Raw genomic sequence first — 72,089 nt, forward strand, 5'->3', positions numbered from 1 at the left:
ATTGACAAAACCGAAATTGCAGTTATCCTAAAAGTACTATCGGGTCTAAAATGGATCCCAAAATAGCCTCAGATGGATAAAGTACCATTAGGATCTAAAGTGTTGGTGTGTAGAATATACAATGCTCTGCTCATAGACCAGATCTCATAGCAAAATGAGATTTTCACCCTATCTTGCTTCTAGTGTCTCCATAGGCACTATCCAAGAGAAAGAGTGGGAGGATGGGAGAGCTTCTTACCCGTTGCTTGCTTGCTTGAATAATTTCTTATTCTCTTTCACTTGACTTCCAAAACTGGCCTTTATCAATGATGCAGCTTTGATACCATGTCACAAATTGTGTGGTGGAGGGACTTGCTTGAGCTACTATGCTAAATACATACCATTATACACAAGAGGAAGCTCACTTAAGAACACAAGAAGAGAGATGGAGGCCAAAAGGTTTTCTTGCTTGCTTTTTCTTCTTCTTTCACAAAGTTTTCAAATATACACAAAGTATAGATAAGGTACAACATACAAGAAAGTGGCCTACTAAGTCAAACAATGCATAATGGACTATACTAATTGACTAGCACTATAATTGTGCTAGCTATAGATAGATGAAAAAGTCAAATATAATGAGTGATAAGTGAAGGGCTATATAAGAGTCATAATGACCACTAACATGCTAAATGTAGTCATGTGGACCCATCTAACTAGGCGGTCCATCATCAATTTTTGCATGTATTGAGCTTGTTGTCTTAACATGGCTACCGCTATTACAGACTGGCACAGGATGTTTGGTGTCGTGCTATGCAAGAGAAGTTGTATAAGCAAAATTAGACTTGGGAGTTGGTTTTGCATCCATAAAGCAGAAGGTGATAGGTGTGAAGTGGGTCTATAAGACCAAATATATGGTTGATGGCATCTTTGACAAGCACAAAGCCATGCTTCTTGCCAAGAATTTTGCACAAAGGGTAGGCTTGGATTACTTGAGACTTTTGCATTGATGACTTGCATCTCTAGTATTTAGACTACCTTGGCTCTTGTAGCTCATCATCATTGGCCTATCTTTCAAATGGATGTGAAGCCTTCCTTCTTGAATGACATACTTAGAGTAGGAGAGATATATTGATTAGCCTCCTAATTTCCATGTGTAGGGTAAGGAGGATCATGTCTACATGTTGTGGAAGGATGTTGGTGCTCTTGTGAGTATACCACCAAGACCCACAAATTGCTTATTGCTTCAAGCATTTCAACTCGAGAGCTATAGCTACCTCTCACATAGCCATGTACACCCTCTCACACACATGTAGTGAACTTACCTTTGAATCTGATTGAGTTGCCTCCTCCCACAAACTCGTAAGTAGCTCCACGATCCAAGATGCACTTTCAAGCAAGCTCCATCTCCAAGCTCCAAGCTTCAAGCTCCATAGCCACATGCACAAGAAAAGAGAAGAGAAGAAGGAGAAGATAAAGAGAGGAGAATAAGAGTTTCTCCATGGTCCCTTACACACACACACACACACACACACACACTCTCTCTCTCTCTCTCTCTCTCTCTCTCATATAGAAGAATGAAGCAAGAAGTAAGAAACAAGAAGAGAGCAAGTTTGGCCACACACCAAGAATGAGCTTCATCATTCACTTTTTGACTTTCATGCAAGCCCAATCTCCCCCTTGGGCGACTATCCCCTTTTTGGTCCGCCTTTGTCTATTCCTCCACTCTTTTTTCTCCTCCTTTCCTATTATCATGGCCTTAACCCCTGTCTCTTATTCTTTATAACTTGCATGGGAGAGAGCCTGGTGCTCTTTTACAAAATAAATTACAATGCGCCTGGTGCTCTTTTTGGAAAAATATTAGGGTGCACTTATTCTTATGTGTCTCCCTCTTACATTTAGAATTGTTTCCTGTGCTTTGTGTCTTCAAATTTTCCTTAGTGCACCTTTGTCCTTTGTCTTCCTCTTGCCTTGGGACTGTCTTTTGCTTTCGATTTTCTAGATTTTTCATCTTGGTCTTTCGAGGGTTAACATTACCTCCCTCCTAGCCGAGTGCTAGTTCCATGACACTTGATGGTATGGGCTGAAGATGTTGAGGGTTGGTGTGGAATGGTTCTTGGGGCCTTTAGGGAGGTTGGTCATGTTGGAGATGCTCTATGATACAAGTTTTAAGGTTGTTGATGTCAAAGATAGATTGGTGGTTGAAGAAGGCCTCTGCACTTTGGCTTGTCGCACCACTATACAATGTACTTGAATAGAAAAACTAGTGCACTTCCTAGGGGGTGTGTCTACCTTACTGTATAGTGCATTGTGCAAGTGATGGTGACAAGAGGGCGGCTCTCATCATGAGTTGAGTCATTGCATAGCTATCTATCCCTGCATTAATGTCAAAGAAGAGGGGCGATAACCGCTCTTCCTCTGCAATATGCTTTTGTTTTAGTAAGATCCTCAAGTGGTGATGAATTATATGACTGGATGGGCTAAGGCCAGGGAAACCCATGAGAATGATGCACAAACCACTACAAGGTTTCTCTGGAAACAAGTCATCTAATATCTTGATTGATCCATTAAAATCATTAGTGACCAAGGGAGACACTTCCTTAATGAAGTGATCGAGCACTTGCTATCTATGTCTCTAGTCAACCATAGGAATTGTGGTCTTTACTATCCTCAAGTGAGTGGCCCCAAAAAAAGCTACAAGCAAAGTTCTCATCAGCATATTGACCAAAATTGTCTCAACATTACATTTAGATTGGGATCATATGCTCATGTTAGCATTATGGGACTATCAAATGGCTTACAAGACTTATGTACGTCATAGATGCCATTATGCTCCATAAGTTCTTAGTCCCTGCCTTGTGCATTGCTATGACCAAGAGTGGTGGGAATGCACTAACGCATGGCAAAATATCCTAGAAGAGATCGACCACTTGATTGAAACATGCCTATTAGGCACTCATGTCATGCTTGTTGAAAAAGCTTGGTGAAAGACTTGGTTTGATAAGCATGTTAAATAACAATCCTTTGACAAGGGGGATCTTGTGTTGCTCTATTGGATTAAATGACATAAACAAAAGTCAAAACTCTTGAGTTTTGCATTTGTATAATCAACAAGATAGAGAATTTTGACCTAGAAATACTAGATGGCCATCCCATTAACCATTTTAATGGTAGCAAAATAAAGAACTAGTATTTACTTGGATTCCCTTCCCATGATCCATCCATGGCAAATGATGACAATATCTTCCTATGAATAGAGCATACCTTTTATGGACAATTTAAGTAGCAATAGCAATACATTATTGCACCATAGTTGTGATCAAATCCAACTAACCACGTCATACATGTTTGCATAATCACCATTAACAATTTGGAAATGAAAGATGAGCCGCTTATTTTGGTAGCTTACCTTTTTATCCATCTTATAGCAACTACCTTAGTTTTGGTTGATGCACTTATTGATGGGGGGTCAGACTATAACATACTTCCTTATTGTTGAAATATTAGAGTGAGAGCAAGAGAGTGTGCACAAGAGGGAGAGAGAGAGCTTAAGTACAAGAAGAAGATCTTGCTTGATGAGTTGTTCACAAGTACAACTGCTACACTCTCCTCTACATTGAGAGTGACCTCTAGGCTATTTAAATAGCCTCTGAATGGCTAGATTTAGGGTTTTCCCTACCCTACAATTCATTCACACCCAACTACCCTTATCCACTCTTGCATACATGGGGTTCATACGCCTATCTCTCAACACCCCCCTCAATGCCAAAGTGGCATTGGACTACAAGACATGTTAATGCCCCCCCAAACAAAATGGGATGCCTCTATAAATCAAGTTACAAGAGTGCTTATAAGTAGAGGATTTGTAGTTTTAGAAAAGTCAATCATCAAATGTTTTGGAGACAAAATTGGCCTTTAATTCTTTTGGTACTTTAGGGATGGTAGGATATTTACTAGTAATATGCCCTATCTTTTTACATTTGTTGCACTTCATTTGGTTAGGATATTTTTTCCAATAGTTACTGACAAGATGCCCCTTATTATTGCAAAAGGAGCATTTGGTGGAGGTAGTATGAACCAAGAGTTTCTCACGGGCTATTGAAGTAGATCCCAGACTTCTTTTCTCCTCATCTAAACAAGATTGGATGGTGCTTTCCAAGGTTGGATTAGGGATATTGGTAAGAGTCATTACAAGGGTTGAAAATACCTTCTTTACAGCTTTCAAGAGAATTGCAAAGGCATCTTGATCATCAATTGGAGCTTGAATTGAGGATAGTTGTGCCGTGAGCCCCTTCATGTGAGAAATGAACTTACCCAGATCTTCTCCTTGTTTATACTCCAAACTAAAAAATTCAATCTTAAGGAAAATTTTAGAGTTCTTTCCTTTAGTATCATAAAGCTTTTCAAGCTCATCCCATTTCTCCTTGGTAGTGGAGAGTTTGTCAATGTGATGGATTAAGGATTCACCTAGATGAAACATGATTATGTCTTGGGCTCTTTCATCATCTTCTACATCAAGCGGGTTTGATGGATCAATAACCTTGGTCCCTTTGATGAAGGGCCCCAGTAGCCCCGTTCCATCATTTTATACTTCACTAGTACTTGCCATGGATGAAAGTCTTTTCCATCAAACTTACAAATTTGAGGTCTAACATTGGCATAAGCCATGCCATGATAGGAAGGTCTTACCAATTGCCCTAGGCAATGGTAGTGTCTAGTCCTTTACATAATGGCCAATAAGTGCGGAAGCAAAAAGAGACGATTAATACATAATAGGCTCAATTGTGATGTGTTACAAGATGAGATGGGGGATGAGGACAATGGTCTATGTGTTTATAACCTACACATAGCCTCATCATGATAGTGAAGCACTTAATACATATGCTTAAAATAGAAACTAATGTTCTCAAGATTGAGGTTTAGTGTAAAACATCTTCCACATGCTGATTAGAAAAAGGATCATGACTATGAGATGTAACATTAGTGCTTATAAGCACTTATCTCATAGTATATGTCTACTAATTAGCTTTCTCATGAGCTTAATGATGTTCACCAAGTGTCTTTGAACCTGAGGTGGAGCTTCTAGATCTGCAAGAGACTCCATAAGACTTAAATAAACCACTTATGAGCTCTATCACTTAGTGAAGGTGGAAGCCCAAAACCTCCTCATGCATGTCTTTGCATCGGATGCTAGGAAAACACAAGCAAAAACATACAACTTGATTGATTTTAAAGGCCCTTCTTGATGCACAAGGGTATTATGAAGGCTATTGTAAACTCTAGCTACCAAAATTACCAACCTCTATAGGCATGGTCACTACCCAAGTTGCCACAACAACTCCAATGACATTCCATAAACTAAATAAACCTGCCACTTTAGTGTGCGTACTAAGCATGCTCCCATTGAGCTTTTATATAGCACTTCTACTTAAAAAAAGGGTTCATCTATGCCTTTTATTGCATTGACCACTTCTTTTCCACATGCAGTTTATCTAGTCACAAGATGATGTCTCAATTCTCTAAATTGGATACCACTATTGTTGGCACAAACTCATCCATCGCCAACTTGCCCCTATAAGAGGATATCCTTTTTGACTTGTACCAACTTCTCCTATATAGAGTGAGAAAATACTAGTGCTCTCCATCAGCCAAATTGAAGAAACCCCCTCAATGTTGATCAATCTATAGAGAATGGCCAAAGACTTATCCATCCAAGTAGGAAAGTCATCATCAGAATGCTTTTTGCAACTTGATTCCATGTTTGACACCTTTGCCATACTATTTGCTATGATAGACTTGATTCCATGTTTGACACCTTTGCCATACTATTTGCTATGATAGACTTAACACCAATACGATTATGCATGCTTTCTAGTGGCACTCCAGTTAGGAGGAGCAAGAACATATATTTTGCAAAAGCATCCCAATATAAGATTAGGTGCCTTAAGAGATTTGTAATATTCCGTCCCACCCCGCATGGGAATCCCCCCCTCCCCCCCCTAATTTTCAATTAAAGAAAAATGAGTTTTTTTTCACATCTTCCCCCCCGTCGTCATCGACAAGAGGTGGGGGGAAAGAGGATGCTAACGAGGAAGGGAGTGATGGTGATGATGACAAGGAAGGAGTGGAGAAGCAAGGCGATGATGATAGAGACGAAGCAGGAGATAACGTCGACGAAGAGGGAGATAGTGATGCTGATGCTGATCAAGGGAGGTCACATGGCCTAGTATCTCTAGCTCCCTCGGCCAGTCCACAAGAGCTCCTTCACCACCATGCAATACCACCCCAACCCCTATAAATCCCCCCCCGCTAAGCTAAAGGGATGGTGACTTATTCTCCCCCCTTGATGTCATAGAGAGAGAGAGAGAGAGAGAGAGAGAGAGAGAGAGAGAGAGAGAGGAGAGGAGGAGGAGGAGGAGGAGGAGGAGAGAATAGGGAGAAGAAGAAGAAGAGACAACGATAGAGAGAGGAAAGGAAGAATTTGAGGGAGAGAAGAAGATAGAAGAGAGAAATAATAATAATAATTAATAGAAGAGGAGGGTATCATCTCGAAGGCCTACTCTATCACCTCTTGCGGAGTCAAAGTCTCTCTCATCTCTTGTGAAGGCTCTACTATCTCTGTCATAGCTATTCAAAACTAGATGATGCAACCCTCAAGTTCATTGAAGTTCTACTCAAAGAAACATGCATCCATCATGGCCCCTAAAAGGAGAAGTTTGGGAGCTATGAATGCAGAAGTTGTGAAAGCTGCACTTGGAAATGCCAGCGGAGATAACATTGCAACCCCCATTATGCAAACCCAAGTTCATCTATTGCATGAAAGAGGGCGTCCACATGCATCCTTTCTTCCCTCGTTGGCTGCGAACCTATGCGAGATTATTCCCCACTCACAAACTCAATTCTCTCCCCAATTGGCCCCACTAATCAAGCACAAGGTGCAGAAGTCTTGTGCGACTCACGTCTAAGGGAGATGAAGATCGAGGATGGGTCCCAAGGGAAAAATGACGCACGTGGATGGAAACCCCACAACGAGCGACGGAGCCTCGGGCAAGGGCACCACTGCCAACTTAACTGCAGTGCTGGTTGTAAGCAATGTATTTCCAAATTAATGGATGCTTGCTTTGATCCATGCATGAGATACATTAGACTCGTACTAGGCTGCATGGGAAGGGATTATTGAAAATGATAAATTCATCGTAAACATTCGAAAGATGGATTTTGAGACAAGTCCATACATAGCATAAGCAACATATAAGATCCTAAAGTACTAAGCATCGATAAGTCTTTGATTAATGTTTATCTAGGACGATATTGTTAGGGCTCGCAGATGCACGTAGATAATACATGCATGGGGAAGATGATATGAAACATACATTGATGGTACACAAATTGATCTTGCATTAAAGTCTTGCTAATATCACGAGCTATTAGCTCATTGGGATCTTGAAGTTATGCATAGCTAGTGCAAACAACAATAATTAGGATTGTAACTATGATGCCTTGAGATCTGTCCGATAGCGACTATGTTTATCAATCCTATTAGAGGTTGGGCTAGATGCAACAATAACCATTGGGCAAGCGAAGAGCTCAAGGATTAGGAAACCCTAAGTCGAAGGAAGGATCGATGTTTTTGTACTTGTTGGGAAGAGGGTAGGGTTGTCGATCAATGCAAGTGACCTATAGAACTTACGTTGCGTACAATGTTTAAATACCTAACATATGCCTTAGCCAAAAGAAGGGTGTGTTAGGTAAATTTTATATAGAACCGCTCTTGATCCCAAAGGGGGAGAGCAGAAACGCGATGGAAAGGTTATCGTGACTATTCCTGCAATGTTTGGAAAAGGATACCATTGTTTTGTTGATTGATCAAGTAATGTCTTAAATGCTTTTGCATTAAACCGATTGTTGGATGTGATTTGGATGATTATTCCAAGTGGTTGTGCTTAATGGTAAATGCATGGCAGGGGTCTGTGATGACAAGTTGCCATGGGAAATAAAGGAATGTTTTCTTGGATGATGATACCTAGTTGATTGCCTTGATTGTGCTTGATTCTTAATTGGATTAATTAAGGAAGAATATTTTTCATGGGTGGATCATCTCCAAGGTCACGCCGTGTTTCAACCCAAGAGGGCACTGTTCGATTCACGGGCTGAAGGTCGAGTGGTGAAAAGGACAACCACGGAAGTTGTGTCTCCTAGGTTGCTTGGGGTCAGTGGAGCTCTAGACACCCCTTGCCTAGTTCGAAACAAAGTTGTAGACTATCGTGAGCTCAACGTCTGAGGCGTTGGAAGATCCTATTCTAGATAATGGATGGAATTTGTGGTGCCATGTGATTTGGACCAATTACTTCTGCATGGCAAAAGGGGTACTTCTGTTGGATAGAAGGGATACATAATATCTCCTGTATGGGCAGGAGACAAAGATTAACTTGAAGATAAGTTAAGCAACTTGTTTGTCCAAAGGATTGCTTGCTCTATTTTTGTGTTTGTTGTGGGAGCTCTCGCTCAACCGCCAAGACCCATGGACCGCTTATTGCTTCAAGCGTTCCAAGTGAGCTCTCATGGCTCTCTCTCACCTAGTCGACATGCCATTGATTCTCTCGGGGTGTAGTGAGCTTACCTTGATGCCAAAATGAGTTGCCTCCTCCTTCACACAAGCCGGTAGCTCCATGATCCTAGATGCTAGCTCAAGCATGTCAAGCCTCCTCCATCTCCAAGCTCCATCTACCATAGCCGGGTGCGAGAAAAGAGAAGAGAAGAGAAGAGAGAAGAAGAGAGAGGAGGAGATAGTGAAGAGCTTCACCCTCTTGATCCCTCACTCCCACACACTCACTCACTCCCTCAAGAGCACATACAAGCAAGATGAAGAGAAGAAGAGAGGACTCTTGTTAGCCACACACCAAAGAATGATCTTTCATTCACTTTTTGAACTATATATATACATAGAATGAGCTTCCATTCACTTTTTGAACTATATATATACAAACCCTAAAACCCTATGGGTGCCCATCCCTTTTTACATGACCGGCCATTGTGACAAGGTCCCTTTTTCTAATTCCTTCTTTTTGCTTCATGCCCTAAGCCTATACCTGTCTATTCTTTTACAAGTGGCACAAGAGGGAGCTTGGCGCTCTTTTACAAGAGTTTTTTAGAGTTTTTGAGGCGCATTTCCTTTAAATTTTCTCTTTTTGCCTCAGTTTAGCTTTAGAGGCTGCCTCTACGCCTTTGCTCTTTTTCCATTCTTTTTTTACCTATTCCTTCATTTTTTCGCCATTTCGATTTGAGGTTAACATTAACCCCCCTCCGAGGTGGGTGCCAGTCCCATGGCACGTCGAGCTGTTTGTTGGGGAAGGGTAGGTAGTTGGCAAGTTGTTGGTCAGGCAATGGTAGGGCCATATGTGGGCTGGCCTGCTTTGGAAGCGTGGGCAATGATGGTTGACGGAGAGCCAATGAGATGTCAAGTGGATGATGGGGCCTCCGAAGTTGATGGTTTGTCACATCTTGCAGTATCTGAAAGGAGAAAGTGCGGTGCTCTACCTAAGGGGAGTGTCTACCTTAGTGTGTGGTGCATTGTGCTCATGTTGGTGGAATGAGGAGCTGGGTCTAATCACAGGTAGGCCTGGGTGATGTCCCACACTTGAGGACCCCGTTCGTGTGGTAGGGAGGTGGGGTGAGTGTAGCGTAGGGTGACAAGTCTAACCATAGGCGAGTGTTACCTCCCTAGGTGTGTCTTGCCCTTGGGGTGCCCTAAGCGTGAAGCGGGGGAAAAAAAGGGGCTAAGGGGTTAGGAATGGGACCGAGCCAACCAAGGTCACTGGATGCGCCTAACTTAAGGACCCCTAGGTGTAGGGATTGTGAGCCATGTGTCGCGACTTGCGTGCAGATATGTTTTTCTTTCTTTTTTTGTTCTTTTGTCTTCTTTTTCTTCTTCTTCTTCTTCTTCTTCTTCTTTTTGGTTGGGTTTAGTAGTAGGGAATTGTTAGTCCTCGTTCTCAGGAGGGGTGGTGAAAGAGATTTAATGGAATGGCTCAAAAATCTCCAGCTCTTCACGAAATTCTTAAGGTTCAAGTGAACCTGGAGGGGAGTGGTGGAGAGGAATGGATGGCTGCAGTGAGTGAACCGTCTGTTGCTCATGTATTCAAGAATAGCAAGGCAGAAAAAGAAGGGAGGAGGCTAGCTTGCATCATCAGGCGGGTCATCGCATAGCTATCGATTGCGTTAGGATAAAAAAAGAGTGGGGGAAGGCCGCGTTCGGCCAGGGTGGGGTCTTACCTAAGTGGGATTTTTAGGAGTCTAAGATAGTTGCAAGTGGTGATGAAGGCGGGATTCAAGCAGGAGGAGAAATCAGCAATAAAGCGTGTCATGGTGGCATCTAAGCTATCGGAGGTGAAGGTGAGGGCTTGGGCTAAAGTGGTGGTACAGAGGTTATATATGACAGGGAAGTTGTAACAGCCATGGGCGTTTACATCAAAGTCTACTCCTATTCGTCGAGGGTACACCATGTAGGTAGGGTGGTCGTTCCTCTCCAAAGGGAGAGTGTTACAGAAGGCCATTCATGCGAATACGTTGTTGTCGTAGATGCGCCTTCGCCACAGTGGTTGGCACTTGTATCCGTGCATGGACCGAGGCACTTCAAAAACTTTATTTTGCCAATATTCTGCATTCTTGGTGCCCCAGAGGGTGGGATTCTTTGCTCTTTTCTTCAGCCACTATTGGCTTAGTCGACTTCTGATGTTGATCACCTCGTCCACTATTTTAGTGGAAAGGACTCTGCACAAGGCATTGGGGATGAGGAAGCTGAAGGTGAAGGGTTGCTTCTTTTGTTCTTGTCTCTCCTAGAGTATGAGCTCTGCATGAAAACTGGGAGGCATGTCATTTGGACATGGCGGGAGGGGTATAGACGGTTGGGTCATAGGGTTAGCCCTTAATCTTTGTCTGGTTTCTTCCACCAGTTTTCTCCTCTTCTCCCTCAGGGTGGTTTTCCTCTCTGCAGATGCGTCTGTTGGCTACCCTTTCCCTTCAAGATGTGGTGAAGGGGGTTGTGGAACCACTTCTTCTTTGAATCCACCTAGGTCAATGTGCACTTCTGTCTCACTCCCTGGGTGCTCTCATTGTTGTACCCCTTCTATGAACCCTAGAGCATCAACCTCTTGGGGGTTTAGGCCGGCCGATAGCAGATACCTACGTTGTTCCTTTGGGCTTAGCCCCACTGTAATGGGTTGGGAGGGCATGTGTAGCCCTACTTGCAGGGCTCTACGCGTGATGCTCAATTTTATTTTTACTGCCTCCAAGGACTCCCCTTCCTCCTCATGAGTGGCATCCATCAAGGTATTCAGGAAGATTCATTGTTGAGTACGGAAGGCCACTTGGGCTGCCTCTGCTCTGCCCTTTGTTAGGATTTTCTCTTTCTCCACAAGAAACTGGCAATGCGCCAAGGTCTTCACTCTTTGCTCATTCTGGCCTGCCCACTCTTCAGCCCTCTTTTTCATTTCTTCCATGCCTTCTCCTTGTCTTTGCACCAAGGCCGTGAGCCTCTGCTCTGCTGATCTTCCAATTCTCTACTCATTCGCTCCTGCTCTTCTCTTTCGAGGCTCAGCCTTTCGGTCATTGTTTCCATTTCTTGGTGGTGTTGCTCCTCTTCTTGTTTCCTCCCTTCCTCCCCTGCGGTAAACTCCTTCATTCCCTATTCGATCCGCCCTATTTTTGCTACTAGATCCTCGTGTTGCATGATCAGAAGTTTATATTCTTTTTGCATCTTCTCCAGCTCTTGATTTTCATCTATGAGTTGTCGCCGCCAGCTTTGCTCCTTTTCTTCTTTGGCCCTTAGTTTCCTTTTCAAGTCAAGAATTTCCTTTTGTTGCGTAGCCATTTGCTTTGTCTTTTTGAGCTGGAAGGCTGATACCGCTTCCCTTTTTGCCTCCAACTCGGCCAGCATGATCCTTCTTTCCTCCCTTGCCCTCTCTAACTGCGAGAGCAATTCATCAACGTATTCATCATGATTTGCGAGTGGCGTCATAGTGGTGGGGATTGGGGTGGTTGAGACTTCCATTTTTTGGTGTTTTGGCTCTTGCCTAGACTCGGCATCTGCAGTTGGCCTTTTATGCCCGGTGGCTGTGGCCTCCCTGCTCCTTCCTTGTGCTAGTTCCTTATTGATAAAGTATTGCATCCACGCCACAAAATTATTCACATCGGTGCTGGCCATGATGCTTGGGGTGACAGTGGTGGCTTCGCTGGCGGGTACCAAGGGGGTTGGAATGGGATGGATGGGGGCCTTACCCTTTCCTTTGATGACCATGGACGACATGCCTTCAGGTACTTGTACACTTGAGCCGAGTCTATCTTCCCTAGGTGGAATTAAAGTCCCTAGGCCATCAAGTTGGCTCTTTTGTTCTATGGACTGGCGAATTACTTCGGCCATGTCTTTCTCCTCCTGTCTTCTCAACTCTGCCTCCTCTTCCATAACTCTTCTTTCTCTCTCTTCTTCTATTTTCCTTACTTCCTTGGTCAAACCTTTCAGCTTCTTCCTTCTCCTTCTTTTTCCAATTTGTCACCTCTCTCAAGGATTCCTTTTTTGCTCTTTATAGATCTTCTTCTTCCTTTTTCCTACCCACCTTCTGTTTCTTCTTCTGAGTTGCCTTTCCAGTGAACTCCTTTGTTTTTCTTCGTTCGGATTGAGCCTCCCGCTCCTCCTTCTCTATCTTGGTTTCTGTCCAGTCGCTCGATTGCTCATCCTTTTGATGGTTCAATGACTTGTTTGGGTCTCATCTGCTCCTTTGTTTCCTTGTTGGGCCTCTTTCATAGCTTCCTGGATGATGGCGGTTCAGTATGCTTCCATACCCGATGAAGGAGGCTTTCGAGGAAGGTTTCTTCCTCTCTGTATTCTTAGATGCGAGGGATTCTCTGCCTCCCTATTTGTTGCCCAGGGCTAGTGCTTTGGCCGCTTGGTCTATTGTTTTGCGCATGTAGCCATTCCAATCCACCTCATCCAAGGTGCGGGCTAGCACATTCTCCAGTATAGGTACATTGATCCGATGCATGAGAATTGTAGCGTTGGCTAGAGAAAAGGGCATGCACCAACTTTGCCTGCATGCGAATCTCAGCATCGGGGATGTCTTGTATGCTGATGTTGTCATTTGTCAAAACTTCTTCCCTCTTGATCTTTAGCAGAGCATACACATCCCTCTTACGTTTTTTCTCCACCTTAGGTTCCAGCCCCAATGCTTTCTCCACCAAGGGCTTGGTTTAGCGGTACTTGCACTTGTCGGGCATTGTCCCCCCTTCCCACCGTCACCATTCCACATTCTCGATCGGGGTTGTACATTCTCAAGAACTCTACACACTTTGTGTGGTCAGGTTCCTGTGTAAACTTCTCTAGGTACTTGTGGGAGGTTGCACTGTTCCACTATTCTCCTTGCGGCCTGCTCCTTGGCCACCATCTTCTTAAGGTTGTGAATGCTGTGGAATTTTAGTTGACTATAAGCCCGATTTTCCAAGCTGATGTCGTACTGCGCTCTCTCTTCCTCCATGAAGGGGAGCTGGTGGGCATGGTCTTGTTGCAACATCTCTCATTCCTGTCATGAACCATACTTTCCATTAGTGCTATAATTAATATATATACAATAATTTGCTAAAATGAAAGATTTTATGTTTGTTGAATGAAAGCATTAAGATCCAATACAGATTCTTCCCTTCAGACTTTCTGTTTTTTTATTTCAAAATTTTGTGACATTCCTCCTACATTACTAGTTTCTTATGTGTTTATTGCATTTACTTGATCTTGATTGGTTTTAATTTGATTCACCTTCACCCTACCCTCTTACCCTCTCCCCTTCCAGATTGAGAAGAATCCTTCCTAGGATCAAAGGTTAGGAGATCAAGGGCATTCAACATTCAGATACGAGGGTTACTTGCGCATGAGCCAAGTATAGAATTCTAGGTTATATTCCAACTAAGCCTTGGGGTCCAAAGCGAAGGGTCGGGTACTTACATGTGTGAAGTAAGTTAGGACATCCGTTAGGAAATCGGCGGAATCGACGCGGCTAGCGATGTGGAGCTCTTCTTTGGTTAGGAGACGATTAAGATATGGGTGTCCTTTGACGTGCTCTTCCATGGGTTGGCCAAAAAGAGTGGTTAACACTCTATATGAGGTGGGTGCGACATGGGTTGGGTCGTATTCTGATGTCTTGATTGCACAGCGCTGCTCAGCGTTGGTCATGATTTGACATCCTTTGAGTTTCCATTGCAATCGCAGAGTGTACCAGTTTCATAAAAATGGGGAGTCAGTGTCAACTAACGCTTTCAACTTCTCGACTTCTTTGTCAGTGATGGAAGAAGTCACACACTTATCGTAAGATGTAATGAGGCATTGTTGGATGGCTTGTTCTCTTGATATCTCAGTGCATAGCAACTTGACAGTTGAGTGGAGTGTTTTGACAAATGTGAATTCGAATGTTTCCCAGGAACAAGGCATCGTGTGAACTTCTGTCGCTAAAGGCTCTTGCAACAGGCCTAAGTCCAACCGGTCATAACTTAGAGCTAATGACATGAACATGGCATCTAAGCATAAGACAAGCAATAACGTCATCCCCTGTGTCTTCGGCTAGGTCTACGACTAGAGTTAAGAATGATTTCCGCTCGTAAGATGGTTTAAGGCCTGCAGGTGGCTGGGGTTTGATGGGGCTAGAAAGATCGACCCGGCAGATGGTGGCGGTTGCCCATGAAGCGATGGTTGAGCCTCATGGATAAGCGTCAGAGTAGTAGTTCCTACAGATGGGCTGCTACACTCAGATTGGGTTTGGCAAGTCTTATTGGCATTAGCAGGGTTTGAAGGGGGTAACGTTGTTTGGGGTTTGGGCCGATAGGCTTGCTCAACTCTTCTGAGCTTATGCGTGGGTGAGCTGGTAGGAGGCGGGTTCGAGAAGCGTTGTGGCTTCTGGTTCCAAGGTTCTATGGGGCTCAGGGTGATCAAGCTTGAGGGTGGCATGTGAATGATGCCGTGGGCTGTTCGGGCCTTAGGGATCCATAGCTAGGCATTTCCCTCATAGTAGCCTTGCACGTACAAGAGGGCTTTAGTAACCCATCTTGGCTTGATCATGCTTTGATTTCTGTACCTGCATCTTGGCCTCCTGGGTTTAGAGCTTCTTGTGTTATGAGGACGTGGGCGTCTACTCCTAGGTGGCGGTTGCGGTTGTTTAGGCCTCCATTGAAACTGAGGTTGTTGGGCCTTAGCTTTTACTGCTGTGAGTGGTGGCTCGTGAGACTCGGTGGATGGTGGTTGAGCACTACCCCCTCCGTAGACTTGGCTGTGAGTATTTCTACCGGTGGCCTTGCAGACTTTAATGAGGTCATGTAGCCCTTGCTAAAGGCTATAACAATACAGATGGTGCCTATGGAGAGGTGGATACGCTATGACTCATAATTGACATTGCAGTGAGTTTGTTTATTGAAGGTTCGCCCTAGCAGCGACTCCGTGACTACATCTTTAGTATTTGGCAACACGTAAAAGATCATTGGTATAGTCTTAGACTCGATAGCAACAATGGCCCTGCACTTGTCGAGAAGTGTGTATGAGTAGCCCCCATATGGGTTTAATTGGGCATTAGTGGGCTGTAGTGGTAGTTTACCAAGTTGGGTCCAATGATCGTGAGTTAAGATATTGAAGTCTGCTCCCTCGTCAATCAAGGCATTGAAAGCGCATGGTTTCTTGGCAGTGACCATGATGTGGATGTATGCGGATTCTATGGATTCCTCATCCTCATCATCAATTTTCGTGATTGTGGTGACTCGTATTCTGATAGGGGGTTCTAACATTGGTGGCTCATGTAGCAGGATGCGTGGGAGGGTAGTACTTTTTAATGCAACTGACATTGAAGAAGCTTATGCCCTCTCCATCTAGAGTCTCAAGCTCAACATTGCCAGTTTGGTTGATTGCACAAACTTTGAAAGGTCCAAGACCTCTAAACTTCATTTTCTGTTTGTGTTCTTTAACTGAGTACAAGAGCACTATGTCACCTTGTTCAAAGTCGGGCTGTTTGACATGCTTGTCAAACCAACTCTTGCGTCATGCCTTCTCACATATGAGCTCATGAATGACTAGAAGGCATGTTTCCGAGAGGCGTTCAAGTTCAACCAGGCATTGCATCCATGCCTCCTTCCCTTCCCATTGTTCTTGAAGTGCTATTCTCAAGCTAGGAATGAAGAACTCTACTGGTAGAATTGCCTCAGTCCCATAGGTTAACCTAAAGGGAGTCTGACCGACAGCTGTTCTATAAGCTGTACGGTAAGCCCACAAGGCTGCCATTGGCTTGTTATTGTCAAGAATCGCGTGCTGGGGGGACTTGCTTGAGCTGCTGCGTCGAACACACAATGTATACACAAGAGGAAGCTCACTCAAGAACACAAGAAGAGAGACGGAGGCCAAAACATTTTCTTGCTGGTTTCTTCTTCTTCTTCCACACACTATAAAATGTACACAAAGTATAGATAAGATACAACATAAAGAAAAGCGGCCTTCTAAGTCAAATAGTGCATAACCGACTACACTAATCGATTGGCGTTATATCTTTGCCAGTTGTAGGTAGGTGTAACAAACTAAATATAATAAGTGATAAGTCAGTGGCCATGTTAGTATCATAATGACCACCAACGTGCTAAGTGTAGACATGCGGACTCATCTAGCCAGGTGGTCCATCATCAATGTCCGCACGTGTTGAGCTTGCCATCTCAATATCCCCCCTCAAGCTCAATTCTATCTCTGCAACTCCAAGTAAGCTTCAAAACTTTCGAAGCTTCTCTGTACCCAATGCCTTTGTGAAAATGTCAGCTATATGATCTTGTGTGCTGACATATACCAAGTTAATCTCTCCTACAAGTACCTTCTCTCTCACAAAGTGGTAGTGCACCTCAATGTGTTTTGTCCTACATGGAACATTGGATTCCTAGCTAGCTGTATGCTGCTCATGTTGTCACAATGAATGACAACTGGACCATCTCCCTACACATCCAAATCACCTAATAACTTTTACAGCCATACCACCTCACATGCTGCCATAGCAGCACCTCTATACTTAGCCTTTGTACTTAGAAAAGCAAATGTAGGTTGCTTTTTGTTGCTCCATGTAATTGCTGCACTACCAAGGGAAAACATGAATCCGCTTGTAGATCTTCTGTCTTACATGCTACCAGTCTAATCTACATATGTGTATCCAAAGACCTGTGCATCCTTACCTGCCTCATAAAAAAGTCCATAATGTAAAGTGGATTTCACATACCTCAATATACTCTAACTGCAACCAAATGAGGCTTTCTAGGCATTTGCATAAATTGATTGACAAGGCCAACAACATAGCTCAAGTCTGGCCTTGTGATAGTCATGTGAATCAAACTCCCTACTATCCTCCTGAACATAGTAAGGTCTTCTATCTCATCCCCAATGTCAGCACTCAACTTCACATTTTGCTCCAATGGTATTGAAAGAGGCTTACATGCTGTCATACCGTACTTGGATAACATATCCAAGCCATACTACCTTTGGGATAGCCATATACCCTCATCACATCTAATCACCTCAATACCAAGAAAGTATCTCAGCTCACCCAAATCCTTCATCTTAAACTTCATCTTAAAGAAGTCCTTAACTTCAGCAATCCCATTGTCAATGTCACCTGTAATAATCAAGTCATCCACATAGATGACTATGATAACCAAATCTGCATCTCCCTTTCTCACATAAAGTGAGTGATCAGCATCAGAAATACAAAATCCAATATTGACAAGATACTCTCCAATCTTGTCAAACCATGCTCTAGGTGCTTGCTTCAGCCCATAGAGCGCCTTCTTTAACCTGCACACATATGTGGGATGCTCTAAATTCTCATAACCTATTGGCTGCTCCATATACACTTATTCTTGCAATTCACCATGCAAGACGGCATTCTTACATCCATTTGCTGCAAACTCCAACCTTTGGCTGCTACCAAGGCAATCACACATCTAACAATTGCCATCCTAGCAACTGGGCTGAATGTCTCTTCATAACCTATGCTATATGTTTGAGCATAGCCTTTTGCAACCAGCCTAGCTTTATACCTGCTAACTAAACCATCTACATTATGCTTGACTTTGTAAACCCACTTACAGCCAATAGCTTTCTTACCCTTAGGTAAGGGTACCAAATCCCAAGTCTTATTAGCTTCTAATGCAGCCATCTTCTCATCCATTGCTGCATCCCAATGAGCATGACCAACAACATCCTCAAAACAAGTGGGATCAACATCCTCAACTAGTTTCACCATATAAGCATAATGGTGAGCTGCATAACCTTCAAAACCAAATCTTTTAATAGGGTATCTGACCCTGGTAGATCTGGGTATCACTGGATCACTCAATGGAGCCTTTACATTACTATGAGCTCTCTGTACACTTAGTGACCTAACTGAAGGAATGCCAAGCTCGTCATCCAAACTCTCCGAACCACTAGAATCTCCATCAAATCCCAAATGATTGGTAGATGCATCATTACCATCCAACACTTTCTTCTTTCCTTTGTCCTTCCCTGCAACACTTATAGATCCACTTGAAGATATGGGACTACTCCTTAGTCTCCCAGACCAAGGGCTCACTATAGGTATAGTACCAGATGATGTTTATGGTCCACTAAGATTCTGTGATTCTTGTTTTCTTAGCTGTCCTGATCATTATCATCATCTAATACATCATAAGTAGGTGCATATTAGATGCCCATCTCATCAAAGATAACATCCCTACTCACTCTGAACTCACCTGTGACAAGGTTATAATAGCGATACCCTTTCTGCTCTAAAGAGTACCCAATAAAAATACATTTTTTAGCCTTTGGATCAAGCTTCTTCCGGAGCTCATCTGGCACATGAACATATGCAACACATCCAAATACCTTCAAGTGCGATACATCGGGTTTCTTGCCAGTAAAGCACTCTTCAGGAGTCATCCCATGAATTGCCAGCTGTGGGAGTTCTGTTCATAATGTAGATAGTAGAATGGACAGCCTCAGACCAACAATATTTGGGCATATTCTTTTCAGCCATTAATACCTGTGCAACTTCTGCAATATGCTTGCTTTTCCGTTTTGCAACATCATTTTGCTGTGGGGTGTACATACAAGTAAATTGCCTCTTTATCCCATGAGTCCTCAAGAAGCCACTGAACTCATTAGAGAGGTACTCTCCCCCTCCATCTGATCTCAAGCACTTCACTTTTAAGCCTGTTTCTGCTTCAACAGCTATGTTAAAAGATTTGAAGTGCTCAAACACATCACTATTTTCCTTCATGACATATACCCATAGCTTCCTTGAACAGTCATCAATAAATGTGACAAAGTATTTGTTGCAACCAAGAGATACATTCTGTGTAGGCCTCCAAATATCTGTATGTACTACATCAAGTACATTTCTGCTCACTTCTCTATCATGCAAGAAGGGTTGTCTCACTTGCTTACCAAACTGGCATGCTTCACAGACTTTATGCAATTCTGCAACTCTAAAAGAAGGCAACCCTGTAATAACCAATCCTTTGGACTGCATTAATTTCAGCGCATATTTGTATATCCAATACATTTATGCCATATTTCAATATCTGCAACTACTCCTTTCCCTTTAGCATACATAGCAGCATCCATTGTAAGAATTCCAGCATCTAAAGTGAACATTCGGCCAACTCTACTTCCTTTTGCAACCAACCTGCACTTATCATTAAGGTCTTCTACAAAACAACCTTTTGCATTGAATTGGACCTGCAATCCCTGCTCTACCATTTGGCCAACAGATACTAGATTCTTTGTAATTGATGGCACATGTAATATATCTGCAGACCCTTTGTCTGGCCATCATATAAGGACAAGGGAACCTTTCCAATGTGTGAAATTGGGTGGCATGAATCATCACTCGTCTGCATATAACCTGGGTTTTGTAAGTCCTGCATCTCTCTAAACCATTCAATATGACTGGTCATATGATTAGATGCACCTGAATCAACATACCATACATCATCATGTGTCCCCTCTCCTGTAACTGCATTCATCATATGCTGCATAACAAACAGACGCTCATTTTTGTCTTCATTCTGTCATGAAGAGGATGCATAGTTTCCTTGCGGCAATTTACCACTGCGAATATCATCCTTATTTGCATAGCAATGGGCTACAATATGGCTTGTTTTGCCATAATAATGGCAAACAATAGCATAATCTCCAGAGACTCTGTTCTGCCATCCACCTCTTCCTTTAGAGCTCCCCCTGCCTCTAAAGTTTCCTCTACCTCAAGAAACTTGCATTTCACCAAACTGTTGATTGAACCTGTTTTGTTGGTTATCGCCAGCACATCCCATACCACGGCCTCTCGAAGAGAACCTACCATGTCCCCTTTCTAAACTCGAGTAAAATTCTTGGACCTGTTCACCATTTCTTTCAAATGAATCACCCTGCATATTGATCTCTTCAGTAATCATGAGAGAGATCAGCTCATCAAAATCCAAAAATGGCTTCCATACATATACTGAAGTAACAAATGATTTTTATGCCTTCCCATTGTTAAGGCCACTCAGAGTGGATGAAACCAAATCATCATCATTCGACATTGCATCAATCGCTGCTAAAGAATTTGCAATGCTCTCTCCTTCAATACATACTCATTGACAGACATTTTCCCTTTCTTCAAGGCATTCAACTCATGCTTGAGTTGAATCTTTTGTGCCTTTGTATTTATTGAAAACATGCTCTCAAAAATTGTCCAAGCTGCATGTGAAGTTTCTGCATTCCTGATATGTCCCAGCATAGTATTATCAACGATTGCAGATAGCCAGTACATCACCTTTTTGTCTTTCGCATTCCACTCTTTCCATGCTTTTAACTCATCTGCAGTCGGAGGGATACCCAGCTCTGGCTCCTTTTCTTCACCTGAAACAAACTCATAAAGGACCTTTCCAATGAGAAAGTTCGTCACACGGAACTTCCATGAAGGGTAGTTTTTTTTGTCGAGCTTCTCAATAATGAGATTTTCACTGTTCTTTGCCATTATCACAAAGAAGGATACAACACAGCAAGCTAGTCTTCTGCAATCTTTCACAACACGTGCACAACAATACATCAAGTAACCTTTTTCACTGATTGCTCAAAAGTACATGTAATCTGCAACCTATTTGCAGATAAACCTTATGTTTGCTTCCTGCAAACACCTCAAAAATTACAGATTTGCAATCTGTAACCTGTGCACCCACTTTCGGTCAATATGACCGAAATCACAGTGTACCTTGAAACTGTTGTCCGCAACCTTGCGGCTCTAAAACGGGGCCTAAAACGGCTTCAGACACCCAAAATAACTGCGGGTAAGCCCTTAAGGGTTTTGCCTGCACAATATATAGAGATCTGCTCACACACGAAATCTCATAGCAATCTGAGATTTTTGCTTGACTCTGCTTCCGGTGCCTCCGCAGGGGCACTATCCAAGAGTGGAAGAATGGGAGAGCTTCTTACTTGATGCTTGCTTGCTCGAACCTTGCTTCTTCTCCTTTGCTTCAATCTCTCTCAGTGGTGCGGCTTTGATACCATGTCAAGAATCGCGTGGTGGGGGGACTTGCTTGAGCTGCTGCACCAAACACACACTGTATACACAAGAGGAAGCTCACTCAAGAACACAAGAAGAGAGATGGAGGCCAAAACGTTTTCTTGCTGGTTTCTTCTTCTTCTTCCACACATTATAAAATGTACACAAAGTATAGATAAGATACAACATAAAGGAAAGTGGCCTTCTAAGTCAAACAGTGCATAACCGACTACACTACTGGCGTTATATCTTTGCCAAATGTAGGTAGGTGTAATAAACTAAATATAATAAGTGATAAGTCGGTGGCCATGTGAGTATCATAATGACCACCAACATGATAAGTGTAGATGTGCGGACTCATCTAGCTAGGTGGTCCATCATCAATGTCCGCACGTGTTGAGCTTGCCATCTCAACAGTTATCCCAGTCTCGCTGCGCGAAGCAGAGACTACTTTGGTCAGGACATTTACAAGGATCGTATTTGTGGATTCTGCCTGTTTGTTTGCCTGAGGGTAGCATGGAGAGGATTTTCGATAGATGATCAGAAAGGTGGATAGAAGATGCACTATCACTTCATTGATGAAGTGCGTGCCCTGGTCATTGATTAGTTCGATGGGGCAGCCGAATCGTGAAATCACCTGCTCCCATAAGAACTTGGTAGTCATTCTAGCGTCATTCTTTCATGTTGCTCTTGCTTTCGCCCATTTTGTTAGGTAGTCCATTGTCACAATGATATATTTGGCCTGCGAATACTGTTGTAGGACTAATGGGTCTTATGAAGTCGATCCCCCATTTTATGAAGGGTTGTTGTGCAAATTGGGGTCAACTCCATTTGATCCTTGTGAATCGGGACCTCTATCTACTGACACTCATCACAATGCTTGACAAATCATGTTGCATCGTGAAAAAGCGTGGGCCACCACAGTTGAGATTGCAGCACCTTGCGGGCTGTCGTGTCTCCATTAAAGTGTCCTCTAGCAATCCTGCCGTGCGCCTCTATGAGCACATCGTGCATCTCATGCTCGCATACGTACCTACACAACATCCTGTCTTGCCCTAACCTATATAGTTGGCTTGCTATCAACTGATAGGGTTGGATTTTGAGGATAAGTTGTCTAAGTTGGGCCTTTTCTATCGGTCACTTAGACAATCTATGCTCCAGCACGTGGATGATGTCATCTGCCTAGTATGGTGTTAGATTAGCCTTGAATAAATCTCTCTCGCTAGAAAGGTTAAACAGATGGGTGTTTGGCAATTCATTGGCAATGCCTTGTCCAGCAGTCTCTCCCGTGGGGATGCGTGACATGTGGTCAGCCATGGAGTGTTGTTTTCCCTTTCGTACAACCACGGAGAAGTTGAATTCTAAAGGTAGAAGGAGCCATTGAGCTATGCGTCCTGTAGCGCAAGGTTTGTTCACTAGATATAGCAAGGCTTGATGGTCCACAAAGAAAGTAAAAGGCGTAGCCAAAAGATAATGCGAAAACTTCCTTACATCAAATACCATGGCTAAACCCTCCCTCTCAATCATCAAGTAGTTCATTTTGGTCTTGGTGAGTTGTTTGCTAGCAAAGCTCACTGGATAGTCGAGGTTGTGTTCACCAAGTTGGCACAACACTACCCCCACGGCGAATTTCAAAGCATCAATATGCACGTGGAAGGTAATGGTCCAATCTGAGGCTCGTAGGATCGGCGAAGTAGTTAGAGCCTTTTTCAATTCCTTGTATGCTCATTGACATGCTTCAGTCCATTCGAAGACGATCAACAGCTTGTACAAAGGTCTGGCAATCAATGCATAGTTCAGCACAAACTGTTGATAGTATCCCGTATGGCCTAAGAAGCATTGAACTCCCTTATAGTTGATTGGCGGCGGAAGATCAACAATAACCGTAACTTTCGAGAAGCTAGTGACAATGCTGTTCTTTGACACCACGTGCCCTAGGATGCATCCATGTTTCACCCAAAACTGGCATAAGGGGTTCAGGGAGAGATGATATAGGTGACACCACTCAAAGACTGCTCGGAGCTTGTCTAAGTGTTTTCTCTAGGTTGAGTGAATACGCAAGGCATCTACAAAGACCTCCAATTCCTTGCGAAGTATGTCTTTAAATATGGTGCACATGAGGCGTTGGAAGGTGGTTGGAGCATTAGTCAACCCAAAGGGTATGACTATGTAAGCAAAGACACCTCACTCAGTGGCGAAGGCAGGTGTCGGCAGGATGCACTTGCACCTGATTGTATCCAGAGAAGAGTCCAGAAAGTTGTAGGCCTCTTTTCCCGCCACTCTTTTGAGCATGTGTTTGGTGTATGGCAATAGGTAGTTGTCTCTCTTAGTGGCAGCGTTCACCTTCTTGTAATTGACGCACACTCTAATCTTTCCGTTTTTCTTCATCATTATGACTATGGGCGATACCTAGTCTGTGTGCTCAATTTTGTAAATGAATCTTGCTCTCATAAGCTTGTCAATCTCCTCTCTGACTGCATGAGTGTGTTTTGGATTTATCGGGTATGGTCGCTGCTTGACCGGTGTTGCATTTGGCGTCATGGGTATGTTATGAGTCACTACACTCGGATCTACCCCTTAAGCTCTTCTAAGTACCAAGCGAACACGTCCATATACTCTTGCAAAAGAGCAACAAGACTCATCTCCTCTTCCTTAGTCAAGTCATTGGCAATTAAGACCGGTTGGGGTGTCTCCCCCTCATGTGCTAGATTCACCTCCTTGACCTTGGTTGGTCCCTCGATGGGTTCACTTGTTTGCCCTTGGCATTTGGCACCCAACAGGATTTCTACCCTATTACCCTTCTTGAACTTTGTAAATCTCTTTGGGAGACCCTACGACTTTCTTTGCTCTTCCATTTGAGTGTCCCTAGGCTATTTTGCCCTTTCTTCCTTCAACCATCTGCACCTCAAGTGGATGGGTAGGTCCCCCTTGGTGCTCCTAGTCTTGGATGGTCTAGGTATTTCTGGGTCACTATCTGAGCTCATTTCCGACTCGGAATCAAACTCACCATTTTTTGCTAAAAAAGGTGGTTTCTCCTGGTGGTCACAGCTCAGAGGGTGACTTTGTTCTAAGCACTAGTGTCGTACCTGGTTGGGTTAGGCCTGCTTGTTCGAAATCTATGGCTCCTATGTGTTCTAACCACACGTGGTCACAATCCATATGCATGACCCCTCGTTCCATCTTAAAGACACCCTTTTTCTATGGCTTGGATTCCATTTGTATCCATTCTATTTCTTGTCCCTCAATGTCGTATTCCACGGTGTCTATCTCACCCTTAATTTCGTCATTGAAAGAATGACAGTCTTTGTACTCGTCATTGGAGTCATCTTCGTCCAACTGCTCATCGTCTCCTAGGTTTTGGTATATCTCTTGTCTCTGATCAGAGACTAGGGCCCAATTGTACATGAGATTTAAGTCATGCACCCTGGTCCATTGCCACCTTGGTTCGTCTAATAGATCTTGGAGTGGCTTGAAGTTTGCTGTTGGATTGCCAACTAGCTTGCCAGTTAAGTACTCCAGAATCTATTGGAGTTCCTTCTTGTTATTTAGCACTTGGAATGTGATAGGCTTAGGTCGCCCACAAAGGGTTCCTGTCATCATGCAGACTGGTATGGAGGGTGTGTTTTGATATGCCAAACAACTGTCTTGATGGCTTGCTCATATGCCTCATGATCTGAGAATGGCAAGTCAATCATAGCAAGGACATGCATCTAGTCTCGCTCATCCTCCGGGCATGGGATATACTTGGTCAAGGGCCCATAGGACTTCTTGACCTGAGTGTTACCTTTAAGTATCACAAAGATGGCATCCAAGTTGACTGGTGAGGTCTTCCACGTGTCCATCTCTACCCTCACAGCTTCTGTTCTATTGCCAAGGAAGATTAATCCATTAGCCCAATCTTTGATGACTCTGGCATTGCGCATTTAGGGTCGGCCTAATAGGATATCTTAGTCCACTCCCTTCATGACTATAAAGTCCATTGAGAATGCCTACGATTTTCACTAGCTAGTTCTTAGTACCCCGGATGTTTTCACTCTCATACAATTTGCTAGTGTGACATTGAACCTAGCGGTCTCAACAGGCGGGTTTCCCCATGTCTGAAGCACTGTGTGACTCAGTACACTAACCGTTGCTCCTGTGTCTACAATGCCCTTTTTAGTTGTGTCACCTAAGGATAAGACAAGCAAGACCTAAAGCATTAATGTGCAAGGACTTAGGAATAGGGTGCTGCATCAGGCTCTGTATTTGTGTCTCTGCATCATGGTCGTGCAGGTCTACGGCAGCTTGCTCTCGTGATCCTTCAACCCACTGCTTCAGGTCTTGCCATAGGGTGGAATGCTGCCTAAACAGGTCTCCCAGGCTCATGTCACAGGGGTGGTCACTAGCGTGGTAAGGACGTCGTTGACTGCTTGTTCTTCTCCCATTCTGGATTGTCCTAGCCAATGGTCATGATTGATTTGCTGGCATGTAGCGTCAAAGCTTTGCCTAAGTGGTATCGCTTACGGCGCAGTCGCACCTCTTGCTTTTGTCGAGGGGGTGAGATTGGCATGCTTATACTGGAGAGATCCTTGATCTCGTCCTCTAGGACGGGCTCAGCATCTTTTAGGTGCTCCTGGGCCTCTTTTACCCATTCCTTCACTTTCTTGATAGCCTCTAGTTGGTGCTTCGCATGCAGGTACTCCCCTACCTTAGCACTTCCCTTTTCGATTATCTTAGGAGTTGAGGTTTCTGCCTCCACATCAGTGACCTTCTTTCCTGCAGGCAGAGTAGTGGCACTCTCAGTTTTTAGCGTGATCTTAGCTTCAGGCTTCTTCTTTCTCTGTCTATGGCTCTTCTTCTCGATCAAGGATGCATCTAGGTTGCTAGGACCTGGCAATGATATGCTGGCTTGCTTCGTCTGTGCTCGGGTCATGACACGCAATGGGATAGGTGTAGCCTCCCCATCGAGGTTCTCGATGCCGAATAGCCCCAATGGCATGGATGGCACGTTGGCTGAACTTGAGGATGGTTTTCGCTTGGGACAATCAATGAAGAGATGAGTGATTCCGCACTTAGGGCACCTTAGGTCTGCCTTGTCTCTATTTGGTTGCTTCCTTTCAGGACAACATGATGAGACATGCCCTCGATGACCGCAAGTCCAACATATGATTGGATCCTACGTTTTTCCTCCTAGGCCACTACCTCGGCCTCTTCCTAACCCATCACCGGTACTGGTCGATAGTCCATAAGGACTGTGTTGCCCTCGTCGTCGTCCAAGATGTATGGGTATATGTAAGTCTCTTCCTCATTTGGCTCCTCCACGTAGTGGACTGGAGCATCACTTGGTGGATGAGTTGTGTAGGGACCAGGCGGTCTAGGTATGCTTGTAGGGTTTATGTCCATTCTAGGAACACCTGGTTTAACATCGTTAGGCGCAAGAAGGGCCAATGGGGCCCCCTTCCAAAGGATTGTTGGGGTTTGCTCGCTAGATATGGCTGGTCATAGGGTTGTGAGTACATGAGTCTTCTTGATAATCTGCAATGTGCAACATCATGACCGAATCTACTACAATTAGCGCAAGGTCATGACCTAGGGTCTTGACACTCGGCTGGCAAGTGGTTTTTGCCATAGTACACACATTGGACGTGTGGGCGCATTGGTTGTCTCAACATATCCTGCAGTTTGGCTATCTCCATTTTTACCTCAGCCAATTCTTGGTTTGTCTCAGTGGCTTTCCCTTTGTCTTGGGCTATTGGACCTAATCGTTCACTAGAGGCTGACGCTCTCTTTGAACTCTACGAGTTGGCCTCTTCTAAATTTGAGCTCCTACAGCTCCACTCTTTCAGCTGGTCGTCTACTCGAATTGCCTCTTTAAACACCCTAGCTATTGAGTCTTGTTGCAAGCTCGAGTTGCTTGCCAAGGCCTTATATAGCTCCTCACTTCGTATTCCATTGATAAATATGGTGGACATCACTCTTTTGGTAGGTTGTTCACCCATGGGGATTCTCTTGAAGAGGCTCCTCATGTGGGTGACATAATCGTGGATGTCCTCTTTCTCTTTCTACTTTAACATTCATCAGTCTTACTAGCGGATTGTCAGAGTATCTGGGCTAAGAGAATCTCTTGATGAAGAGGTTTTTGAGGCCGTTAAAGTCCACTCGTTCTCTGGTATCTAGACTCGTGTACCAAGTCCTACCCTTGTCGCCTAAGCAAAGCCTGAATGCTTGAGAGCATTGAGTCAAGTGGATGAAGCCGTTGGCCTTGCAGACTTGCTTGAATTGCTCTACAAAGCTATATGGATCGTCATGGGGTTGGTACTTGTCGAGTTGTTTTACAACAATTGGGATTTTAGATAGGCCATTAGAGCCTTGGTTTGCTCCTAATCTTGCTAGTAATGATGTCGCTAGTGCTGCAGCACTCTGCTCCACTACTGTGTTGCTGAGCAGTCGCTTCATGAGAAGCTCACTCAATGTCAAGTCTCCTTCTAGGGCTCTCTCATGATTGGTCCTACCAGGTTCAGCACCCGTTGTACCTCGCGCAATTCTGCGTTCTGCCTTAAGCTCCTAGCACGTAGTTCTTGGTTATATTTCACTATGCCTTGCAGCGCCTTGTGGGCTAGCTTCTGTTCCTCTTCCAAGTTGTTATGATGGCCTCTGCTACTCTGCCGCAGTGTTCATACCGACTGTGTGCATCGTTGCTGCTTATCAGCTCTACTGAATTGCCTCTGGAAAACTCCTAAGTCGAGTCTCTCGTTTGGCCTGCAGTCTGAGATTTCCTCTGACATGATCGTGTTCTCATGCTCCACCAAACTGTTGATCAGGTTGAGCACGTTGGTCAGATCCACTTCTCTAGTGCTGCTTGCTTGGTCCTACTCTATGCTTTGGTTGTCTATCTATGTCTTGGGATCTTCTTCTATTGGTGGTTTCCTTGAGGTGTTCATCTGAGTGAGTTCCTTCACTTATTGCATCCAATCCTCAATTTATCTCTACTCAGCATGTGTGTGTTCTTTCCCGTGCACTTGTGCTCAATCAAGATTTCAGTTATTCTTAAGTGTACTTCAAGTGTGGAAATACAGGGTGAGTGCAGAAAACAATTATCTAAGCGGGTTACGCACTCTCTCGCTTTGTTTTAGGCCTAATAGGCTTGTTGACCCACGTCTGGCCATCTTGTCAATTTTTAGGGTTTCTCACTGTGTTGTCTTGCCCTTTTTAGGTTTGTTCAGGGTCTTTGGCTCAGTTGGCTGTCGCTAGGACTCTGGTTCTAGTAGTAGCCTACTCGAGTTGCTAAGTGAAAATGTCCTACGAATTTGCCTATTCCCTGTGCCAAAATCGAGTTCCACGAGTCGGGAGGACTCATGAAGGTTTACGCGGATGGAGAATTTGGAAAAATCCTGACTTGGCCCAACTCGTCTAAGTTGCAAGGGCCGAGTGTGTCACTTAGACGGGCTGAGGGCCGCCGAATGGAATTGTGGGCTGAGGAGATTCACTCGGATGAGAATAGTAACTAGTCTGAGTGGGTTTAGACAGAGGGCCGAGTGGCCGAATAGTAACTAGTTGGGCCGAGGGCCGGGGCCCGGGGCCAAGGGCCGAATGGGCCGAGGACCGAGTAGCCGAGTCAAGTGGGCCAAGTATCAAGTGGTTTGAGAGATTCACTCGGACGGGCTGAGTGAAAGGTGTCCGAGTGTAGTTGGGCCGAGTGGACTAAATGGGAAAGGGCCGAGTGGGCCGGATTGCAAGTTGTGGGCCGAGGGCAGATTCTGGGACTCGGCCCAGAATTGCCGTCACTCGGATGGGGCTGAGCCATTCACAATGACGGTCGCGTAAGGGATGATTTCGTTGAATCTAATGATCCGCACAACCACCAAGCATGCTACCTTCCAGATCACAACAAATACATAGCAGGGAGGTCCTGATGTACCTCAATCGTACGAAGAACTCCCCAATGGCAAGGTCGAATCGAATCAATGCTGGAAACACACTCTCACTTTCTCTCACTCTCTCTCAATGTCAGGGTATGAAATGAGCTATTCCTCGACCTCTTGGCTCTTAAATCCCTTCTTAGGTAAGGTTTTGATGTCCCTAATCACTTACTTGCCGACATGAACATCCCAAGCATTCTTTTTTCCCATTTTTGCATGACTTGTGCCCTGTTTTACAGCAGGAAACCCTATGCTTTTCCTATTCGGTTTCCTAATCCTAACCTACTCTAAATGCAACAAAGGTCGAAGGCAAAAAACTAAAATGATTTCTCCATCTTTTCCAATCATCGAACTAGCAAAATAACCCAAAATACTTGTTTTGAAGATAAAAAAACCCAAACTTCCTATCTACCTCAAGCTCTAGTTTGGGGATGAATCCCTTACTTCGATGCTCGATATGAGGTGGGCGAGTGCTCAAGCTTGAATCCGTTGGTCTCGACAATGGAACCAAAATGTGAGAGCTCTCGCTCAACGGCCAAGACCCACGGACCGCTTATTGCTTCAAGAATTCCAAGCGAGCTCTCATGGCTATCTCTCACCTAGCCGACGCGCCGTCAATCCTCTTGGGGTGTAGTAAGCTTACCTTGATGCCGAAATGAGTTGCCTCCTCCTTCACACAAGCCGGTAGCTCCACGATCCTAGATGCTAGCTCAAGCATCCTCAAGCCTCCTCCATCTCCAAGCTCCATCCATAGGCGCATGCGAGACAAGAGAAGAGAGAAGAAGAGAGAGGAGGAGATGGTGAAGAGCTTCACCCTCTTGCTCCCTCACTCCCACACACTCACTCACTCCCTCACACTCTCACACTCCCTCTCTCAAGAGCACACACAAGCAAGATGAAGAGAAGAAGAGAGGACTCTTGTTAGCTACACACCAAAGAATGAGCTTCCATTCACTTTTTGAACTTTATATATACAAACCCTAAAACCCTATGGACGCCCATCCCTTTTTACATGCCGGACATTGTGGCAAGGTCCCTTTTTCTACTTCCCTCTTCTTGCTTTATGCCCTAAGCCTATACCCATCTATTCTTTTACAAGTGGCATAGGAGGGAGCTTGGCACTCTTTTACAAGAGTTTTTGAGGTGCCTTTCCTTTAAATTTGCTCTTTTTGCCTTAGTTTAGCTTTAGAGGCCACCTGTAGGCCTTTGCTCTTTTTCCATTATTTTTTTTGCTTTTTTCTTTATTTTTTTGCCATTTCGATTTGAGGTTAACATCTGTGCTATAAATTATGCAAACAAACCTTGTTCCCTAAAGGATCAAATAAGGAAGCTAGTTTTAAATGCCACGCATAATTGTGGTAGGACCTAATTAGAAAACTAAAGCTATCAAGGGAAGCGGGTTGGCAGAACTCCCAATGGGTCTGTCCTATGGAAGGGTGGTCCCAGAGAATTGGGAGGCTTCTCACAAGGCTTTCCATCGTTTGACCTTTAGATATTGTTAAGTTAGAATTTGATTCATGCCGTTTTAGGGGACTAGAATGGGACTATGCACTGTGGGTAGAGAGGTTGAGCAGGGCATCCCTCTTGTTCCCCATTCTCTTCAAACCAAGTGCGACATGGATCTGGTTCGGCTTGGGTATCTCTGCATAAAGTAGGATGTTTCTAGCGCTAGAATGCTAAAACAGGAGACCTTGGCCACTAGCTCGCCACTAGGAACTCAGATTTTAGGTCAATCCTAGTGGGTTTGACTGCGAATGTTCTGTTGCGAGGTGGACTCAGGAAACCCTAGGCGTGACAAACCCTGAAACATTCCATGGGAGTACCGGGCAACAACACTTAGATTTGTTTCTTAATGGACCCCTAAAATGTGCTTGGATAGCCGTCAGGCGGGCACGTTACAGTTGGTATCAGAGTAAAACCTCACAATAAAAAGAGTTGCACTACTTGAGTCATTAAGAATAGCGCAGTGGATGCATGGAGTGGACGCATGGTGGGTCCTAACGCATAGGCCTTAAGCCAATTAATGTTTATCTTCCCCAATTTCTTTCAAGATGAGGACAACTTGAGTCCTCTAAGGGGGAGAGGATGTAATATTCCGTCCAGCCCCACACGGGAATCCTGTCCCCTAATTTTCAATTAAAGAAAAATGATTTTTTTTTCACGTGTTCCTCCCTATCGTCAATGACAGGTGGGGGGGGGGGGGAAGAGGAGGAAGAGGATGCTAATGAGGAAGGGAGTGATGGTGATGATGACGAGGAAAGAGTGGAGAAGGAAGGGGATGATGACAGAGATGAAGCGGGAGATAACGTTGACGAAGAGGGAGATAGTGACGATGATGCCGATGAAGGGAGGCCACATGGCCTAGTATCTCTAGCTCACTCGGCCAGTCCACAAGAGCTCCCCCACCACCATGCAATGCCACCCCAACCCCTATACCCCCACCCCCCCTTCCATAAAGAGAAGGGGATGGCAACTTCTTCTCCCCCCTTGCTACCGTAGTCTGGTGAGAGAGAGAGAGAAGAAGAAGAAGAAGAAGAAGAAGAAGAAAAGGGAGAGAGGGAGGGAGAGAGAGAGAAGAACAAGAACAAGAGGAGAGAATAGGGAGAAGAAGAAGTTAGAGAAGAAGAGACAACAATAGAGAGAGAAAAGGAAGATGTTGAGGGAGAGAGCAAGATGGAAGAGAGAGGAAGATAGAAAAAATAATAATAATTAATAAAAGAGGAGGGTATCATCTCAAAGGCCCTACTCTATCACCTCTTGCAGAATCGAAGTCTCTTTCATCTCTTGCAAAGGCTCTACTATCTCCATCCTAGCTACTCAAAGCTAGATGATGCAACCCTCAAGTTCATTGAAGTTCTACTCAAAGAAACATGCATCCATTATGGCCCCTAAGAGGAGAAGTTTGGGAGCTATGAATGCAAAAGTCGCAAAAGCTGCATTTGGAAATGCCACTGGAGATAACATTCCAACCCCCATCATGCAAACCGAAGTTCATCTATTGCATGAAAGAGGGTGTCCACATGCATCCTTTCCTCCCCCGTTGGTTGTGAACCTAAACCTGTCTCGCGAGATTATCCCCCACTTGTGAACTCAATTCTCTCCCCAATTGGCCCCACTAATCAAGCGCAAGGTGTAGAAGTCTTGTGTGACTTGCATCTAAGGTAGACGAAGATTGAGGATGGGCCCCAAGTGGAAAATGATGCGCGCGGATGGAAACCCCACAATGAGCAATGGAGCCTCAGGTGAGGGCACCACTGCCAACTCAATTGTGGTGCTAGTTGTAAGCAATGTATTTCCAAATTAATGGATGCTTGCTTTGATCCATGCATGAGATACATTAGACTCATACTAGGCCGCATGGGAAGGGATTATCGAAAAGGATAAATTCATCGCAAACATTCAAAAGATGGAGTTTGCGACGTGCATGTATCAAGGGGTTAGTTGCACCTAGTTGCTATGAGACAAGTCCATACATAGCATAAGCAGTATATAAGATCCTAAAGTACTAAGCATCGATATGTCTTCGATTAATCTTTACCTAGGATGATATTGTTAAGGCTTGCAGATGCACGTAGACGGTACATGCATGGGAAAGATTATATGAAACATACAACGATGGTACACAAATTGATCTTGCATTAAATTCTTGCTAATATCATGAGCTATTAGCTCTTGGGATCTTGAAGTCATGCGTAGCTAGTGCAAACAACAATCATTAGGATTATAACTAGGATGCCTTGAGATCCATCCGATAGTGACTATATTTATCAATCCTATTCGGGGTTGGGCTAGATGCAACAACAACCCTTGGGAAAGTGAAGAGCTCAAGGATTAGAAAACCCTAAGTCGAATGAGGGACTGATGTTTTTGTACTTGTTGGGAAGAAGGTAGGGTTGTTGATCAATGGAAGGGACCTATAGAACTTACATCATGTATAGTGTTAAAACCTCTAACATATGCCTTAGTTGAAAGAAGGGTGTGTTAGGTAAATTTTACATAGAACCGCTCCTGATCCCAAGGGGGAGAGCAAAAACACGATGGAAAGGTTATTGTGACTATTCCTGCAATGTTTAGAAAAGAATACCATTGTTTTGTTTTTTGATCAAGTAATGTCCTAAATGCTTTTGCATTAAACCAATTTTTGGATGTGATTTGGATGATTATTCCAAGTGCTTGTGCTTGATGGTAAATGCATGGCAGGGGTTTGTGACGACAAGTTTCCATGAGAAATAAAGGAATGTTTTCTTGGATGATGATACCAGGCTGATTGCCTTGATTGTGCTTGATTTTTAATTGGATTAATTAAGGAAGAATATTTTATGCAGGTGGATCATCTCCAAAGTCACGCTATCTTTCAACCCAAGAGGGAACTGCTTGATTCACGGGCCGAAGGTTGAGTGGTGAAAAGGCCAACCACGGAAGTTGTGTCTCACTCCTAGGTCGCTTGGGGTCAGTGGAGCTTTGGACACCCCTTGCCTAGTTCGGAACGGAGTTGTAGACTGCCGTGAGCCCAATGTCTGAGGCGTTGGAAGATCCTATTCTAGATAATGGATGGAATTTGTGGTGCCATGTGATTTGGACCAGTTACTTCTGCAGGGCAGAAGGGGTACTTCTATTGGACAGAAGGGATACATAATTTCTCATGTATGGGTAGAAGACAAAGATTAACTTGAAGATAAGTTAAGCAACTTGTTTGTCCAAATGACTGCTTGCTCCATTTTTGTGTCTGTGCTGTAAATTACGCAAACAAACCTTGTTTCCTAAAGGCTTAATTAAGGAATTTGGATTTAAATGTCATGCATAATTGTGGTAAGACCTAATTAGAAAACTAAAGCTATCAAGGGAAGTAGGTGGGCGGAGCTCTCGACAGGTCCGTCCTATGGAAGGGTAGTCCCAAAGAACTGGAAGGCTTCTCATAAGGCTTTCCATCGTTCGACCTTTAGATATTGTTAAGTTCGAACCTAATTCATGCCATTTTAGGGGACTAGAATCAGACTATGCCCTACGGGCAGAGAGGTTAAGTAGCTCATCCCTCTCGTTTCCCATTCTCTTTGAACCAAGTGTGCAGCATGGATCTGCTTTGGCTTGGATATCTCTGCGTAAAGTAGGATGTCCAGTCCCGGTGCTAGAATGCTGACAGGAGACCTTGGCCACTACAAACTCAGATTTCAGGTCAATCCTAGTGGGTTTGGCTGTGAACGTTCCGTTGCGAGGCGGACTCGGGAAACCCTAGGTGACAAACCCTGGAACATTCCATGGGAGTGCTGGGCAACGACACTTGAATTCTTTTCTTGATGGATTGCTAAAACATGCTTGGATAACCATTAGACGGGCACGTTACAAGATTCCAAAGTAGCAATTGCAAGCCTACTCTCGAATACTTCCCTCATTTAGAGAGGCAACATTTCTTACAAATGTTTTCACTATCGATAGGCTACACTATCTTTGCAACAAAATATCACTTGATAAAGGGATGAAGGCCAAAACCATGGGGATTTTAGAAAAAAGGGTGAAAAGAGTAAAGGTTAAAGAGAAGAAGAAAAGAAGGAAGTTACATTTCGCAGACTAAAGGAATCTACAAGCGAAGCCTTAGTATTACTATCAAGCACAATAATGTAAGAGTTCAATCCTTATTGTTGAGACAATCAATCAACTCAAAATCAATAGACCAACATAAACCTTGACTCTAAATAAGAAGATATCAGAATCCTAATATACATAGGCCTATGTGATAGCCAAAAGCATGCGATCTCTATATGAACACATGATTTTGATGGGGGAAGGTCAATCCCATCACCAAAAAGAAATATCAATTGATATCAATGGATAAAGATGAACAAATTCCTCTTTGGGATGTATTGTTGTACTTCAGCCTTGTTTTTAGTCTATATTATAGCAGCATTAAAATGCTCTTAATCTACATGAAAATCTCTCACAACTATGTGTTTGACAAGTGCAAAGCATTCTCCTATCCACCAAAAGCAATTTCAATTTGTAGAATTGGTTGATGATGAAGAAAACCTTGTATGGACCTTATTTTTGCACTTTAGCCATGCTTCTACTATGTATTACGACATCACTAAAAGGCTCATATGCTACTCCAAAACCTCTCAAAATTATGTCTTTGACAAGTACAAAGCATTTCCCTATGATAGAGAGTGAGATGCCTTGTATAGATGTCCATGGATCCAATTGAAGATGGTGAAAACCTTGTATCACAAGCTGCCCTATCGTATACCCTACTATTCCCTATTCAAGATAGCTAGATAAAGGCCAAGAACTCTCTTCTCTCCTACCAAGACACAAGACTTACCCTCCTTAATGGAGCTTATGTTTCCTTTGATTTTCCTCCAAGATCCCTTCCTTTTCACCCATAACTAATGCATGTTCCCTTCTCCTTGTTTGTGCTAGTTTTTAGTGTGTATTGCTACCCCCAAACTCCCAAGTTTTCTCCTATTTTTCCCCTTTGCCTAAGTTCCACAATTTTGTCCCCCCCCCCTTGGCACACACCAGGTCGCCACCTGCAAATCATGACTTACAAAGTCCTCCTCCTAACTTAGCCAAATAGTTAACTTCCTAATACTTTAGACTTCTTGTAAATTGAGTTAATGCACTGAGTAAACTCTCCCATACATTCGTCTTATCATGTCCTATAGGCAAAGCATAAAACTCTGGAAGGTACGGGTTGTCACACCTTCTTAGAGTTAGACCAAAATCCTCACAACATCCACCCCCTCCAAACTTGCACATCCTATGGCATCATGTACAAGAGTCTTAGCCTTCTGTAGGTTTAAAGGCCTCATCTTCCACCTCCATTATATCCTCAATCATTCTCTTTGTCATGGTCATGAGTAGTACCTATCTTCCAACTCCTATACCTCATATTCAATAGCCTCATGTCTTTTGAAGGTATTGATCTACTTTCCTAAAATAGGGATTGTAAATGCTATCCCATCCACTTCATTGAGTCAATAGATAACATTATCATGCACATTTCTCACTATATACAGACCAAACCACCATTTAAAGTCCTTTGGGATAGTGCTATGATGATTTTTCAAGCTGTTATCATCATAAATAAACACCCAATTACCTTCATGTATTGCCTTTAGCCCGAGTTTGTGCCTGCTATCAAACCTTTTCTTATTTTGAAGCCTTATTGTCCACAATCTTTGCACTATTGTATGAATGTCTTTTGGTCTCTTTTCTAGCTACCGAATGCATGGACCTAGCAATTCCTCCCTATTCAGTCCCTCTTACCAAGGCTACACACTCCAAGTAGTAGCTACCTCTTCTATAGGAATAAAGGGTTGTTGTCCATACATTAATTCAATAGGCATGCATCTAATCATTGTACTAAGCAAAGAACTCATGAGCCTCCTTTGCATCTAGTTTCCTTTGTCAACAATAATTCCCTCCCCACAACCATAACAACAAAAGACCTCTTCCAAAAGAAAAGTACATACAACATGTGCTGTCTCTATACTAAGAGCTCTCCCTTCTACTTGATTGGTCAAATCCTCATGTGCAAACATGAGATATCTTTTTGCAATATACATGTAGGCATAGTCACCATATCCACCACCCATTTATAAAATTAATAGACAAGGAATAAGTTAGATGCAACCCATCTCTATGTTTCATTGCTAAATACATTTGATAGGTTGTACATGTCTCAACAAAGAACATAATATCTTGATACATCCCTTGCCACTAATATCTTACCTTTATCTTCTCAAAGGTACCCCAAACACCTATATGGCCAACCCATAGACTCTCATAAAACTCTTGCATCACTTGTACTTGTGTAGCTCTATCACCAAGGACTTGCAATGGATCCCCTTTCTTAAATATCTCTTTCCCTCATCATCATTTGGTCTAATTGCCCACCCAATACCAATCGGGCTTGTATCCAAAATGATGATTGTAGGCTTCTCCTTTGAGTAATCATCCTTGCTCAATGCTGGTGCTTACTTCAACAATCTCTTCAATATATTCATACCTTTTGTGTGCTTTTGACCCCAATGGAACCTCGATCCTTTCCTCACTAGTAGTTGATAGAGCTCATCAACCACATGCACAAAGTGAGGGATCCATATGAGGTAAAAGGAAAATGCTCCCAAAAACCTTATAGTCTCTAAAAAACTAGCACAAATATCCTACATCCTATCAATACCATCTATATTTGTTGTTTCTATTGAAGGCTTCTTGCCATAGGATCCACAAATATGGCCCATAACCAATACCTCCTCAACTCCAAACACAAACATGTGGCTTGAAAGAGTCAAATGTAGTTATTCCAAGAGAGCTAATATCTTTTCACATTCAAAGTCTATACACCCATGAGCATCTAACTCTTCATTCTTCTCTTCCTCTACACAACCCTTAATTGGTGCATCATCCAATAAGGGCATAGTAAGCTATGATATGTAATCTCTCAGTACCTTATTCATTGTGCTCATCATATGTGTTACCAAGTTTGTCACACCCTTTTGAAGAGTACCCATCCATACCAAGCCTAAGGGTGTCTTCATAGTCATGATATCCCTGCTTTCAATTGGCAACTAGAATGGATCGTATCTTGAATATAGATCTCCCAAAGAGAAAATAACTCTTCTAGTAAAAGCCTTTGCAAACTCATTGACTATAGGACCTACAGAGCATTTCTTAGAGTGACTCTGTTGATCACCTGAATGACTTGAATAAATCTCAATGCACCATTCTTCTTGGGCACATTAAACTAGTGATTCAAGTATGAGACTGAAGACAAGTCATGTTGAGATGACAAGCTCAACACACGCGGACATTGTGACAACATGAGCAGTATACAGTTGGCTAGGAACCCTATGTTCCATGCCAGGACAAAACATATTGAGGTACACTACCACTTTGTGAGAGAGAAGGTACTAGTAGGTGAGATTGACTTGGTGTATGTCAGCACACAGGATCAGATAGCTAACATCTTCACGAAGGCATTGGGTACAAAGAAGCTTCAAAAGTTTCGAAGCTTACTTGGAGCTGCAGAGATGCAGTTGAGCTTGAGGGGGAGTGTTGAGATGACAAGCTCAACACATGCGGACATTGATGATGTACCACCTGGTTAGATGGGTCCACACATCTACACTTAGCACGTCGGTGGTCATTATGACTCTCACATGGCCATTGACTCATTACTTATTATATTCAGGTTGTTACACCTATTTACAGTTGGCATAGTTATAGCGCCAGTCGACTAGTGTAGTCGGTTATGCATTGTTTGACTTAGTAGGCCACTTTCCTTTATGTTGTATCTTATCTATACTTTGTGTACATTGTAAAAAGTGTGGAAGAAGAAGAAGAAACCAGCAAGAAAACGTTTTGGCCTCCATCTCTCTTCTTGTCTCTTGAGTGAACTTCTCCTTGTGCATTCTGTGTGTGTTCGGCGCAGCATCTTGAGCAAGTCCCCCCACCATGCGATTCTTGACAAGTCAAATATCTCCATGCATATTTTTTTATTTAGTAGCTCTATTAACTTGGGAAAATGAGCTAGAGGCATTGGAATCAGCCTTAAATTCCATGACACATGTGGAATAGTAAAAATCACCATTGCAGCCATAATATTTGAGTCCATATAGCCATTTTGCCTAGTGTGTCACTGCAGCATGTCGATGCATGTGTGGGGGGTGCATGTGAATGGATTGAACTTGACTTTCTTTCCATTCCCATGGTGAAGGACAGTGGGTAGTTTAGTGAAGGTAGGAAATTAGTAAGTGAGTATTTGGCTTGGGGAAAAGAAAAAGAAAAGAAAAAAGTGCCATTATCATCAACCAAAATAAAAGAGAGCACTCCATCATTTTCTATCGTTCTTCTTTCCTCTAGTTGACCATTTCGCTAGTGAAACCTACCTACACTTTCCCAATCAATCATACGTTTTGCTAGGAAACCAAGCATCAAGGTCCAATCACCTGTTGCGTCTTGATAGAGAAAATAAGGTTTGTTGTCAAATAAGCCAATTTAATTCATGACAAAAAATTCACATAATAAGTTTTCCATTGTCATGTAACTATAGAAAATGCACTAATGTGAAGATTCACGGACTTTAGAGAGATAAGTGAGTACACTTTAGAACAAATAGGAGATCTTCATTATAGACATGATAGAATGACTTCATTGAAACCAATTACCCCTAGGGTCAAATGGATAGCCATGAAAGTAATCATCACATCCACAATGTTCATGTCTACTATCTATGAAAACATGCACTCCATCACTAGTGCTTGGATCAAATGGAAAGCTATCCATTGGATCAAAGAATTCTTCATAGATGTCATTCTCCATTGTTGGTTGCCCTGAATATGGGACAAATTGCCTTGATGAGATTCCTTTGGTAGTCAGATCTCCCCTTACTAATGCACCCCTTATAGGCATCTTGTTGGCTCCCTCATCTGGCTTATTCACACTTAGTTAGATAGCTTTGGCAAAGAACCCTGTTTTGTGGTCACATGAAGCACATTGAGGTTTAGTACCACTATGTTTGAGAATGGATCTTGGATTTCAAGTTACTGGTAGCCTACTGCCCCATAAAGGACAATGCAATAAATCTCTTCTCAAAGCCTTCACCCAAGGCTTCTATGCTTTATCACATGAGGTTCTTGGATCTTCAGACACTCTTGGGATTTGAGAGGGGGTGTTAGCTTGCCTATTTGTGACATGATATCAGAGCATACCATTGAGAGATGCTAGTTTTGAAGGCTGACATGAAGGAGGAGTAAGGATCCAAGGAACCAAGTAAGCAATAGGAAGCCCTTCCATTCTTTCTCTCTTTTCCTTGGATAATGCCTTGGAGGAAATGAAAGCAGGGTATAGTAAAAATCCCAAATTGTTGTGAGATTTGTTATGTAAGAAAAATAATTTATATTATACAAACAAGCCATTTTGGGCTTATCCGCTATGTTTTTGGCTATATGAGGTCATTTAGGCCTCGCTTTACCTCATTGCCTAGCTCATTACTCTATACATCTTGTGAAGGGTATAGAAGCTTTGTTTGCTATTTGGCACTTAGTTGTCTCATAATGGTTGAGAATAGTGAAAATCTAATTGTTGAGAACTTAGACAAGAACAATTAGATATGCATTGCTATAAAAGTGGACCTACAAGATAAAAGTGTATTACCTAAGTACAAGGCAAGACTCGTTCAAGATGTTAAGCTTAACATATGGAAACATTGATGATGGACCACCTAGTTAGATGGGTTCACACATCTACACTTAGCACATTGAGAGTCATTATTATCATCACATGGCCACTGACTTATTACTTATCATATTTGGTTAGTTATAACTAACTATAGCTGGCATAGTTATAGCTCTAGTTGATTAGTATAATCAATTATGCATTATTTGACTTACTAGCCTAATTTCCTTCATGTTGTATCTTATCAATTCTTTATGTATATTACATTATGAGAGAAAAAAGGTAGAAAAATGAGCAAGAAAATGTTTTGTTATTCATCTCTCTTGTTATGTTCTTGAGTGAGCTTTCTCTTATATGTATTGTGTGTGTTCGTAGCTCAAGCAAGTCCCCTCACCCATTCTTTCTCCCTTTCCCTTAGATAGTGCTTGTGGAAGCATCAAAAGCAAGGCTGAGCAAAAATATTTGATTGCTATGATATTTGGTATACAAACATGTTGATGTATATTCTACAAATAAGTCCTTTAGGACTATTATAATGATTCCACTTTCTTGTTTCCACCCTCCATGTGACATAGCCTTTGGGGGGGGGGGGGGGGGTAAAGTTGAAAGGTTTTATAACCTTAGGAGTTAAAAAAAAACAAAAGAATGTGATAATTGTAGTTGAATTGATCAACCATCATCATCGACGTATTCGTCATCATCGCGATCGAGCTCCTAGGATTGTGTGCAATCTCCATAATCATCATTGAGACTACATCATCGAAGCTATCATTCGCATTACCAAACCACCCTGCCATCACATATATTGCACAAGTAGAGCATATAATTAGCCTTAACTAAGGCTTATAAAAGCCTTAACCTAGGCTAACCAAACAATATTTTTCCTATCACCAGTTGCAACTTGTTGGAGAGAGAGAGAGAGAGAGAGAGAGAGAGAGAGAGAGAGAGAGAGAGAGAGAGAGAGAGAGAGAGAGAGAGAGAGAGAGAGAGAGAGAGAGAGAGAGAGAGAGAGAGAGAGAGAGAGAGAGAGAGAGAGAGAGAGAGAGAGAGAGAGAGAGAGAGAGAGAGGAAATAAAAGAAAAAGAGAAGGAGGAGGAGGGAGGAGGAAAGAAGAAAAAGAGATAAGGAGGGTAGAAGAAAGAACAAAAGGAGTAGAAGGAGGAGATAGAAAGGGAGAAGAAGGAGAGATAGGGAGGAGGAGGAAGGAAAGGATAAAGAAGGAAGAGACTAGGAGAAGTAGGAAGAGAGAAGAAGAAGAGAGTGGAGTATAAGGAGAGAGAAGATAAGAGTTGTAAAGAAAGAGGGTCGTGATTATCAGTTCAGAACCATTACCTTCAACTGAACTCCACTTGCATCTTGAAAAGTTTTGGCTAGTGTTGGCTAGTGTCCTGAACAGCATCACTAGTACCACCTATCTGTAAATCCCTTGAAGTGCCAATTCTAGGTTAAACACAATATCTTTTTAGGCTGTGTGGTACCTTGAAATGGCATTGTTGTGGATTCAGCTAAGATTAAGGTGATAATGGATCTCCTACTACCCACCACCATCCAACACAAAGGCTTATTGAGATGGCAAGCTCAATACGTGGTACAAACATTGATAATGGACTACCTAGTTAGATGGATCCACATATCTACACTTAGCACATCGGTGATCATTACGATCCTCATATGGCCATTGAAATGCAAATGCCTTCCCATGTCTAGCTAACATCTACATAAAACACTCCCTTTCAATAGGTAAGAGGAATGCCTCACAACCAATCTTCAACTCTTTCATTGTTTCAACTATAAATTTATGCTTTATACCCTTTGGATTCCACAAGCTTGACTACCTCAACACTTTCTCATACAACACATCACTATCATGTGGTAGTGGCAAAGCAATTGTCTTGACTTTCTTGTCAACCACCTTATATTTTGTTTCAACAATAACATCAACCCATTCATTCAACATTAACCCTTGTCAATCATCTTATATGTTGTTTCAACAATAGCATCATCCCATTCTTTCAACATTAACCATGCTTATATTGAGCAAACTTTTCTTATGACTTCAAACATATCCAAACATCATACTTGAAGCACCTTGTTTTCAGCCTCATTTTTTGCATTTATTGTTTCTAAAATTTCAACCATAGTATGAATAAAGCTCAAACCATCATAGAGGCATGAAATGACCTTATCTACACAATGAGCAACCCATATTTTCTTAGCTCTTTTTCATCTTTCTCTATGTATGATTTTTTAGCCTTGCAGATAGTCTCCATATGCTTCAACCAACCCAAACTACTTGCTATAAATTGAGAAAAACCAATAGCAAATACATCTTTTTCTATTTCAAAGAGCATACTCCAAACAACACTATTATAGCCCCACATTACAACAATACCTACTAAAAAACCAGTTCTTTGAATTTATTTGCATTTGGAGGCAAAGGATAATGTCTTAAAGTGTCATGGTTTCTCAGGTGATTTACACATATAATGAGAAATTGGACAACCCTTTTACCATCTTTGCTTTTGACTATAGCATAAGCCAAGCCATCATATCCAAATACATTTGTCTCCATGCAAACAACTATAATGTATGCATATCCCAAAATCATTGGATACAAAGAACTATGTTGCACAAAGAAATGTTTCTCTTCTTATACATCCCCAATAGCTATTTTAACATTAGGACATGTAGCATATATATCTTTTGAGGAGTTATTTGTAGCTCACATTCTCCAACCATGATTCCTGTCAACTAGCCATGCATCATTTTCATACAACTATGAACCATTCCATTAATTTCAAAACCATGATTAGGCAAAGAAACAATGATGTCTCACACTCCCCAACCTTAACCACAATTTTGTAGCCCATGCCTTTTGCATATAATGACTTCTAGGGATAAATCTTGAAGCCTCATCATCATCATGATTCATTTTCCTAGCTACCATATAAGGGTTGCTACAAATACCTACATTTTTAGTTCCAACATCATCATTTTTACCCTTAGCCCACTAATTTACAGCATCATCCCTCTCCAAATCAACACATACATTTTGCTCATAATTAGGCCATATGCTGCTCTTCTCTTACCTACATCAAAGCATTAGTTGGATCATTAAGAAAATATCTCTTCCTCTTGATAATGTTAATGATTTCATTTGAAATTCATGCCTAGCAAGACCAAGTACCTCTCCAAGTGTGAATTCCACCTTGTTATTAAGAATACACTCTTCAAGAAATTTCTTGAGATTTTTGTAGTCTCTATGTCAAACAATAGCTTGTAGCCTTGCTCCTTACTCTTTCTCTTCCCATCTTGCTTTCTTTCTTGTGCTTCATCCTCCATAACATGTTCAGGAGTAGGCTGCACTAAAGCCTTGTTGCTTGAAGCTTCTTTGTGTCACCCTCTTTGATGTCCATGTAGTGTCTTCATCCCTCTTTATCTTATCTTCCACAATGACATCTATATTGTATGCCTTAGAAAGGTATGCATACATTGAGTACGAATCAAGTAGTGAGTCCCAACTAATAATATCATGGATGCTTCTCCTTGCATGAGTCAATTTATTCTTTGGAACTTTGCTCTTATCAATTACATGCATCACATGAGACAAAATTTTTGCTTTCAGGATAGCAATAACCTTTTTCAATACTTCCTCTATTTTCAAACCAAAGGTAGCAGGATGCACTACTACATATACATTCTAGGAAACCATTTCTTTTGACAAAATTTTCATGCTTCCTTTTCCAAAGTTCAAAGCAAGAGGTAACTTGTCTCTGCATGGATTTTACAATCCTTGTCTTTCTAATGCATCACCATACAAATCACAATCATGTCTCTCATGCTGAGGCTGTCATACCACATGCATCTGCACACAATGCCCTCATGTGGAGGCTTGGGAATACTACTTGTCCTTTCTCATCCAGCTATGCAGCCTCAGCTATAGTCATGCATTCCCTTCACCAACTCATCCATAACATCCTCTTTTACTATCAAAATAACAAGTTCTTCAACCTTTGACACAACTCATGCTTGAAATGTTCTGTGAGTGACCAGATTGGCATCTTCTATGTAAAACCCTTCTCTTAATGCATTCTTAAACACAAGCCCCTTAGCATTTTGCAGATATAATTCCGTAATCTAGACCTTTAAGTCTTGCATAGTGATTTGCACAAAATATTGGCTCCATGCAAACTAAGCCACCACATATAATTCCCTCTTTATAGTGCATACAAAAGTGCAAATATGCTAATACATTTTGGCCATTAAACAATTTCATCTCCTGCTCTACAATCTATAAAGCCTTAACCACTATAGGCTGTAATTTTATAGAAGCATGCATCCATTACTGTTGTTGTTGTTTTTGTTATTGTGCTTGCAAAATCATACTCGTATTCTACATCAATTTGCTGAATAACATCTCTTGAACCTGATTTTGATGTATCTCCCATCTTGTATCCTTCAATGGCCTTCATATTGGGTTCACCAGGTGATAAAGAGATGAAGGTCAAAACCACAAGGGTTTGAGAAATAAGGGTGCAAAAAGTAGAGGTCAAAGAGAAGAAGAAGAGAGAAGGAAGATACAGTTTACACACCGAAGGAATTTGGAAACCAAGTCTTTGTATTACTGTCAAGTACAATAGTGCAAGATTAATTCAACCCTTGTAGAGACAATCAATCAACTCAAAATCAATAGCCCAATATAAACCTTGACCTTGAATAAGAAGAGATTAGAGACCATTTGTACATAGGCCTACGTGATAGGCAAAAGCATACAATCTCTATACAATGGATAGCAATGGTGGATAAAGATGAACGAACCCATGTTGGAGCCTTATTATTGCACTTCAACCCTATTTTTACTATGTATTATAGCACCATTAAACTTCTATTAATCTATACCAAAATCTCTCAAAACTATGCCTTTGACAAGTACAAAGTGTTCCCTTATCCACTTGGGAGCAAATTCAGACGTACAATTGGTTGATGATGAAGAAAACCTTATATGGGCCTTGTTTTTGTACTTCATCTTTTTACTATGTATTATAGCACTAAAAGGCTCATATGCTACTCCAAAACCTCTCAAAATTATGTATTCGACAAGAACGAAGCATCCCCTATGATAGAGAGTGAGATGCCTTGTATAGATGTCCATGGATCCAATTGAAGATGGTGAAAACCTTATAGATAGTAGGCTGCCCAACTGTATACCTTGCTATTCCCTATTCAAGATAGCTAGATGAAGACCAAGAGCTCTCTTCTCTCCTGCCAAGACAGAAGATTTATCCCCCTTTTTGCTGATGGAGCTTACCTTTCCTTTGAGCTTTCTCTAGTTTGCATGCCAAGATCCCTCCTTTTTCAGCCATGATTGATGTAGGCCACCTTCTCCTTGTGCCAGTTTTAGCACATATTGCTACCCCCGAACTCCCAACTTTTCTCCTCTTTTTCCCCTTTGCCTAAGTTCCACAAGTTGCCTCCCCTTAAGCCATACAAAGTCCTCCCCCTCCTAACTTAGCCACATAGTTGACTTTCCAATTCCTATAAAACCATGTCAATGCACTGCGTAAACCCTCCCATAAGCATCTCTCCTCACGTCTTTTAGGCAGAGCATAAAACTCTAGAAAGTATAGGTAATCATCCACTTTTAGATCTTAGACTAAAATTTCCATGACAACAATGACTACATGCTTTCTCAAACAATGGTATACCATTTGCTTTGAAGTTGCCACAACAAGAAACAAGGTTGTCACCATAAGCAAAAATGAAAAATTATTAGTCTTCTCAAATATGATCCCACCTATTGTGAGATCACATCTTTACATGTAATCAACGAGGCCTGCATACTGACACTACCAAGCAATTGCTTCATCACCCACCATTGATTGAAAAATTGCTAACTAAATAAGATCTCCATGTCATGAGTTGGTTCAATGGCCCATCACTCCTAGATGACATAATGTCTTATCCATATGAGTTTTTGATTCAACTTGATGCCTTGAATGCTCTGGCTAAACTTGAATACTACTCGAACTTCTATTGATGGTGGATTTGTGAACCTTCATTTATTGTACATAAATAAAACAACCAATCTCCTCTTTAAATTATAATAAAACTACTAAAATATAAAAAATAAATGCACATTGTATGACCTACTCTCCCAAGATGGGAAGCTTGATACAATTTCGCAAGGGGGAAGAAGCCAAGACCAAATTGCCAAGACTAGACCAAGAGGCCAACTCCCAAAAAACTAAAAGTCGAGCCTTCAAAAGTCCTTCAAAGACCACAAGCAAGTAACCATTAATTGTGAAGTAAAGGTAAATGATGGGTAAGGTGTAAGATATCAGGTTGTACACATTCAAATTTTTGATTTTGGTAAAAATGATTCAAAAAAATTCAATTTTGCTTACATATGGCAACCGCACAAGTACCATTCCTCTCAGCCATAGTAAGTTCATGCCGATGACAAATCCTAAATGAAGATAAATTGGTTTTCTCTATCCATTTGTATGGTTTCATAAGCCATGAAAGGTTGTGAGTTTCCACTCTTTGGGACTCCTACTTATGGAACTCTCAATGTCTAGTCTATAATTCAAAATGGTGTGAAGAAAAAATAGCTAGAAGGACATGAAATGGAGTCTCTTCTCTTGATATTCAAAGAATTTATGTTCCCCAAATGCATGGTGATAGTGTGACTGTAGATTCTAATGATAAACAGATTTTGATGTAGTCAAAACTTGCTCAACATGATGTTGAAGCAAGTGCCTTTTCTCTTCCTCCTGGAGCCCCAAGAGGAACACCAAAGAAAAGGGAATTCTCTTGCAAGAAAATCTATCTTGTAACATCAACAAGCTTTTATTTCATTCTTTTGATCATCAAAACAAAGAAAACAACAATTCTTCACGCAGCATCATAGTAGATATCTCCCACGGATTTGATAGAATCAACCATAATCTTCAACATCTTCATAGAATTCATCAATATAACAAAGAACACAAAGGAATACTCCATCTTTGAATGGAAATCAATCACATAGTATTCATCTTCAATGTCTTCATAGTTCTCTCTCTCAATCTCTCATATACAGTTACACTGTTTTGATAGAATTGACTATCTCTGACTCTCTCTCTTTCTCTCTCAATAGTACATCATATCCTCACTACAATGCTCTCATAATAACCCTCAATAATCCTTCTTAGGTCGTGGATACACCTCCCAAAAGGTATATGTGGTATGAAGGGTCACCAGAGACTTTATAGTGTCCTGTGAGATCTGTCTTCTGTCACTGTCTTCTGTAACCTTCTGTGAATCTTTAGCAGCTACTTCTTCACTTCAATTAGCTTGGATAGAGCTTCCATTGATCCTTTCCGAAGACAAAAAAACTTCCCAAAATATCCACACATCCATCATAACACTCAATAGAAACAACAAAACAGAACCACAGAGCAACAGAAGTACAGAACAACAGAGCTACAGAAGCTTACAGAACTTCACAGAAGATCAACAGAACCCGTAAAAATCATAGAAACCAAAACAAAACCAATTCAATCTTTCATACACCTCTTCACACAATTTCAATCATCTCTCAAAACATTCATTCAACCATCTCTACTACCAAAACAGAAACAAAACAGAAGAAAATCAGATCTTACAGAACCAAACAGAAAAATTACAGAACCTTACAGAACAAAACATCCTCATAAAAAACCATAAAAAACCCTTCAAACTTATCCAAACCTTTCCAAACACTTCAAAATATCTTCAAATTCAAATAATCAGTCATAAAAAACAACCATTTATAAAAAAATCAGCCCAAAAAGAGTATGAAATATGTTGGTTTTTAGGCTGATTTTTTGATGATAAATGGTTGTCTTTGATGGCTAATTGTTTGAATTTGAAGATGTTTTGAAGTGTTTGGAAAGGTTTGGATACGTTTGAAGGGTTTTTGATGGTTTTTGATGAGGATGTTTTGTTCTGTAAGATTCTGTAATTTTTCTATTTGGTTTTGTAAGGTCTGATTTTCTTCTGTTTTCTTCTGTTTTGTTTCTGTTTTGGTAGTAGAGATGGTTGAATGAATGTTTTGAGAGATGATTGAAATTGTGTGAAGAGGTTTATGAAAGATTGAATTGGTTTTGTTTTGGGTTTTATGATTTTTATGGGTTCTGTTGATCTTCTGTGAAGTTCTGTAAGCTTCTGTAGCTCTGTTGTTCTGTACTTTTGTTGCTCTGTGGTTCTGTTCTGTTGTTTCTGTTGAGTGTTATGATGGATGTGTGGATATTTTGGGAAGTGTTTTTGTCTTAGGAAATGATGAATGGAAGCTCTATCCAAGCTAATTGAAGTGAAGAAGTAGCTACTGAAGATTCACAGAAGGTTACAGAAGACAGTGACAGAAGGCAGATCTCACAGGACACTATGAAGTCTCTGGTGACCCTTCATACCACATATAACTTTTGGGAGGTGTATCCACGACCTAAGAAGGATTATTGAGGGTTATTATGAGAGCATTGTAGTGAGGATATGATGTACTATTGAGAGAGAAAGAGAGAGAGTCAGAGATAGTCAATTCTATCAAAACAGTGTAACTGTATATGAGAGATTGAGAGAGAGAACTATGAAGACATTGAAGATGAATACTATGTGATTGATTTCCATTCAAAGATGGAGTATTCCTTTGTGTTATTTGTTATATTGATGGATTCTATGAAGATGTTGAAGATTATGGTTGATTCTATCAAATCCGTGGGAGATATCTACTATGATGCTGCGTGAAGAATTGTTGTTTTCTTTGTTTTGATGATCAAAAGAATGAAATAAAAGCTTGTTGATGTTACAAGATAGATTTTTTTGCAAGAGAATTCCCTTTTCCTTGGTGTTCCTCTTGGGGCTCCATGTTTTTGGTGCACAACCGGGGAAACTTGCCATCAAAAAGCACCAAAAGAGGCTAAAAATTAAGGAAATGGCATTGCCAAGAAGAGAAGAATTCAATGGATGTTCGTAAAGTTCCTTCTTCCACTGAAGAGTTGGAATTTCTCATTATCAAATCCACTTTCCTCAAGAATTTCACCCCACAATAGTGGAAACATATTACCATCATGATGCATGCTCTATGGTGTGGATGGTTTCCTCTTCCGTTGAAGCAACAGAAACTTGCATCTTGGTGGCAAACTGTTTGGGAATAAAATAAAGAGCAGAAACAGAGAGAATGACCATCCATGGAAGATTTGGCATTCATTGAGAAGTTTCCAGACATCATCAAGTGGGAGATTGTGAAGAAGCTTCAGGAATCTTGGTCTGTGGAGGTTCATGAAGACAAGAAGGAAAAGAGTTGGAATTTGTTCATGGATGCTCAATAGCAAGATACATGGGATGCTTGGTGCATTGATAATCTTATGTTTGTCCAATTAGCAACCCACTGGAAGTTGGTAGACAGAGTGTTTTTCACAACATACATTGTTGAAACCCTCAGAAGCTGGCATTATTATAATGACACAACAAAGATCCTACGAAGAATGAGTTTTGATACTTTCATAACTGAATATCTTACCCTCTGTAGTGGTTTGAAAGCTGAATTCAAAGACGTTGAGAATAAGGAAGTAGAGGAGATGTTGGCCAGAGAATCTATCGGAGACTAAAGCCCCCTCTGATACTATCCTGTTGAGTCCAGACCAACTGGTTGAGGCCAACCCCCTGATGAATGACGCAATAAAGAGGCAAGCGTTAGAATGAGTCCAAAGGTACGTGAGAAGAGAGAAGGCAAAAATCAAAGCTGAGAACGAGCTCGCAGTAGAATCCTCCTTTGACGCCCTAAAAGCACTCTTTATAGAAGTCCCCATGGCGACTCAAGGCCCCCTTCCTAGTCAGATTTTTCCTGGAAATATTGATGACATGCCAACAAATGTTGTCCCATTGCCAGTTTTTAAGGGAGAGTATAATGAAGACCCTGATCTTCATGTAGCAGAGTGTATGGTAGCATGTGTGGCTAACAATGCCAGAATCCCTGAGCATTGGTTAGCAATATTCCTCGCCACTTTCAAAGGCACGGAGTTTCAGTGGTATGAGAGACAAGCAGTAGGAACTTTTGGCACATGGGACGATTTGAAGTTGGCCTTCCTTACTAAATTTAGGCGAGAAGGTTTTGAAGAGCAGATGCGAGAGGAGTTCATGAATTTAAGTCAGTCCTCTAGAGAAAGAGTAGAATCTTATGTCTCGCGAATGGAATCCATCCTGAAGAGATGGACCAACCCATCATTTGGATGAAGGAATCCAAAAAGGAGTGTTTCTCAGGGGCCTACAACCAGAAGTTCGTAAGTTTGTGGAATTGAGAAGACCAATCAATCTGCAAGCTGGAGTGGAAGGTGCAAGATTGTATGACGAAGTTGAAGCAAGGCTGTTAATGACTCCAGGAAGAGGAGTCTTACCCCCTCACATGCCTGGAATGGTATATCCACCAAATGCAGTCCCAGGGATAGTTCCCTACCCCTATCCCCAGATGCAAGCAGTGCCATAGTATAGTGCACCTAATCCAGTGTGGTCACCGCAGACAACAGTGCCTCAAATGATGGTTCAACCACAACAACAGTGGCCTCAAACAGTTCCTCCAATGGTGACTCAACAATAGTGGAATCCTACCAACTGGAATCAACAACCCCAAGTCTCAACAGGAGCTCTGAATCAGAGCCAGAATAGAGGACCTTCTGGATCTACCCAACCAATTTATGTAGTAATTACAGAAGCTTCCCAAAACCCTACCACAAGCACTTTAGGAGGTGAAAATATGAAGGACTACTTATCCAACTCAGTTGCAAGTATTAAGAAAGAGCTTCTGGATGTGATTACAGAGTAGCTATAGATGCTGAAGGTGAATGCCGCCAATATATCCATTCCTGCGGGAGCTAGAAGAGATGTGATGCGCTCTAATACATGGTGTGGAAAGTGTCATCAAGCGGGACATTTAGCCACTGAATGTACCCGAAAACCAACCATTCCTGGAGCCTTCTGTTCCTACTATTTGCGGAAGAACCATACAGAGGATATTTGCTCTCTGAAAGAGATGCATAAATGAAGGCAGAAGGATGAAAATGCAAGATTCAACTTGCTGGAATCCAAAATGACAACACAGGATATTGGACCCAAGCCTAGAGAGTTTGGTCCTAATTTTAGTCCATGGAGGTTTCCCTCTCAAAGTTACAGTGGATGACAGCTTGGCGGTGGTTAGAGATCAGAGGTGGAATGTTATAGGTGTGGAGAAAAGGGACATATCTCCCCAAATTGTCCAAACCCTAGAAGATCAGTGGATTATAAACCCTTATGCAGCCGATGTAAAGGTGAAGGCTACACTACAAAAGACTGTCCCAGTCGAGCTTGTGTAAAGGCCAATGCCATTGATAGTAGCCAACAGAAGATACAAGAACTTGCTTCCAATTTAGTTGAGTTGGAAGTTGTCGCTGTGACGTGCACCAAGAAGAAGGAACCAGTGGTTCAGAATGAAAATGACTCTCCTGCCAAGACTGTGAAGTTCAACCTACCTATAGAGGGACAGAGCAGTACAAAACAGAATAGTGCAGTACAGAGCACTACAGTGCCACAGAGAGCTACAGAGACAGTTTGAGAGACAGGACCAGAGGCCCAGGAGATAGAAGATATAGAAGTACTTCCAGAAACAGAAGAAGTGCCCATGTTGCAATTGTTAGAAGAAAAAGGAAAGATGAAAATGGGTGTAGCCCCATTTCCCAGCCGGCTGGAGAAGCCTGTGGATCCTATTAAGGATTATGACTTGGTTAAAGACCTAGACACTTTTAAACCAAACTTAACATTCCGGCAATTGTTGATGTTGTCTCCCATTTGCCAAAAAAGGTTCAAAAGTATACTGACAAGAAGACATGGCTTAAGGATTGCTCCCTCAATAGCAACAAAGTCCAACAAAGCTCCAGAGCCTGTAAAAGAAGTGGATGTGGCTAACGCCTTCCTAGATCCTAGTACCCCAGAGACTGGCATGTGGATAGAAGGCTGCTTTATTGCAAATGCACTGATTGATGGTGGCTCATCAGTGAACATTATGATGGATGTGACAATGAAGGATCTAGGCCTACAAGGTATGCAACCAACTCAATGGCTCATTAGACTAGCGGATCAGAGCAGAATCAAGCCTTTGGGCATTCTCCCATATGTGAAGACTATAGTGGCTGGAAAAGATTATTGGCTAACCTATTTGCTGGTGAAGCCAAACTCTTATGGTACATCCTACCCCCTGTTACTGGGCAGACCATGGCTTTTTGAAGCCAGAGTAAGAACGGATTGGTTCAAAGGAACCTTGACCTTGGGTAGAAGACCCAATAAAGTGGTATTGAAGCTATATGGTGCTCAAAAAGGACATGGATCTACCTCCTTGGAATTATCTTTTGACTCCCCCAATGAGGCTACAGATGGAACATCAGCAGAAGAAGATGCTGTCAAACAGATCCTTCCCAAGAAAACAGAGGCACATTCCCTAACAGTGGGTATTGTAAGCCAACTCCCAAAAGATGCAAAGCCATTATCAATGGGTGAATACTTCCTGCCTGAACCAGGAACGATTTTCAAAATCACTTCTGACAGTGAGATAGAAGCATGGATGTATTGCTCTCTCTGTTACGTGGCCATAGCAGAGCCAGAGATAGAGGCAGAAGGCAAAGCAGAGGACCTGTTCTTCTCTTACAGAGTGCCTATAGAGGTAGAGCCGGAGTGTGAAGAGGATGATGATGAATCTGAAGAAGGAGACTTTGAAAGCGAGACAGAAGAAATCACTCCACCCACAGAAGGCATAGATGAAGAGGGAGTTCCAGAAGCTTCAGAAGCAGAAGACTCCATGTTGTGGGACAGAATGGCAATGGTACCCTTTGGATTGATAAATGGATCTTTCCATATGCAAAGCCTATATAAGAAGTGGATCAAGCAAAATAAATCGTCTTTTATAAGTGGTTCTTGTCGCACCCATCCACACTTGCCAAGAAAGGATGATGATGATGCTCCTTGTCAACAAGTACTAGTTGTTGAGATATCGAGCTCCACTCATGATACGCCAGGGTGACCGTTGTGCATTTATGTCACCGACGTGTTAGTTGCAGATGCGGTTGGTACACCGCCCATGAATAATAGCTACATGATAGCTATCCTTATCTACTCTAGTTCGTGGCTCAGTTAGCATGCCACCTTAGTTAGTTGAGTTTTGGTTTGAGACCCATATATAGGGTTCTTCTATTTCTTTGTATGAGAGTTCTTTTGGCTTACACAACTAAGAAGAGGAAAACTGTTTTCAGCCTCCACCCTTGTGTGTCTTCCCCCATTGTGCAAGCAAGAAAGCTTCAAGCGAGACTCCTTCCTTCTCTCCCACAATCTTGACATGGTATCAGAGCCTTGTTCGTGGTAAGGAGCTCAAGAAAGCAAGCCAAGCTCGCGGTGGTCTGGTAAGAGGAGCAGTGTTGCTTTCATTTTCTGTTTTGGGAGCAGATCTCTGCAGGTAGCACAGCCGGAAATTGCAGGAGTGCATTGTCTCAGGTTGAGACGCCCTTCGCGGTGAAGCAAGAGGGCAGTATATGCTGCGGGGGAGGGCTTTAGCCCTTGGCGACCTTGTTTTTTTGATTTGAGGCCATTTCGGGGCCTGTTTTGCAGACGGAAGTTTTCTGCACGCACTCAGGAAAAGGCTCAGTTTTATGCTGTGCAGCCACTGTTCTACAGGTCGGTGAAAAGTTACTGTAGAAATTGCATCGTATGCTTGTGCGCAGAGACATTGGGAGTTTCAGAATCATCCTTGGTTCCTGTTTATGCAAAATCGTCACTAGGAAGTGATTGTGTGGTCAAATACCACTTTTGCCAGTTTTGCAGATTTTCCCTTGTGAGGGTGAAGCTGTGTTTTTTGCAGTGACAGAATTTCTTGCAGTATTCTGTAATGGCGTCTGATTCTCTTTCACAGATTGTCACTGAAAAGCTTGACAAGAACAACTTCCAGGCATGGAAGTTTAGAATGACGAATTTCCTTATGGGAAAAGGATATTGGGAATTTGTTGCAGGAAATGAAGAAGAACCAGTTCTTCCTGATGTTCCCAATCAACAACAAATGCAGGCATTTAAAACATGGCATGAGAGAGCCAGGAAAGTTATGTACTGGCTGTCTATCAGCATTTCAGACTCTATGATTGTGCATATTCAGGATGCAAGTACGCCAAAGGAGGCATGGGATACTTTGTCAAAAATGTATAGCACAAATACGCAAGCCAGGAAAATGCAGCTCAAGCAAGAGTTGCATAATGTGCAAAGAGAAAGTATGAGCATCAACGACTACCACATGAAGGTGAAGAAGATTGCAGATGCACTTGCTTCCATTGGGTCGCCAGTGGAAGATGATGATTTAGTTTCCGTGACCTTGAATGGTCTAGGAAAGGATTATGCACAGTTTTGGACATCCATTTCAGTTCGTGAAAGATTTCCTGATTTTGAGGAGTTGATTGCTCTTCTAATTTCTGAGGAACAGAGAAATGGTGGTGCATCTTCTTCAGGAGGAACTTCAAAAGAAGCTGTCTTCTACTCAAATGCTGGAAGAGGTAGAGGCAGAGGTAGAGGAGGCCGATTTGGAGGCCGTGGTAGAAATCAGAATATGCAGCAAACTCAAGAAAACCAGTCCTATGGAGGAGGACGTGGTAACTCTAGAGGCAGGGGGAGCCAAAGAGGTCGTGGTGGATGGCAAAGAGGTCAAAATGCAAACAGTAATGTTGAATGCTACTACTGTGGTAAAATGGGTCATATGGCTAAAGACTGCTATAAAAAGCAGAATGACATCATGAATGGAAAACTGCAACAAGGGAATTATGCATCTTCTAGCAGACAGGGTGATGACAGAAATGAGCATTTGTTCATGGTGCAGCACATGAACAATTCTGTGACAAGTGCAGAAGAAAACAATGATGTATGGTATGTTGACTTAGGTGCATCAAACCACATGACAGGTCATGCAGAATGGATGGAGGATGCAAGGAAAATGAAAAAACCAGGATTTGTGGAGACTGGTGATGATACTGCACATCCTATTGTGCAGATTGGAAAAATTCCCTTGTCTATGCAGGATGGGAAAAAGAAATACCTGTCTGATGTATTTCATGTCCCGAATATCACCAAGAATCTGGTTTCTGTTGGTCAAATGGTTGAACAGGGCTTGCAGGTCAGATTTAATCCTCATGGATGCTTTGTTGAGGATATGAAAAATAAAGGTCGCTTGATAGCAAAAGGAAAGAAGAAGGGCAGAATGTTTACATTGGATGCAGACATGTCTGAATTGAGTGCAGCAATGTTTGCACATGGGACCGGTGTAGTTGCAGATATTGATATCTGGCATAAACGCATTGGTCATGTTAATGTACAGCAACTTAAATCAATGCAGGCCCAAAATATTGTTGCAGGATTGCCAAAATTCAAGGTTGCAGAAATGCATAAGGTATGTGAAGCCTGTCAGTTTGGAAAACAGGCAAGGAAACCATTTCCTAGACATGTTCAAGAGAGTGAGAAGCCATTGGAATTAATCCACTCTGATGTGTGGACTACTAAAGCTGCATCTCTTGGAGGCTGTCATTATTTTGTCACTTTTATTGATGACTATAGCAGAAAAGTTTGGGTGTATTTTATGAAAAAGAAAAGTGAAGTTTTTGGGCATTTCAAAACCCTTAAAGCTATGGCTGAAAAAGAAACAGGTCTGCAAATAAAATGCCTAAGGTCAGATGGAGGGGGAGAGTACCTCTCAAATGAGTTTGCAAAGTTCTTGCAGGAGCATGGCATAAAGCAGCAATATTCATGCAGTTATACCCCACAACAAAATGGAATTGCAGAAAGGAAAAACAGGCATATTGGAGAGGTATCTCGTGCCATGCTCAATGAAAAAGACCTGCCAGATTTTTATTGGGCTGAAGCAGTTGCTACAGCAGTCTACATAATGAACAGGACTCCCACTGCAGCAATACATGGAATGACTCCAGAGGAGAGGTATACTGGTAGGAAACCAGATATTTCTCATTTGAAAATTTTTGGTTGCATTGCCTATGTACATGTGCCAGATGAGTTGAGATCCAAGTTGGATCCAAAAGCTGAGAAGTGCATCTTTATTGGTTACTCTCTGCAGCAAAAAGGGTATAGATGCTATAACCCTTCTAGTCGTAAGTTTACAGTGAGCAGATATGTTGTTTTTGATGAGATGAGTAGCTGGTATAAACCAGTAAATGTGATTGATGATGTAGATGCACAAAATGGTAATGCTGCACAGAATTCACAGCAGCAGTCACAAAATATTAGTGGACCTGGAGCGTCCTCTAGTAGTGGTTCACATTCTTCGCCATGGACAGGCAGATTGAGATCAGGAGAATCTTCTCAAAGTAATGCAGATAGTGGTATGCAGGTATCACGAAAAGGAAAAGAGAAGGTAGATCAGCCCATGTTTGATGTGAATGCAGGTCACTCTTATGTGGATGGTGAATCCAGTGGCTCAGAACAGAGCATTGATGATGAGTTGGGTATTCCTTCTATCGTTACACCTGGAGTAAGGAAGACCAGGGATGTTTTGAGAGCACCTGGGAGTGAACCCACTTTGCGCAGGTCTACCAGAGTTAGGTATCCTGTGGATAGGCTGAAATATGATGGATTTACAGCCATTCACTATGCATATATGGTCAAGGTGATACAGGAACCAGAACCCACTTCTTTTGAGCAAGCCATGGGAAAAGAAAAATGGGAGAAAGCCATGGATGAAGAAATGGATGCCTTGGAAGCAAATGCTACATGGGAATTGGTACCTTTGCCTAAAGGTAAGAATGCAATTGGCTGTAAGTGGGTTTATAAGGTGAAGCACAATGCAGATGGTTCTGTGAACAGATACAAGGCAAGATTAGTAGTCAAGGGGTATGCACAAACATATGGCATTGACTATGAAGAAACATTCAGTCCGGTTGCAAGGATGGCAACCGTAAGAGCAGTCATTGCTATGGCTGCATCAAAGGAATGGTCTTTACATCAGATGGATGTAAAGAATGCCTTCTTGCATGGTGACTTGCAAGAAGAGGTCTATATGGAGCAGCCACCAGGTTATGTGCATGATGTTCATCCTGAGTTTGTTTGCAGGTTGAAGAAAGCCTTGTATGGCTTGAAGCAAGCACCTAGAGCATGGTCTGACAAGATAGGACAATATCTTGTCACTATTGGCTTTCAGATTTCCAAGGCAGATTTCTCACTTTATGTGAGAAAAACAGAGAAAGGTATTATGCTACTTGTCATTTATGTTGATGATTTGATTATGACAGGTGACAGTGATGAAGATATCCTTCATGTGAAAATGCTATTGAAGCAGAAGTTTGAGATGAAGGATTTGGGAGAGCTGCGTTATTTCTTGGGCATTGAGGTGATTAGATCACCAAGTGGGATACAGCTCTTGCAGAGGCAGTATGGATTGGACATGCTGTCCAAATATGGGATGACAGGCTGTAAGCCTATTTCAGTTCCTTTGGAGCAGAATGTGAAGCTGAGCGCAGATGCAGGTGAGCTTCTGGAAGACCCTACTATGTACAGACGCATAGTAGGAAGTTTGATTTATATGACTATTACCAGGCCAGATTTGAGCTATGCTGTTGGATTGGTAAGTCAGTTTATGCAGGCTCCAAGGAAACCGCATTTGGATGCGGCTAGACGCATACTCAGGTATGTGAAGTCCACATTGCAGTATGGACTATTTTATGAGACTGGGGTTCAGATACAGTTGCATGGATACACTGATGCTGATTGGGCTGGTAGCATTTCTGATAGACGATCTACCAGTGGATATGTGTTCTCTTTTGGGAGTGCTGCAGTCACTTGGAGCAGCAAGAAACAGCCTACAGTTGCCTTGTCGAGCACAGAGGCTGAGTACAGGGGTGCAGCAATGGCTGCATGTGAGGTAGCTTGGTTGCATAAGCTACTTTATGATATGCATCAGTCTACAGATGGGCCAGTTGTCATTTATTGTGACAACATGAGTAGTATACACTTGGCAAATAACCCAGTCTATCATGCTAGAACAAAGCACATTGAGGTGCATTATCACTATGTGCGAGAGAGGGTTTTACTAGGTCTTATTGATCTAGTTTATGTCAGCACAGAGGATCAGGTAGCTGACATATTCACGAAGGCATTGGGCGCAGAGAAGTTGCGCAAGTTCAGAGACCTGCTTGGTGTGCAGGAATTGGGATTGAGCTCGAGGGGGAGTGTTGAGATATCGAGCTCCACTCATGATACGCCAGGGTGACCGTTGTGCATTTATGTCACCGACGTGTTAGTTGCAGATGCGGTTGGTACACCGCCCATGAATAATAGCTACATGATAGCTATCCTTATCTACTCTAGTTCGTGGCTCAGTTAGCATGCCACCTTAGTTAGTTGAGTTTTGGTTTGAGACCCATATATAGGGTTCTTCTATTTCTTTGTATGAGAGTTCTTTTGGCTTACACAACTAAGAAGAGGAAAACTGTTTTCAGCCTCCACCCTTGTGTGTCTTCCCCCATTGTGCAAGCAAGAAAGCTTCAAGCGAGACTCCTTCCTTCTCTCCCACAATCTTGACACTAGTCCCAAGGCCACAACAGAATTCCGAGAGCCCCTATTATGTAACATTCTTGGATGCATCCTCTAAAGAGGAGTCCTCAAGCTCTAAGGTAATTAACATTCAAACCAAAATCGAGACAGCGCTGATCCCATTTCAGCATTTCAAGGAGCAACCTAAGTCCTTACTGAAAGAAGACATTGGGTCTAGTGGGATATCAGAAGAGGACACCACCCCCTTGAAGGAGTCGGATTTGTACCCAAAAGCAGTCCGTGGGACCTTCATCCGCAAAGAAGAAGGTGAAAGGTAGCTAACCTTTGTGGATGCAGATGGCACTAAATGCCACTTGAAGGTGTGTAGTAGCCTACCAGAAGAGGAGTTGTCAACGTTGTACAACTTGTTGAAAGAGAATTTGGACGTGTTTGCATGGTCCTACAAAGACCTAAAGGGGATTGATCCCACAATATGTCAGCATCATATTGACTTGGAGCCTGATGCCAAGCTAGTACGGAAATGATAGAGGCGAATGAACCCGAATTATTCCACATTGGTGAAAGCAGAGCTACTGAAGCTTTTGGAAGCGGAGTTCATCTATCCAATGGCCAACAGTGAATGGGTCTCACCCATCGTGGTTGTACCTAAGAAGAATGGCAAGCTTCGTATATGAGTGATTTCCGAAAGTTGAATTCCAAGATGAAGAAGGATCACTTTCCTATCCCTTTTACAGACCAGCTGTTAGACATAGTGGCAGGACATGAGCTTTACTCCTTGTTAGATGGTTTCAGTGGATACAACCAAGTGCAGATAGTAGAAGAAGATCAGTCCAAAACAACCTTCACCACAGAATGGGGGACCTACGCTTATCGAGTGATGCCGTTTGGGCTCTGCAATGCCTCTGCTACCTTCCAGCGTGTCATGATGGCCGCATTCCAAAATCATCTACACGACTTTATTGAGGTATATTTGGACGACTTCTGTGTTTACAGTCTGATTCTTAAACACTGGGGACATTTGGAACAATGCTTTGACCGATGCCGGGAGTATGGGATCTTCCTCAACCCCGACAAATGCATCTTTGGAGTCTCTTCTGGAGTTCTGTTGGGCCACATTGTCTCTGCACAAGGGATATCCACAGACCCTGCAAAGATCGAGAAGATCGCAACTCTGACATCACCCACCAACCTCAAAGAATTGAGAGGATTTCTTGGCCATGTGGGCTATTACAGGAGATTTATTGCACATTTTGCAACTAAGGCAGCCCCTCTGCACAAGCTCCTAAGGAAAGAAGCTGATTTTCTTTGGACGGATGAATGTGAAGAAGCCTTTAATACCCTAAAATAGTGCCTTATCCAAGCACCTATTTTACAGCCTCCTGATTGGACTAAGGAGTTCCATGTGCACACAGATGCATCAGTTGAAGGGCTAAGTGATGTCCTATCTCAAAAGGCCGCTCGAAATTAGATCAACCGATATATTATGCAAGCCGAAAGGTCACTGATAGAGAGCGGAACTATATAGTGACCGAGTTGGAGTGCTTGGCAATGGTGTTTGCCCTAGAGAAGTTTCGCCACTACCTACTGTCTACCCACTTTAAATTTTATGTGGATCATGAGGCCCTGTCATTCTTGATGAACAAAGCAGACGTGAAAGGACGAATGATGAGATGGCTCCTTCTATTCCAAGAGTTCGACTTTGAGGTAATTACCAAATCTAGTCGTTCCCATGTTCTGGCTGATCATCTATCGTGTATCCCACAAATTGCAGACGAGGAGTAGGATAATCCAGACCTCCCTGATGCTTCCCTATTCCAAGTAGAAACTGTAACCCCCTGGTATGCAGATATTGCCAATTTGCTGGCAACCCAATAGTACCCTCCTGGCATATCAAGTCGTGAGAAGAAGAAGCTTATGTTAGAATCAGCCCCCTACACCCTGTTAGGTGGGGCACTGTACAAGAAAGGCAAAGATGAAGTGCTTAGAAGATGTGTTGCAGGAGATGAGATTGGGATTGTTTTGAAGGCTTGCCATGATGAGCCATGTGGAGGCCACTTTGCAGGAGAAGCTACAGCCAGAAAGGCTATGCTAGCAGGTTACTGGTGGCCGACCATTCATAAGGATGCCTATGACTACTACTGCAAGCGATGTGATGCCTGTCAGAGGATGGGGAAACCCACCAAGACCAGTGCTATGCCACTGCGACCTATCCTTCCTTTGAAGCCGTTCGAGAAGTGGAGCATCGACTTCGTCGGCCCAATCGATCCTCCCACCAGAAGAAAACAGAATAGATACATCCTGGTATGTACGGATTATGTTACTAAGTGGTGTGAAGCCAAAGCTCTGAAGCGGGATGATGGCAACAGTGCGGTCCTATTCCTGTACGAGAATATCATCACCCATTTTGGCAGTCCCCTAGAGCTGGTAAGTGATAGAGGCACTCATTTCATTAATAAAGTCATGGAAGAGTTGACAGAGCTGTATAAGATCTGCCATTGCAAGTCCACTCCTTACTACCCTAGAGCCAACGGCCAAATCGAAGTCACCAATCGCATCCTCTGTTCGATCCTGATAAGGACGATTGCTGCACATTGTCGTGATTGGGATGATTGACTTACAGAGGCCCTCTGGGCGTACAGAACCTCCCATAAAGTAGCAACAGGACAGACACCCTTCCAGCTGGTGTATGGTACAGAAGTTGTTTTCCCTGTTGAACTGGAATTGTCCTCTTTGTGAGTGGCTATTAAAGAGCATTTGGGGGATGATGATCCACTACAACATCGTCTCCTGCACTTGGAATGTTTGGACGAAATTCGCAGGATGGCTCTACAGTGCATGGAAGCCATGCAAGCTTGACGTAAGGCCTACCATGAGAGCTTCATCAAGCATAAGGAGTTCAAAGAAGGTGATTTGGTCCTAGCCTATGATTCACGATTTGGCAAGTTTCCTGGCAAGCTTCAACAGCGATGGATGGGCCCATATAAGGTACTTGCTGTCAACCCTAATGGCTCTGGACCGTTGATGCCTCTGATGATCCCTTCCTGATTAATGGCTATCGCCTGAAGAAGTACTTCCCTCCTTGGGGATCTTGACAATCACAGTCACCTAATCCTTTCCCCCGTTGGCATGGCACTGTAACTCTTATGATTGTTCAAAGAGGAGAGAGAGATAGGGAAAACACCATATCCATGAGCCTTCAGGCTCTCAAGCTCATTCCTTCATGTTCCACACACTAAACTGAAATGCACACACTCTACAAGATAAAGTGACCTAGTGTAAATGTAGACTAGATAGACTAACTCTAGTCAGGTCACTAACTGACTACTAACCTGACTTATTTAATGTAGTCACATGTAGACAGCTGTACACACTAGCTGTCATAGATGTCGATCATAGATGAAGACACACTGACGGTGAGCTTGATTTCTAACACTCCCCCTCAAGCTCAAAAACAAAACTCAAATCATCTGCATCACTCCAAGTAGCTGTCTAAAGTGAATGAATTTATCTTTACCAAGTGATTTGGAAAAGATGTCTGCTACCTGGTCTTCAATCTTCACATGCTCCAAGTCAATCTGATCTGCTAAAACCATTTCCCTGATGAAATGGTAGTGAGCCTCAATGTGTTTTGATCTTGCATGATAAACAGGATTGCTTGCTAACATAACACTGCTCAAATTGTCACAGTACAGCTTGACTTTGCTATCCAAGTGTACTCCCAAGTCATTCAGCAACTTCTGTAACCACTTAGCTTCACAGGCCACTAAGACTGCACCACGATACTCTGCTTCTGTACTAGATAATGCAACTGTAGGCTGTTTCTTACTCTGCAAACTGATCATGCTACTACCCAATCCAAATGCATAGCCGCTGGTTGACCTCCTGTCATACATGCAACCGGCCTAGTCAGCATCAGTGTACCCCATCAAGTCAAGGGGTTTCCCATATGCATAAAACAGTCCATACCTATGGTACTCTTTACATATCTCAGAATTCTTCTGACTGCATCCAAGTGTGGTTTGCAAGGCTTCTGCATGAACTGACTGATCAGCCCCACAACATAACTCAAGTCAGGTCTAGTGATCGTGAGATAGATCAAGCTGCCTACCATCTGTCTGTACATAGTAACATTCTCAATCTTTGTCCCAACATCAATCTGCACCTTGACATTCTGCTCCAAAGGCATATCCGTAGGCTTGCAATCAACCATACCATATTTCTGTAACATGTCATGAGCATACTGCTTCTGTAGCAGCCATATGCCTTGAGGTGTAGAGACAACCTCAATCCCCAAAAAATATTTCAGCTCTCCAAGATCCTTGACCTTAAACTCAGCCTGTAAACATGTCTTTATTTCTGCAATCCCATTTTCATCATCTCCTATAATGATTAAATCATCAACATAGACAACTAGGAAAACATAGCCACTATCTGTCTTCTTCACAAACAGACTATGATCAGCATCTCCCAATCGGAAACCATGTTGCTGTAAATAACTGCTGATGCGAGCATTCCATGCTCTGGGTGCCTGTTTCAGCCCATATAATGCCTTTTTCAGCCGACATACATGTGCTGGAAATTCTGGATGTACATAGCCTTCAGGCTGTTCCATGTAAACCTCTTCTTGTAATTCTCCATTGAGAAATGCATTCTTTATATCCATCTGCCATAGTTTCCAGCCTCTAGCTGCTGCCAAAGCAATCACAGTTCTAACTGTAGCCATCTTTGCTACAGGGCTGAAAGTCTCCTCATAATCAAGACCATACTGCTGCGCATACCCTTTTGCAACCAGCCTGGCCTTATATCTTTTCAATGATCAATCTGATTTACATTTTACCTTATACACCCACTTGCATCCAATAGGTGTTTTGCCCTCAGGCAACTGTACCAAATCCCATGTACCATTTTCAGCCAAAGCTGAATATTCCTCATCCATAGCAACACGCCAATTCTCATCTGCAACTGCCTCATCAAACTTACTTGGTTCTCTAAAACCTATTACTTTCGTCATATAAGCATAATGACGGGCTGAATATCCAGTGTAAGTATACCTGTCAACGTCTGACCCTCTCTGATCTCCTGAGCTGTGGCTCATTGTGAGCTTGCCTCTCATGAGGTGGCACATAACGGCTCTGCCTAGCACCTGGCGTCATAACAGACAGAATCCCCAATTCACTGTCTAAGCTGTCACTACTAGATGAATCATAACCTGCAGTGATGAGTGGACCTGTTACATCTTCAAAAACCTTTTCTTTTCCCTTATTATTCTCCCCCTCACTGACATATCCGTGTCAGTGGATGTAGTAGTGCGACTCCATAATCGTACTGTCCAAGGACTCACTGTAGATGATACATCACCTGTCTGACCACTCATGGAAGTACTCTTTGCAGGAGTATTTTCAGCATGACTCATACTAGGTGAGCCATCAGTAGGCACTACCACAGGATTCCCATACCAGGATGCTAACTCATCAAATACCACATCTCTACTTATGAGTGTCTCATGCGTAGAAGGTACATAACACTTATAAGCTTTCCATTCTTATGCATATCCTATAAACACACTTTTCACTGCCTTAGGATCCAATTTCTTCCTCTTCTCATCCGGTATATGCACATATGCAATGCTACCAAATACCTTCAAGTGTGAAATGTCAGGTTTATGACCATACAACCGTTCATACGGAGTGACATCATGAATCCCTGCTGTAGGGGTTCAATTCAGCACATAGACAGCAGTCACCACTGCTTCAGCCCAATAACCATTTGGTAGACATTTTTCATTCAGCATAGCTCTAGGCTGACTCCATCAAAACCCTGTTTTTCCTCTCTGCAACACCATTTTGTTGCTGTGTGTAACTGCATGTGAGCTGTCTTCTGATCCCATGTTTAGCTAGATACCTGTCAAAGTAGTTTGAGACATATTCACATCCTCCATTTGATCTCAAGCATGATATGTAACAGCCTAATTCATTTTCAGCATGTTTCTTGAAGTCTTTGAATGCATAAAACACATAATCCTTATGCTTCAAAATATAAAGCCGAGTGTACCTACTGAAATCATCAATAAATGAAACATAATACCGTGCACTGCCAAAAGAAGCATTATGTGAAGGACCCCAGACATCAGAGTGCACCAACTGTAAAGGCCTAGTGTTGTTTTTTACATGTCTCATGAAAGGAAACTGTGCCTGCTTCCCAAACTGACATGCAGGGCATATATGACCAAAATCATTATACTTGAATTTAGGTAATCCAAGTACTACTTCTTTCTACTGCATAGATTTCAGCTTTTGTACATTGACATGTCCAATCTGCTTGTGCCAAATCTCTACATTCCGAATGGCACTCTCATCATGAGCAAACATGGCTGCCTTGAGTCCCGGAATGGTCACATCCAATGTAAACATCCTGCCATCCCTTTTGCCCTTGGCAATTAACTTGCAGGCATTTCCATACTCCTCAATGAAACACCCATCTTTGTTGAACCTCACTTGCAAATTCTGTTCTATCATTTGACCCACAGATAACATATTCTTTGTTATGGTCGGTACATGTAATACATCATGCAATCCTTTCTTCTTGCCATCAGGGATCATAAGAGGAACAATCCCTTTATACTTTGTGTCATGTTGGGTGTCATCCCCAGTACATACATGACCATGTGTACCTGCAACCATCTCATCAAACCACTCTCCATGAGGTGTCATGTGGTTTGACGCTCCAGAGTCAATGTACCATCTGTCATCTCTATCATGTCTCGATGCATTTTTAGATACATGCTGCATGGCAAAGAGTTTATCAACTGGCTCATCATGAGCACCACTGGAAGATGCATAGTGCCCATGCTGTCTGCCCTTTGCCTTCATATCTCCTTGCTTCTTGTAACAATCCTTTGCAATATGCCCATACTAGCCACAATAATGGCAACATGAACCAGATCCACCACCTCTACCTCGGGGTGATCTCCCCCTACCTCTAAACCCACCAGATCCACACTAGCCTTGTATATTTGCACCATGCCAATTACTCTGCTGTTGCTGCTGTCCATAAGCATTACGAGTGTCACCACGACCTCGAAATGAACCACAACCTCTAGATCCTCTACCACGCTGGCTAGAGTATAACACATTGTCTCTACTCTGAGATGCATTGGAACCTGTATTCAAACCAAGTTTGACTTCCTCATGCAACAACAAGGCAACTAGCTCTTCCCAGCTAGGGGGCTCTTCTCTGACAGAAATGGAAGTGTCAAAAGCTTTGTACTCTTTGCCTAAGCCATTCAAAGCAACAGCAATCATATCATCTTCTGATACACTTGAGCCAATAGTAGCAAGTTGATCAGCTATGGTTTTAATCTCCGTGGTATACGCCTGGATGCTCTTGCCATTCCTAGACATGTTGTTGAACTGCTGTTTCAACTGGATCTTCCTTGCATGTGTCATGGTTCCATAATTTTTCATCAGTATGTCCCAAGCATCCTTCGGAGTCTCACATCCAGTGATTTGAATTACCATAGCATCAGATATACATAAAGAAAACCAATGTAGCACCTTGCATGCTCTTTCATTCCATAGCCTGTAGGCTCTTTTCTGTTCATTTGTTGGATTGTATGCAGGCAACTCAGGAGCAACTTCATCTCCTATACATAGATCCCAATAACCTCTGCCAACCAGAAAGTTTTTCATTCTGAATTTCCATAATGCAAAGTTCTTGTTATCCAACTTCTCTCCAACTATTTGAGTGATATCGTCAATCCCATGTGCATTAGCCATGATGCAATAGACTGTCTATCAAGTGCCTGACTCCCTGCAGACCAATAAGTATGACTGACCAAGTTCAGTTCGTAACAGTTTATGACAATTTTCTACACTAAATTGCAGAAAAAAAAACCAGGGTATTTCAGCCCACTGACACCCCAAAACAACCCACAAACAAGTGGTCTCAACTGTGGATATAACTATCAATACATAAGCTTTGTGTTTGCTTAAGCTTAAGCTTTTGTAACCTCACTGACAGGGTACATACATGCAGTCTGAAAACTGTAAACTATGAGTAACCAGCAGCAATTTCAAATCCAAAACTGAGTGGTAATCATGTCATACATGTTCCAAAATCTCCTAGCTGCTAGTACATTTGGCAGTCAAGACATGAGCATAGAGGCACAGAACAATGCATAACCAGCACATACAAGTGTCAACAAATTTAGTTGCAGGTTGTAGTCAACCAAAATTCAGCATACCAAGCTCCAAGCAGCTCCAAAATGTCTTCCGACCATGTCATACATTTACTTTATAGTGTTAGGTTCAATACATGAGCATCTGAGTAGGCATAGACAACCTGTCTTCATTGACCAATGGCATAAACTTCATGAGCTGTTTGTAATTAACCAGGACAGTGTAACTGCATTTACTTCAGCTTCAGAATTCAGTTTTCAATGATGCTCATTGCTTGCTTCAATCCTCCATACATTCAGCATGTATATGTCAGTTCATATAGATGATGGAACCCCCAAGATGACCTGTATTGCTTCAGTAATGCACAATACTTGTCATTGACTGTGTATGACAGTTTTCAGCCTGTCAATGATTTTCAGATCTGAGTATTCTGAGCAAGAAATCTCAGCTCCAAGACATTTGATCCAATGTATACATGCTTTGACACATTCTTGTGCTCCAAAGATGCCTTCTGAGTGTAGTACAAGGCTCCTGTATGTCAGTAATGAGTGAATGCATGCTGTCCATTCATATTTACAGTAGTTCAGAACTGATTACAGGTCTGTGTCTGTTACTCCAGCTCATAATAGAGCTCCCACACAAGCATTTACTTCTTGTACACTTCAGATACCTTCAATAGTGAGCATATATGCTCTATGAGTCTTGTCCAGGTGCCCCACTGAAGATTGACAGGTTGCAATCCACCCAGATCAACAGGCGTAGATCACGCAGAATTCCAGGCCTTGTTGTCAGCTGGTCCTCCTCATCATGAGGCTCAATGACCACTTACAGATGCTCAAGGATGTCCACCAAGGCTCCCAGAAAGGCCTCAACCACTATGATAAAGCATGGAGTCTAGAATGAGCAAATGCATACCTTGACAGAGTAATGGCAGCCTGTTCTTGTTTTCAGAAAACCTTGTTCTTCAGCTTCTTCAAGTCTTCTTGACTCCCTCCTGCTCCAAAGAGCTCAACCTGGCAATGCTCTGATACCATGTTCAAAGAGGAGAGAGAGACAGGGAAAACACCATATCCATGAGCCTTCAGGCTCTCAAGCTCATTCCTTCATGTTCCACACACTAAACTGAAATGCACACACTCTACAAGATAAAGTGACCTAGTGTAAATGTAGACTAGACAGACTAACTCTAGTCAGGTCACTAACTGAGTACTAATCCGACTTATTTAATGTAGTCACATGTAGACAGCTGTACACACTAGCTGTCATAGATGTCGGTCATAGATGAAGACACACTGACGGTGAGCTTGATTTCTAACAATGATGCTACTTCTGATAGCCATTCTTCAGCCACTCCTGATGAGGTGGACGCAACCCTCTGTCCCTTAAGCCCCACCTTCCGCCCCTGATCTCTTATCCTCTATTTTCCACCAACGGTAGTAGTGAGGATGGTTCTGACACATTGGTATTTCTACCATTCCCTTGCTTAATTCGAAAAAGAAAAAAAATATACATATTGGTCATGGGAGAAAAGGACTTCGGTCCCTGTCATGCTGACCTATTCTTCGAGAAAAGGTGGAGACACCCTCAAGAATAGGAGAAAAAAAAAGAAAGAAAAAAGGGAAAAAAAACAAGAAAAGAAAAAAAAACTGTTATGGGAGAAAAGGAAGAAATTCCCTGTCATAGCAAGCCTCGTTCCAAGAAAAGGTGGTCAACACCCTTGGGCGGGAAGCTGGCTGTGGAAAAGGTGGCAACACCCAGCAGTCTAGAAAGTGGATTCATCAGTTGACATCCCCAAGATCTAGTTCCGAAGCTGCCTCCCTTGGTACGCTGTGTCCTGTGCCTTTCTACAGAGCGTTTGACAGTCCTCTAGCAGATGCCATGTTCCTATCTAACACAACGTTCGATTTGATGGCTACCTCCCTGGGTATGCCTCTTCAACAACTGACGACGCGATCTTCATCGACAAACAATCGAGTGACGCAAGCTTTCATCCTAACCGGATGGGGAAGTGAATATGGGTTGCCCTCTGTAACTATCAAACGAGTGTGAGACAGAGGGTGGGGCGAGTGACCAGTCTTTTCCCTTTAAATCAAATGAGAGGTACGATGTGCGAATGGAGTGTTGCACACACGGGATGGGCCTCTCAATGCACAAAGCACGATTTATTCCTGTGCACTGCACCATAAGGCTCCCTGGACTTCCTTCTCGCATTGTATGCCGGCATAGGGCGGGATGCACTGTTGCACCATCAAATGCGTACAAGGCATACAACCTCTGCACAAGCGACTGTGCGGATTACATCAATGGGTGTAAGGCACAGGCTGCCCTCCTGTATTTATCAACAGAGCGTGAGACAGAGGGGGGTCAGAGTGTGACTACTGTGTCCTAAAAAAAAATAAAATCATCGAGAGGTGAGATTGAGGGACGATACGACCCTTGGCGCAAGGTATGTTCTCTTTTCCCTATGCACCCACGGGGTGGGTCTCTGCCGTCATCACAGGACACGTCACCCTGTTCTGTACACTACACTGTAAGGCTCCCTGGCCTTCCTTCTTGTCTGCACCTATGCCAGCCGGGTTGGACGCACTAATGCACCATCAACTGTGCACCTTAGCGTACTCCTCTGCACCATCCCCCTTGTCAATTCCTAAATCGGGTGTGAGATATGGGTTTCAATCGTTATTCATCGAGTGATGTCCGTAATGGGATAAGTGACTGTTCTCTCATCCCATCTGAGTGTTGTAAGCTGAGTGACTATCCTTCGTCCAGCGACACCGACCCGACGAGATTCATCCATTAGCTACCTCCCTAGGTGCTGTTACATGGTCCTTGCCATGCTGGACACGTCTGTTGCAGAGCGAGCTCTGGTACCTCCTGTTGCCGCCTGAGACACAGCACGCAACATCGACAATCGATTTCAACTATCTACCACACAGGCCAAGTTTTCCTAACCCTATCTCCTGATTACACGTGTATGTTAATGTGTTAAGTGTGGGGTCGTCAGCGTCCAGTTTGTTAGCGTCCAGTTGGTTGTCGAATCGTAGGTTGTCGTGATGCATTTCCCTTGCCGTTAATGTTTTAAGTGTGGGGACGTGTCCTTGCACGTCTATGTGGCATACCGCCTTGCATATGCCTCACTTTGATCATGCATATACGCCATGACTTTCTTTTACCCTCCAGGGTCCCTTCCCCACCCACCCGTCCACTGTCACCCCTCCCTTGGGGCTATTCCTCCTCCATTTCTCTTTGTCCCTTATTTTGATGTGTTTCCATGTGAATGCACCCTACATTTCGCAGAATCCCAATCTGCCCTTACAGCCCTGTTCGTCCCTTCGAATTGTCCAATTTTCCTTTTTATCCACCCCTATTCCAATGCACAGTTTTTGAGTTATTAATTTTTGAAGGATTTTGCATACATTAGACGGTTTTCCATGTGAACGCGCTTTTCTTACTTCGAAATCGTGCTTTGATGTGGTAGCCCTGACAACCACTTTTCCCCTGACATTTTTTATTTTTACTCCGTGTCATTCCGATGCATGGTTTGTCCAATATTAATTTTTGCGGTTTTTTGGGACCTTTTCGTGCGTCTTTTTGACATTTTTCCATGTGAACCTGCCTTGTTTGCATCGGAATTCTAGTTTGACTTGACAGTCATGTCCACCGCGCCTTTCCCTACATTTTTTCCTTTTTTCTCCCCCCTATTCTGACTTTCGGATTTTTAATTATTAATTTTTAAATGTGTTTTATAGTATCTTTTTGGTTTTTTTTGCATGTGAATGCCTCCTAACCCTATCGGAAGTGCATTTTAATGTGACGGCCCTGTACAACCCCTTCCCCCGCACATTTGTCATTTTTATTGCCCTCTGTTTCAGTGAACCAATCTTCTATTATTAATTTTCGACCGTATTTGTGTGTGTCCTTTTTACGTTTTTTCCATGTGAACGTGTCTTATCTCAGTCGGAACGATGTTTTGACATGATAGGGTTGTTGGGCGCATTCTTCTGTACATTTTTTCTTCTTCCCGCACTTTATTTCGATGCACAGATTTCTTGAAATTAATCCCCGTATGTGTTTTTGGGGCCGTTTTTCGTGTTTTTTTGCATGTGCACGCCTTTTATTCCCCCCGGAACCCCTGTTGACCTTTTTCCCTATCTTCCCCCTGCCGTCTTGTACATTTTTTGTTTTTACACCATTTCGTTTCGACGATCGGATTGTGAGATATTACTTTTTCTTTATTTTGATGTGTCTTGTGCGACTTGTCTCGCGCGTGAACGCACGCATTTTTGGTTTTACGCGTCTTGCCACTCCCGGTCGCGTAAGCGCATCCCGTGCCGTCGTCCCGGCACCGTTCCGATCCCGCCACTGCAAATTTTTTACCCTTTCTTAATTTCTTAATTAAGTAATTAATTTATTCATTTAAAAAAATATACCCCCCCTCCCGCGTCCGTTACCCACCCCTCCCCCCTTCCCTCCTCTCTCTCCTCTCTCTCCTTTCTTTCTTTTCTTTCTTCTTCTTCTTCTTCTTTCTCTCTCCTACCCCTCTTTCTCTCTCCCGGACCCTCCCCCCCCATCTCCACCACCTGCTGCTCCTCCTTTCTCCTCCCTCCTCCCTCCACCTTCCTCCCCTTCCCTTCTTCCTCCCTCTCTTCTTCTTCCCCTCCCTTTCCTTCCCCCCTCTTTCCTTACTCTCCCGCCTCCTCCTTCTCTCGCCTCCATCCCCACCC

This window comes from Lygodium microphyllum, chromosome 14, assembly GCF_053477565.2.
Source record: "Lygodium microphyllum isolate KBCC chromosome 14, Lygodium_microphyllum_v1.1.10, whole genome shotgun sequence".
In the NCBI taxonomy this organism is placed as follows: Eukaryota; Viridiplantae; Streptophyta; class Polypodiopsida; order Schizaeales; family Lygodiaceae; genus Lygodium; species Lygodium microphyllum.